We start from the raw sequence: 70,276 nt of genomic DNA on the forward strand, positions 1-70,276 counted from the left end.
GCTGCTCACGTGAGATTTTGTGTGGGGGGTACTTGGACCCCAGTAAGGCCTGCTACAGGTGTGTGTGTTGTTCAGTTCACCCAGCACAATTCTTAGGAAAATACGAATTTTTTCTTATTGCATCCCTCCTCATCCTCCCGGAACTCCTCAGCCAGCCAGCACCCACAACCCCACCGCAGTCCTCTCTACCCCATCCTGTCCATGCTTGTCCCCACACCCCTCCCCACCCAGAGCCTCTGCTCAGATCTCTGGCTTCCCCATCCCCTCTTCCTGAGCCTGGAGCAGGTCAGAAAGGCAAGAGAAGTTTGGTAAGAACAGACACTTTATTGCACACCATGAGGGGGATGGAGGAGAGGAAAGGAGGGGATCTGGGGGGTGATGATGCCTCATCCCCTCCCCTGGGCTGCGTGGTCTGGACCCAGGGCTCTGGTCCGTCACAGGGCACATGGACTTGAATTGTTCTGAACTTGCACCAGAACCAAAAGCGATGCCTGCCATGTGTGCTTGGGACTGTACAAAGCAGCACTTGGGGTGAGGACAGACCCTGGGCCCTCCTTCTCCCAACCCCAGTCATTAGGCTTCCGGTGAGGGGGGGCAGCAGGCCCCCAGTTTCAAGGCCTCGTGGATGCTCAGAGAGTCAGGTGCGTTCCAACCTGTGGTCTCCGCTCTTTTCCACCACGGGAGTACTCTGGGGGTGCCACTGTGAGGAGGGCCAGAAGGGGGCCCCCCCGCCCATAATACTGCAGGCCTGCTTGGGGCCCAGCGCAACACAGCTTCCAGCCCCAGCCGCAGCCTATGGCCAGAGACCCATGAGGGCTTCTCCTGGCACTAGGAGCTGGATGTCCCCTCGGATGTCCTACTGGAGGGCAAAGCCAACCGCGCTGGTGTCAATCAACCAGTGTGCCCTCCCCATCCATCCCCAGCTGGATCTCGGGCTTCATGTTGGCTCAGTGGACAAAGGGCATCTGAGCAAGAAGCTGGTTGACAGGGCCTGGAGGACAGGCAGGAGCAGGGACCAGGGGACTCATTCGGACACGCCCCACCCCGAGTCCACCGTCCCCTGTGGGCACTGCGTGGACAGCACCAAATCCAGTAAGGGATGGGGAGCCCATATAAGGATGTGGGGGCTCGCCCCTCTCCGGCCACCCCCGCTTCTCCGGGGGATCTGGGGCTGGATGGTACCTGGTCAGATGCCCCCGTCCTTGGCCCCAGTCCTCCCCCCCACTCCTGGCTCCCCTGAGGCGTGAGGACAGGAGTGTGTGTCAGCAGCGCAGGGGAAAGGAACCTTGAGACGGTTCTGAAAGGTACCGTCTCAAGGACAAAGGGGATGGAGATGCTGTAAGATGCTCTCCTGGGGTCTCACCATCTTAAGAAACCCAGTGCTTTTCCTCAGGATGAAGAGCTTGTGAGTCCAGTGGGAACAGCGAGAGGTTGGCTAGAAAATAAATTTAGGGGCTTCCCCCCATCCCCCGCAAAGCCCCTCCTTCCCTGTTTCCCCGCAAGCCCAGTGGTGTGCAGGCAGTGAGTCACCGGCAAGAAACACCTGCCTTTCCCCACAGCACCCTGCCCCGAGGCCTTGCCTCACAGCCAGGAGGAGAAGGAGGCCAGGGGAGGGCGGTGTGGTCTTCAGGAAGGCGGGGAACACTGGGAATCACAAATCACCCTACACACACCCACGCCCACGGATGTGCACACGCCACACACATACACGCGCACACACGCATACACCAAGCTCCAGGCCCCGTGTCTAACGCAGTAGAGACACAGCCGGGACAGGGCCTGGCCTACGGCGAAAGGCTAAAAGGACTACCCAGCCTCTAGGAACCAGCAGACAGCCCAGCTCAGCCACCCTACTGCAGGCTGGCAGGTTGGGGCCTGGCCCAGCCACACGCTACAAAATTAAAAATATATCAAATATACAATGAAAATAGATCTGTACAGCACTGAGGATGAAAATAGTCCACCAGCCACAGTATAATATTGGGTTTGTCAGTTAACAGCATTTACACCCACATGTACAGATTGAATATACAATAGAAATAGAATATGTAGAGAGTATATATAGTAGAGTGTCTCTCCTGAGGCCTTGCTTCTCTTCTTGCTAAATCTGCTGGGATTAGGCATGGGGGCCAGGTAGGAGGTGTGAGGTGAGGGTGGCTAAGGTGGGATGTGGTGCCCCAAGGCTCATGTATCTAGGGAGACATGGGTCTCCTCCCCCGCATCATGCTCAGAAAGGACAGGTGTGGCCAGAGGGCTGGAAACGGGAGCAGATGGGGGAGGGGTGAGTAAAGGAAATGGCAGGGTGGGAGGATGGACCCCCTTCAGGCAAGAGGGGGGAACTGAGCGGCTGAGGGATGAGGGAGGGAACTCTGGACCTAGTCTGTCCCTCCCCTTGCTGAGAACACAAGAGGAACGCACGGCCTTCCGTTGAAGATGCCCAGACCTAGCGCTGTGACCTGCCGCTGCTCTCCCCACGGCAGCCCTCAGAGATGGAGTCCTGGGGTCCCGCCTGCCTGCCCGCCTTCCATTCATCCGCACCCGCGCACCCATGCAATCATCCTGCCACCAGTCCATCCATCCCTTCGCAGGCACTGTGTCCAGCCAGGTTCGGATCCTCCCGGCCTGTACTCTGACAGCAGCCGGCTTCCAGGGGAGGCCTCAGGTCAGGGTGGGTGGGAGGCTGGGGGCGCTGGGCCCCAGGACAGAGACCCGGCCCTTCCTCTCGGCAGGGTCCTGAGTCCACAGCACTGCCCACGGCCTCCCCTCCACGGGGCTGGGCATCCTGGGGAAGGCTCCCGAGGTATTTGCACACGATGTGCACGCCATGCTGACTGTGCTTGCACAAGGAGAGTGAGTGGCAGCCCAACGGGGGCAGTGAAATTATCCATCTTTCCCCAGGGGCGAGGTTTCCTGGGTACAAGCCCCTGAACACCAGGGACTCTCCATTCCAGGAGAGAAGCTGCCACTAGCAAGAAAGTTGGGCCCCAGGTGAGAGAGGGAGTGTGCTTCACAATTGTGCTCCAAACCATCTGAATTGTGCTGTGAACCCTCAAGGGTGCTCTGGAAACCTGTGTACTGCACCCCCACCCCCTCCAGGAAGGAGGCCCAGGCCACTACTGTGGCCTCCAGGGTGGGGACGGAGAGGGCAGGCCAAGCCCTCCTGGAGATGGGGAAAGGCCCCAGGCGATCACCGCCCTCCCAGGCAGGATGCAGGACACACCCTGCCCCAGGTGGGTCAAGGACAGGGGACAGTGCACCCAGAGTCCCAGGCTGAGAGGCCCCCATCCCCACCGCCCTCCTGCTGCCAAGGCTTGAGCTCAAGCCAGAGAGCTCCAGCTGCCTCACCAAACAACCTGGGGCCTTCTACCAGATTCCATGCCAAGTCTGGGCCCTGCGTCCCTGCACAATGGTCGCGTCCCCAACCTTAAATCAGCGCCCTCTGGGACGCCCCACACCGCATCCTGCCCCACCCAGTGCCTCTCACCACCACCGGGCAGCACAGAGGTTGCCCAGGGCCTCGGAACCACAGGTGCCAGGTTACAGGGAGAGAGGGTGGGGGGCGCCCCTACAGTGGCCACTCGCTGTCTCCCCGTGCTGGGAATCAGGGCTCTTCCCGTTAGTGGCCTGCAACTCGGTGAGAGGATCTGGAGGTTAGACAGGGTGGGAGCCTGGGCTGGGGAGGTGTCTCCGAGCCCCTGCTCAGGTGTAGGGGAAGCGGGCTGGGAGCAGGGTGGGCGAGGAGGGCAGCCCCCAACCCCTGGGCAGAAGGGGCGGGGCGAGGGCGGGTCCAGGGCGGGCGGGCGGGCGGGGGCGGGCTGTCACAGCTCTGACTCTGGGGTCCCCGCCAGGAGGTAGCTGCTCCCATAGCGTCCGTTGGGGTTGCCGCCGGTCTCCAGGGGGGATGTGCTGCCGGGCCCCAGGTAGGAGCGGTGGGTGGGCATGGGGGAGGGCGCCTCGCTGGGCACCTTGCTGAGGATGAAGCGGGTCTCGTCGTTCTCCTCCAGGTTGGAGATGTCCTTCATCATGCGGCCCTTCTTGTAGGACACGGACAGGGTGTTGGAGCCGTCGGAGAGCAGGTGGCAGTGCCGCAGGAGGAACACCACGGGGATGGGCAGGGCGGCCACGACGATGAGGGTGATGAGCAGGGCCATGGCCCAGGTGGGGAAGTACAGGTAGCGCTCGGCAGCCTAGTGGGGCACGGGGTGAGGGCTGCCACCGCCGCCCGACAGCTCGCCCTCCCGGGACCGCCGGGCCTGCTCTTCCCGCCACCACCCCCACCTGCCGTCCAGGCTGGGCGCCAGCTGACACGGAGGCCCTCGGGTGGCTACCTGCGTTAGCCGGTCGCCTTCGGGGAAGGCCTGAGCTCCCCCGGGCCTCAGTTTCTACAGCTGTAAAGTGGATGGGTGATTCAGCCCACAGACGTGGAGAGAGAACATGGGTTAGAAAGACTGGACCAGAGTGTCGACCTCTCTGAGCCTCGGTCTCCCCACGTGTGCTATGGGGATAAAGCCACCTCTCTGTGCTATGGGCCGTGGTAAAGACGGCGGCCCTGGCGCAGCCGGGGACACCCTGGCGGGGACGGCACACGGCAGCTGCCCTATAAGGGTTTACGTCTATTGCCTTTTGGGTGGAAGCAACCCTGGGGTTTCAGGTGCCCCCTCACCTCCTCCTTGATCCAGGCGCTGTACCCCGGGGGCGTGACCCCCAGCTGGATGATGCTGGCCGTGGTGAGCACAGCCATACACAGTGGAGACACGAACTTCCACATGTAGAAATAGAAGCGATAGGGCCGGAAGCCCAGCATCTCCGTCAGCTCCTGCATGAACCTGCCAGGGGCACAGAGGGCCCGGAATTGGCATCCCTGCGGAGCCCTGGCATTCCCCCACAACCGCCTCCTCCAGGAAGCCCTCAGGGACCAGTCCCTCCCTCCCAGCCTCTACCATTCCTCACATTCAGGGCTCCCAGTTTATTATTGGGTAGCCCCGGTTGGGGTCTGGGCAGGCTCTGGTGGTGCCTGCTAGCCTCTGAATACTTCAGGTCACACCCCACCCAGGGATATGTTGGCCTCCCAGGACTTGCCCAGCAGGTGGGCAGGCACTGGGGGAACCCTGCAGCCACCCCGCTCCCAGGCCCACTCCCGCTGGTCTGGCTCTAGACTGCCCCCTGCTGGAAACGAGGTGCAGTGCACTTCCCCAGCATCCAGAGGCCCCCACTTGGGGGTTTCTAACCTGGGGGTCTGGGGGTGGGATGATGGTAACTGTAGGCTGTATGTGAATGTCACTATAAAAGAATCATCTCTACTTGAATAACACCTAACTGAAATCTTGCATTTCTTTCTTTTGTACATGCAAGTAACCACAGCGTTATTAGCGGGACCTGAGACTGTCACCAGTTGGTTAAATGACAGTATCTTCCTGTCAGGTTACACTTGAAGCTACCTACAAACATCATTTACATTTATCACTATTTCACAATTACCATTATGATTACCCTAGCTAGATCTTCTGACTTAATGCAGTAAAAATAAACTACACATACATTACCATTTCAGATTTCAAACTGTATTTTTGTTATTTTTCAACTTAATTCATTTCCTATAGGATCCTATATATTTTTCTCTTATCCACTTAAAAACAACATTCTGAGAAGGCATACAGGGGCTTCACGAGACTGTGGAAGAGTCAGAGGCTCGTCTCACAGCATCTTCCACCCCGGGCTCACAGAGCTGCTCCCGTCTTACCACCGCATCCCCGCCGACGTTCTTGGAGGAAGACGATGGCCGTAGCAGGACTGTGAGAGACCCTGATTCTAAGACCCAGTGCAGACATCAGGGGAGCCCTGGCTTTGCAGAGAGTAGGAGGGGCCGGGCCCTGGGGCTTCCCAGGCACACAGACTTACTAAATGAAGAACGAGGCCCGGGGCAGACAGCGAGTGTGGCTCTGCCCTAGGCTCAGGCCAAGACACCCAATCCTTCCTCATGGCTGACTTCCCTTACCCCACCTGACCCCACACTTCAGCCCCAAACCACAGCTCGGCGCACACCCCTACTTAGATCACGGGAAAACTCTCTCGGCTGCCGAAGTTCAAGAGCCCTCTGAGGGCAGGGGCCTCCTGTGTCCCCAGTAAGTGTTTAACAAATTTAAAAGAACTCTGAAGAGTTGGTTCTCAGGTAAGGGGCTATGGTAACTTAAGGCAGTTTAGGGTAATGCCAGGACCTGCACCCAGGACACTGGTGTGCTCAGCCTGGCTCTGCCTCTCACCAGCCAAGGGGCCTTGGGTAGTCACGCCCTCTCTCTGAGTCTCAGTTTCCCCAAATGATCTCTAAGGGCATTTTCAGCTGTGACATTCTGACCCTGTGGTCTCCTGTTCCACTCAGAAGCGGCCCTGGGAACCCGGCATCCCCAGGGGGTCCTGAGAGGGCACACCCCTCCTCCTCTCCCCACCCCTTCCCCCTTGTCCCCCTTACTTCTTAGTTCCATAGATCCAGGCCACGGCAATGTTCTCAAGGATGACGATGACGGTGAGCGGCAGGGTGGCCGAGTAGTCATCAAACATGGTGACAAAGTAGTTCCCGGAGCGCTGGACGAACAACAGCCCCACGAAGAATGCAAAGACACAGCAGCCCACTACAGAGAGCCGGGAGGCCGGTGTGGGGGCAAAGGTGTAGGGTGGGCGGGGCCCGGGGGTCTTGGGGGGCACCCAGGCCCCTCCCTTCCCACCCCTCCCCCCCGAAGGCCTTCAAGGGAGTGGGATCCAGACACTGGGGTTCTAAGCTCCCACGCTTCTAGGACGGGAGCAGCCCAGGGCCAGAGTGACAGAGATGGAGCAGGGTACAGGCCAGCACGGAGGGAGGGCACCCCTGCCCAAGAGGATTCGGCAAATGACCTGAGACAGGCTGCCCCCAGCTCGGGTTTAGCACAGATTCCCAGACAGCCTTCTCCCGGCTCTCGAGTGCTCTTCTCTGGGGGGTGAGCCGGGCTCCGACTGCATCCCAGTGCGGGCAGCAGGGGCCAAGTGTGGAGTCTTAGGTCAGAGGCACGTCCTGACTGTGGTCCCCGAGGGCAGCCCGGCAAGGCCAGCGGGGGAGCGGGGGCGGCCAGGAGGCCTTACCTGTGAACATCTCCTTGGGCACCTTGAAGGTGTCGATGATGGGTGTGGTGATGCCAGCCATGGTCCCAATCATGCTGCCCAGACCCAGGTTGATGAGCATGAGGAAGAACATGACAGACCAGAAGGGGGACGCAGGGAAGTGCGTCATGGCCTCGGTGAAGGCGATGAAAGCCAGCCCTGTGCCCTGCACGGACTGGGGTGGGGGGGTGGAAGACAAGCACTCAGTGATGCCCACATGGCTCCCGGGAGCCCCCTGCCCCCTCATCTCTGGCCCTGGAGCTCTGAGAACAGCTCTTCCCTCTTTCACAGGAACTGGTGCCCTCACCTAAATCCTCCTGCCTTTGGCCAGTCAGTGGGTCTCAAACTTGAGTGAGCATCGGAATCCCCCCTACCCCAAGGAGGAAGACAGCAATTTGAAGTTCACCTGCGGGACCTGGAAGCTACACGTGGTACAGGGACCCCAGGTGATTCAGATGAAGATGCTCACATTTAGAAATACACCCAGCTTGAGACCTTGCTCCTCTAGGCAGTCTTCCCTGATTGCTCCAGCCACCGCTGTGGGAGCTCCCAGCCCTGAACTCCAGACTTGAATGTAATGGGCTCAGCCTCGGCTGCCTGATGGAACCACACTGCAGCCTTTAAAACACCAATGTCTGGGTCTCACCCTGGAGAGGGATTTGCTTTGTTTGGGGGTAGAGCTGGGTAGCTGGGTTTTATTAAGTCCCCAGGTGACTCTGATGGGCAGTCGAGGGAGAGAGCCACTGCATTAATGCTTGGGCCCCTGCTCCTGGGGCAAGTGACCACACACTTTTACGTTTCCTGTAAGGACCAGTGACTCTGAGGGAGCACCTCCCCGCTGTGTGAGTGTGTAGTTCTTGCCATTTGGACGTTATCGAGGTCCTACTGTATAAGAAAAAAAAAAACCTGTCATAGTCCTAGTTATATTTAGAGGACTAGGCCATGCCCATGAGAATGGGGCAGGGTCTCATGGAAGGAGGGGTCCTTTATACTGCTGGTCACCTGGGGCAGGGGTCCCCAGCCTGGAGCCTTTGCTCTTGATCACATGGGAAGGGCAAAGGGGACAAGACACGGCTCCGTCGGCATTGGGGTGGGACCAGTAGTTTGCCGCTGACTGAATGTGGAGCCCCAGCATCAGGACAGGGGAAGCGTCACCTTCCCTAGCTTCATGAAGAAGGGCAGGGTTGGCCTGGGCTGAAGGGAACTGCCTCTGTCCAGAAGCCTTGGCACCAGTTGGGTCCCAAGACCCCATGGTCCTCTCTCCTGTCACCTCTAATTTGAAAATGTCCAGCTGTGCAGATGGGAATAGAAGCAAGGTGTCCAAAGTTGGGCCCAAGCACTAATGAGGAAGCTGCGGCTCTACCCCAGGGGCTAAGGGTCACTGTGGCAGTGGGAGCTGCTGTGGGGACAGCGGGGGGCCAGGGAGGAAGAGAAGCATCAGGGGCTGCCCCGGAGCTTGGACATTTGAACCCTGGCTCCCCCCACAGCCGTGAGACCGTGAGAACACTCCCAACTCCTAGGCTGCATAGCTGTAAAACGGGACGATACTAACACTGCTTCATAGCACTGTCCCCGGGGCCTAAGGGGATCGACAGCAGGGGACAGACTTTACCACAAATGCTCATTTTCTGTGAGCCACACACAGGAATCCCATTCAATGACTCTGCAAGTCACTCTGTGCAACTCCTGTGATTTCTGTGATGCGTGTCTGCCCCATCCCCGTCGAGGGCCGGGCTTTGGCCGATACCTTTCCTCAGTCCCTCCCCGGACACATAGTAGGTCCTTGCTCCTGAGCCAGCCAGTGAGTCCCTGGCAGCCTTCTGAGGCCAGCGTGCAGGCCCCAGCCGTCCACGGCCTGGCTCTGGGGCCCACACTCCCACATCTGCCTTGCTGCCCAGCCCGGGGAAGGGCAGCCTGTCCCACACCTTGTCCAGCTCATCCTCCAGAAGGCAGGGGTCAAGGCCCAGGGCTGAGAAACGGTCCTCCTTCACGGCCTTGATGACTCTGTACATGTCCGTGTAGTCCTTGGCAGTCAGGTGCGAGAAGTTGACGTGGGGAGGGATGAGGTCCCGGCTCAGGACATTGGTGTGGAGGTACCCCAGGATTTTCTCGGCATTCCTGCAGTGCAAAGTGGAGGGGTCCAGGTAAAAAGGCAGGGGTGGGCACAGTACCCGGAGGCACCTGCCAGACACCCAGGCAGGACCCTCCCCACCCCCACGGGCCATGACGGAGACAGCTCTGAACCGGAGCCTGGGACATGCGGCTGGGGACACAGAGAGCTCCTCTGACCTCCACCGTCAGCCCGGGGAGGGGAGACAGGGACTCTGGCTCCGTGGCTCTCCCGCCCCGCCTAGGACTGGTGGACAGGAGAAAGGACAGGACAGGACATGCCACCTACTCGACCACACACTTCTCGTTCATGATGTTGGCCTTGAAGCCCAGCACAGCAAACACCACGAGGGTGGCCAGCACCGAGGTGAAGAAGTTAATGAAGGACACCAGCGCAGCATCAAAGTGGCAGTTGTTGTCTTGCTTGTTGTAGCTGGAGAAGGCGATGACGCCCCCGAAGCCCAGCCCCAGGGCAAAGAAGACCTGGGTGGCTGCCTCCCGCCACACCTGGGGGTCCAGCATCTTGTCCAGCTGTGGGCGTGGGGGACCAGAGACACACAATGATGGTTTCCCGCCACACCCCTTTCCTCAGCCCCACCCCCCCCCAGCTCAGAGGCCACACGGCGGAGTGGGAGACTGGGCTGCATGAACGTGGGCGTCCCCCAACCCCTCTGAGCTGCAGTTTCCCCACGCACAGGCCACAGGAAACAGGAGCATCGGCTTCAGAGGATGCTTGTGAGGTTTAGGTAAGATCAAAGAAACACTATGTGCTTTACTCAGTACTTCTCAGCCGACTTTAACTGCCACCTTTGCTTACCATGGAGCTATCCTACTGAGGAATATCTTCAGGGCCATTAGGTACGATGCGTGCTGCACACACAACTCCAGGGAGTGCCATTCACTTGAATGGTCCCTCCTAGAGTTGTGCAGTGTACAGCCTGCACAACAGTACCAGAGAACTAAGAACACCAGTATTTCACCGATACCTTCTACACTCGAAGCCCTGAGAACAGACACCACCCTCCTGCCCACCTGATCACTCTTTCCCTAGAAAAAAAAAAAAGGACCAACGTTCATTCATACACATGTACGTACTCCAGATCACAGAAGGGCCTCAGTTTTCTCATCTGAAAAACGGGAATAACAACAGTGTCCACCCCATGGCGATGGTGAGGATCGAATGTGGCAGCCACCGGTAACGGCTGGCACGCAAGTAGCCAAGGAACCCTGCCGAAGTGCCTCTGACCTAGCGGGGACGGGTTTTCTTGGTGAGGGGCAGGAGTTATTACTCACATTTTGAAAGAGTGAACTGAGACCCGCAAAGTAGAAATTCCTTGCTCAGAGCGATGGAGCTGGTTGTTGGGGCAGAGGAATCACTCAAGCACAGGTGGTCTGAGGGGGCCCATGACGCCCTCTAGCAGCATCTCCTGGAGCCTCTTCTACTCAGACTGTCCCCCCTGCCCCCCACCTCTGCTGTGGAGGCTGACCCAAGTGACAGACCAGGAGACAAGGAGGCGCTACAGGCACAAGCCCACCTGGTCCGGCCCTGCCACCATCGCTGCGGGCCTGTGGCTCAGTCCCCCCGTGTGTGCACCGACCCAGCGCTCGCCCGGGACAGAGGCCCACCGGCCCGCTGCCTCAGCAGCTCCCTGGGCATATGTGGCACCTGCAGTCACTGCTCTAGCCGAGAAGGTGTTGGCAAGACTGGATGGCCGGGGGAGGCACCTCAGGCTGAGGCGGGCAAAGAGCACAATGGTAGCAGGGCCTGCAGGGTCAGTACGCAAATGGAGCCTTGGCCGGCAAGTGGGCTCTAGGGGAGCCCTACACCCTGCACCCTGCACAATATAAAGTCATCTTTGGTCTGCCAAGAAAGGCCAGAATCCAGACATTAAGGAGCTAACAGCCCCCGACACCCACAAGAAGGTGACACCCTCCTCATGCCCTCCAGCTCTCTGCACCCTCGGTGGTAACATGCCGTGGCCTCCCTGTGACTGTGACATGCAGCTGCTCATCCATCAAACCTGGTCACCTGCTGTGAGCCAGGCCCAGTGCCAGCTGATGGGGAGCCACAGAGAGCGAGAGCAGGCAAGGTCCCAGCTCCCGTGGAGTTGACATTCTAACTGGAGACAAGGCCACTGTCAAATGACCCCACAAAGAGGTGCTGAGTTGAAAGCTGTGGCCTGGACAGGGGCTGTGCAGGCCAGGTACCCCATGCTTGGAGAGCCTGTAACAGGGGGACTTGAGCCAGCCAGGAGCCCAGGGAAGGGATCCTTGAACTGACATCTGAGAGACCCGAAAGCAAGGCTAAGAAGGGAGGGAAGAGCATTCTGGCAGAGGGAACATGTGCAGAGGCCCCCCGAGGCGAGGCAGGACAGAGGGCATGTGGAAGTTAAGGGAACGACCCAGGTAGCTTGAAGCAGCCAGGACAAGGCAGGAGAGGTCCAGGCGAGACCCGGAGGTGGAGGAGTCAGATCAAAGGTCCTGTAGGGATCCTAAGAAAGCACTTAATCCAGGAAACCGCTAAGGGAAGCGGAGGAGGAGGGAAGCAACCCAGCCGACCCTAGCCTCGGACTGGAGACAGGGAATGCTGGGGAGTCAGATGCCAAGGGGACAGTTATGCTTCTAGCTGGTGAACGCGGCAGGGTGTTGATGGGGTCCGAGGAAAACGGGCAGGTCTTGATAGGGCTGGAACGGGGCAGATCAAGGCATTGGCTGCAGAAGTGCTGAGTTTCAGATGCTTTTACAGCATCTAAGAGGAGATGTCAAGTGGGCAGGCAGGCAAATGGGTCTGGAGTCCAGAGAAGAGGCTGAGCCGGAGATGTAACTCCAGAGGAGCAGGTGTGCCGGAAAGAACTGAAGCCCTAAGTGTGGAGTCGTGAGAAGAAGCAAGCCAGAGGCCCAGGCAACATCTCCAAATTCAGTGCAGCAAAGAGCCTCACAAGGGAGGGAGAGGAGGTGCGAGAGCTCAGAGAGCTCAGACCGGGTGGGGTGGGGTGGGGTGGAGGGGAGCAGGAGGGAGCTGGATCCGGATGGGGAGGAGGGGGGCCTGTGCTACCAGGAGAACCGGCTAAGGTGAGCAGGTCCTGGGTGGGCTGGGTCGGAGCTGCTGTGGAGGCGATGGGGCCAGAGTCAGGTAGGAGCCAGGAGAGCTGAGAAGCAGAAGGGAAGAAACGAAGGTAAAGAAGTGGATAATCAACTCCTTGGAGAAGCTCACCTTGGCACGGGAGGAGAGGGGTGGCAGGTCCAGGGAAGATCATGAAATCAACGAGGTGTCGCTTTCGTTATCTTGTCTTTGTCTTTATTTTTTAAAAAGATTTATTTATTTATTTGAGAGAGAGAATGAGAGAGTGCACACAGAGGGAGAGGGAGAAGCAGGCTTGCCGCAGAGCAGGGAGCCTGATGCGGGGCTCCATCCCAGGACCCCCGCTATCATGACCTGAGCCGAAGGCAGACGCTTAGCCAACTGAGCCTCCCAGGTGCCCCTCAGTTTTTGTCTTTAATGCAGTGACTTGATAACAGGTAAAAGCGGATGGAGGGCAGAGGGTCTAGAGGGCCGGGGAGCTGTCTTCCATAGGAGACGCTGGAGCTGCTCACTGGGGGACCAGGACAAGAGAACGGGATGGGGCAGGTGCAGGCGGGTTTCGATATTTTGTGTCTGTGAAGGAGTTTGGGTCTGGGTGGCTCTTGTTCACCCTCTAAAGCAGGAGGCCAAATCATCTGTTAGGGGTGAGGTCAGAGCGTGCAGACATGTGGAAGCAGGTTAAAACCGCCCCAGTGAAGCATGGAGAATGAGACGCCAGAGAGATGGAGTAGGATTAGCCCACACTGTTGAGGGTCCACTGTGATCCAAATGGCATCTTTACCAAAGTAGCACAGGCCCACATTTCCTTACCTAAAAGCCCTGAGGCCAGATGGTTTTGGAATTCCGGCTCTTATTCCTAACTCTGTTTTAGAAAGGTAATATGGTGCATATGCCACATAATTACATAACACCCCCAGCGGGGTCTGGGGCGGCACCCCATAATCAAACACATTAGTATTTCTGCAGCAGCATATGAATATTCACACCAAGTAAATCAATAAAGACTATAAATAGCCTCACATCTGTTCAGGTCATTTTGCCACCAAATGAGTTCCAGGAGAAAGTAAAAACAACTTTTGTTTTTCAGGGCTATTTGGATTTTGGCATCGTGAGTAAGGAAACAGAGGCCTATACAGAAATTTGAAGACTATTTTTAAAAGAAGAGCAAAGCCCTGTCCCACTGGGAAACATCGCCTGTCTCCTGGGTGGGTTCTTAAATGATCCTCCCAGAAAATTCTGGAAAATGGGCAGAGGGATTCCTTGTACCTGGAAGGCATGCAAGCATTCACTGATGCTCACAAATGTCAGTTCTACCAAGGAGGGGGAACCCAGGCACTTCCCTCGGGGTAGAAATCTAGACCCAGTGGCTGGTCTGGTGAGTTCCAAGCAAGAAGCAGCACAAGATTTTGTAAGAAACGGTAGATTGAGATGGACACAGCCCTGGTGGTCTCCCTTGCATGTGGAAAAATCCTCGATGGTTCCCTGACTGTCCAAATCTTTTTCCAGTCTTTGTTCCCATTTCCAAATGCAGTGAACTTGCTCTTCAAAAGCGCTGCGGTCTCACACCTCTGTCCTTTGCCCAGGCTGTTCCCTCTGCCTGGAATTCCCTTCCTCCTACTCACATTCTGGCGATACTCCTATTTATTTCTCAAAGCCCAGCACAAATATCACCTCCTCCTTGGGCAGTGATTTCTCCTCTCTCCTCTGGGAGAGCTGGTCATGGTCGCGGGGCTCTCACAGCTCTGGTCAGTACCTGCATGACAGGCTTCTAGGTCTGCCTCCTTTTCGATACTTTGTGTTTCTTGGGGGGAGGGGAGCCCATCTCCTGTGCATCTTCCTGTAAGCAGAGTCTGATGCATGGGAAGACAAGGAAAAGGGTGGGGGGCAAGAGAGTCCGACCAGGCTGCTTCTTCAGGGTGAGCCGAGCAGAAGGACCAGACCTGGAGCTGTGAAACCTTACTGGCCTTTCGGTGCTAGGATCCAGGCTCCTGGGACAAGAAGATCCTTATGGCTTTAAACTTCTACTTTCCAAAACATGGCTATTTTAATGCTGGCTTCCTTTCCTTCTCTCTTGCTTTTCCCTCTCCCTCCTCCCCCCTGCCCTGTCCTCTGCCTCCTCCTCTTCATCTTCTTCTAGTGATTAGTTCATTTTTCATCTATATCAATCATTACTAAAGTTTTTACAAAAGGATCTGGACCATCTATGAGACCCAAACACATCACTGTTAGGATTTTCATCCCTCCCTAAACATAAAAATAAGACATGGGTAAATTCCTAGGCCCAGCCACTGTGTGTGGCCGAGTTCCATAAATGGAGACAGCCACCCTAGGGAGGCTGCCATAATCCCAAACTGCATCATTGGAGCTGAACCTATAACTTGGGGGACAGACTCTCAAAGGACAGGGTAGGAATATCTTAGATGTGATGGTCTGGCATGGGAATAAAAACTATTTGTATGTTAAGACTGTGTTTGCTCTTCTTTCCTCATTTTTAAAACATATGGAACATTTTTTAAAAGATTTTATTTATTCATGAGACAGAGAGAGAGAGAGAGAGAGAGGCAGAGACACAGGCAGAGGGAGAAGCAGGCTCCATGCAGGGAGCCCGATGCAGGACTCGATCCCGGGTCTCCAGGATCAGGCCCTGGACCAAAGGCAGCGCTAAACCGTTGAGCCACCCGGGCTGCCCCATCACTCATTTTCAACAATTACCAACATAGGGCCAATCTGATCTCCCTGTATCCCTCATTCCCCATCCCTAGATTATTTTGAAGAAAATTGGTAGATCCAAATCTGATATTAATGAGGCCCCAGGAAAGAACCTGACAGTGCCAAAGCTTGAGCTTTGAGAAGAACAGTGCCCTATGTGAGCAGCCCCTGGACACTCCTCCGGATGGGGCATGGAGGGACTCTCTTGCTGATGGAGATGACTAGATCTCCACATTCATCTACAGGTAAACTGAGTCAGGCACCTTTAGGATTCAATAACTGTTGTTCCTTGAATTTAAAGGGGCTCTCTCAGGATTTCTGGGGTGCTGGTGCATAATTCCAGCAAGGCCATAGGGGGCACCTTGGGAGGCTCAGTCCGTTGGGTGTCTGCCTTTGGCTCAGGTCATGATGCCAGGGTCCTGAGACTGAGCCCTGCATTGGGCTCCCTGCTTAGTGCTTCCCCTCTCCCTCTGCTCCTCCCTATGTCCCTGTGCGCTCTCATTCTCTATCTCTCTCAAATAAATGAATAAAATCTTTCAAAAAAATTTTAAAAAGACAGAGGAGCTCTATCAGGATTTCTGGGGTCCTGTTTCATGATGCCAGGGTCCTGATCATAGTGTCCGTGGAGGATGAACCCACGGCCAGACCTCAGGAAGCCCAACGTCCTTGCCAAACATCAGGATGTGACTCAAGAGGAGAGGTGGGAGACGGGCTCTCTCCACTGAAGACAAGGCTTGCACCCCACTCGGGAGGCCTGCCCTGAATCATGGCAAGGGCTTCCTGTCATTTCCTTGGCACAAGGGCTGAGTCACTTCCTCAAGCAGAGTACAAGGTGTCTCATGCATTTGAGTCAGCTGCGCGAAGATGCTTCTGGAATCCACAAGCAGCTCCTGAGCTCCTGGCCTGAGCTGGTGCGTGACTGGAGCGCCCTTGCTTCTCAGCTCTCAGCACCTGCCGGGCGAGAGCCACTGCGGCCGCAAGACACCAGATGGCACTGGAGCGCCGGGTTCCCTGGAGCGCCCAGGTACAGCGTCCCCTTCGCGACGGAGATAATGACCATGACTAAGGCTTCCCACGCACTCTCCGCAGGCCAGGAGCAGCCTCCGTGCTCCCCTGGCCAGGCTGTCGGGGAGCTCCCAGAGTTCACCCCAACCCGCGGCTGAGGCCGCTGAGCGAGTTCCCCGGGGACCTTGCCCTCCGACCCCGGAATGATGAGCTGGGATCCGAACCACAAACTGTCGGGCTCCAGAGCGCAGCCTCTGGCAGCAGGGCTGGCCTGCCCGGGCATCCTGCCTGAGCCCTGTGCTGCTTGTGGGGGTCGAGGACCTCTGGTGCCCCCTGCCCGGGACCCCTTCCCTCTAAGGGTCAGCACGCGCTCTGGCCCTGGGGCACTCTGGTTCACTGTGGGGGGGGCGGGGGGATGACCCTTGCGCATCCAGAGCCCGGACATGGCGGGCCGAGAGGCAGATGCCAAAGCTGCACACGTCTCGGGTTGTGCCGGCCTGGCCCCGGAGGACTGCGCAGCTTTCATCTCAATTGATGACACGTGGTTTAAACCTCAAAAAGCACAAAAGGCACAGCAAGGCCTCCTCTGCCCCACACTGTATCCAGACACGCTTCCTCTTCGCCACACGTGACCATGAGAGCTGCTGCTTGCACGCCTGTCTGGGGCAATTTTATGTGTATGTCAGTGACACGCCCCCCAACATACATATTTACGTGTGTGTGTGTGTGTGTGTATTCCCCTTTCTCCCCTACCGTCCACACCAGAGGAGTCCACCACCCTATCCAGTCTTGCTATTTCCTCATCATGCAGAGCTGGGAGCCCACAGAGTTCGGGGGCTCCTGGCAGGCTGCCCTTGCAGCCCCTGTGCACTCTCAGCCCCGCTCCCACAGTCTGCTCAAGGGAGTCCCAGGCCTGGTCACTCGCTCCCAGGGCCTGCCGGCATCCTGATGCACCAGCCTGCTGCTCGGAGGCTGCTTGGCCAGGGGGCGGGGGGGGCCTATGGCCGGGCTACCCCTGGAGCCCTCCGGGCTGCAGGCTGTTCTTAGAAAGGCTGCGCTGGGCCTGGAGGTGGACGGGGTGTAAGCTGTTCCTCCAGGTCATTGCTCCTATTCTACGGTATTCTCTCTCCGTCCCTCTACTGCCATCAGAGTTCTTGGTCCCCTCCACTCCTCCCTCCCACTAATCCTGTCCTTCACCCCACTCCTAAGGTTGTGTCAAAACCTCTGTCATATCTGAGAGCTCTGCTCCAATAGGGTCTCAAAGTTAAGGACCCTGCACCCCAAAGCACCCTACCTTTCCAGCTCACTCTTCATATCATGACTCCAAAAATTCTTCAGCCTCCCTGGGACTCACCTACATCTCACTCCCCTACGTTGTCTGTAGCCTAACTTCCTTTCTTCATTGGCTTAGTCAATGGTCCATCACTTGGTTATGCCCTTGTTACCCTCTGAACTCCCCTACCACCTCTCTCCATGTCCCCTGTTGTCAGCACCTCCTGACTCTGCTCCAGCCCTCCACCGACTCTGGGCCTGCCCCCAGGCAGCTGAGCATAGCTGGAGAAATCACCCAACGCACCTTGGGACCCTGGACGAGCTCTATAACCTCCCTATGTGTCAATTTCCCCACGTGCAAAATGCAAGAATAACCCCTGCCCCGAGGGTCACTAGGACTTTAAATGGGCTGAAGCACCCCCATTATGAAACACGGGGTTGTTCTCAGTACCTACTAACTGGGAAATAGCATGCTTTCTGAGGCGTGAAGCAGGAGGAAGTGTCCCGCTTGGGACCCGCAGGTGGCAGCTGCGCCGTGCTGGCCTGGCCGACTGCACCGCACACCGTGGCCCTGAGCGCACATGGGAGGAGAGCTCCCGCGGTGAGGGGCGCCTCACCACCTTCTCTGCTGCCAGCGTGCGTGCCCACGGGCTGGCCCTCGTCTCCCCTCCTCCTCGCTCCTCCGCTTGGACACTGGGTCCCACCTCTCTTGCTCATTCAAGGACTCTGGTCCCCTCCACCAATAGCACTGACTTCCCAGTCTTTGCTGGATTTTTACAAAGCGTATGATTTCACGGTTTTTAGCACATCACACAACTGTGCAGCCATTACCACAAGCGATTTTAGGACGTCTTCATCACCCCAAAAAGAAAGCCCATACCCCGCATTCATCTCCCAACCTCCCCGCAAACCCAGCCCTAAGCAACCACTAGTCTACTTTCTGTCTCCACAGTTTTTGCCTATTCTGGACATTTCACATTAACAGGATCACACAATGTGTGGTCTTTTGTGACTGGCCTCTTCACTCAGTGTACTGTGCTTGGGGTACATCCACGCTGTAGCACGTCTGGACTTCATTCCCATTTATGGCCTAATAATATTCCATCAGATAAACATACTACTCTTGATTTTTCCGTTCAACAGTTCATTTGAGTTGCTTCTACTTTTTGGCCGTTGTCAATAATGCTGCCACAAACGTTTGTGTACAAGTTTTTGTGTGAACGTGTTTTTGGTTCTCTTGGAGATGTGCCTAGGAGTGGAATTGCTGGATTGCACACTAACTCTGTCTGACCTCTCGAGGAGCTGGTGGGCTGTTTTCCAAAGCAGCTGCCCCAGTCCACCTTCCCTCCAGCAGTGTATGATGGATTTTTGTTATCATCGTGCAAAGTTCTGAAATAACACCCTTGATCCCATGGCTCTCTCCAGTTTCCACCCATTTCTCATTTCTCACTCCCCTTGATAGCAAAACTCCTGAAAACAGGTGGTCTTTACCACTTGTCTCCAATTCCTCATGTCCCATTTTCCCTTGAACCCACCACTCTCAGACTTTGTCCCCAAAACAGCTCTTGTGGAGCTCACCAGGGACCCCTCTGCTGCCAGGTGTACTGCTCATTTCTCAGTGCTCATTGCCTAACCTCTCAGCAGCTTCGGACTTGGCTGGCCACTCCCTCCTTAAAGTAGTTTCTTTGCTTTACCTCTGGGATCAATGTATCCATGTCTCTGTCCTCCTCCTCTTCTTCCTCCTCCTCCTTCTCCCACATTGGCTACTCTTCCCCCAACCTCTAAATGTTGGTTCCTGGTGCTCAGGGCTCAGCTTTCTTCTCCTTCTCACTGTCCACAGCTTTAAATTCTCTGATTCTCAAATTTCTATCTCCACCTGACCTGCAGATTCATCTGTCCAACTGCCTACTCACATCTCCACCTGTATATCTCTCAGACATTTTAGACCTGCCATGGCCCAAACAAGTAGTCTTGAACCTGCTCCTCTTACCATCTGCCCTTGTCTCCATAAATGTCAAGCCCATGCTTCTAGGCACTCAGGCAAAAGACCTTGGAGTCATCCTTTTTTTTTTTTTTATAAATTAATTTTTATTGGTGTTCAATTTACCAACATACAGAAAAACACCCAGTGCTCATCCCGTCAAGTGTCTGCCTCAGTGCCTGTCACCCATTCCCCCCCACCCCCCGCCCTCCTCCCCTTCCACCACCCCTAGTTCGTTTCCCAGAGTTAGGAGTCTTTATGTTCTGTCTCCCTTCCTGATATTTCCCACACATTTCTTTTCCCTTCCTTTATATTCCCTTTCACTATTATTTATGTTCCCCAAATGAATGAGAACATACACTGTTTGTCCTTCTCCGATTGACTTACTTCACTCAGCATAATACTTGGAGTCATCCTTGATCGTTCTTTCTCTCTCCCCTCACGTCCAATCCAACAACAAATCTTGTTGACCCTACTTCCTAAATATATCCCCAATCCGACCGCTTCTTATCACTCCCACTGCCATCACCTGGGCTCAAATTGCAGTCACCGCTCACCTGCATGAATTCTAGAACCTGGATGGCTCCAAGGATGGAGCCTTCTGGTATGTCTTCCTGTTCCACCCATGCCCCCTCAGATTCTCTATGGCAGCCAGAGGTATCCTTCAAAGACGGAAGTCAGATCAAGTTGCTTCTCTGCTCAAAACCTGTAATGGCTCCCATATCACCATGAGTAAACACCAAAGTCCTACCTGGCTCACAAGACCCTCATAACCTGGCTCCCACTAGCCCCTTGAACACATGTCCTTATGCCTTTCCCCTCCTGTTCTAGATTCATTAGTCTCCTTGAACTAGATGCCAGACACATCCAAGGCCTTTTTGTTTATTGCCTCCTCCGGAATAGAATGTGCTCCTTCCACATATCCGCACAGCCTGCTCCCCCACTTCCCACGTCTTCACTCAAATGCCACTTTCTCAAGGAGGCCTTCCTTGAACACTATCTGAAGCAATCCCCTCTCTGGTATCCCTAATCCTCCTTTCTCTGCTGTATTTTTTCTTCTTAGCAACACCACCCAAAAACTCCTTAATCTTATATTGTCTGTCTCCCTAAAATATAAGATCCCTGAAGGCCAGGAAGTTTGTCTACTTGGTTCATAGCTGGATCCCAGAACCGGACCCACACCAGAACCCAGAACATAACAGGCATCCAGTGAACCTTTGCTTAATGAAGGGATAAATGAATGATGGTCATTCAAGTTGTTTTCAATCTTTTGCCACCAAAACATACACTGTAATGATCAGTATTGTGCACAGATCAGTTTGTTTTTGAGTGAATATATCTGTAGGACAAATACCTGGAAATGGAATTGCTGGGCCAAAATACATGAACAGTTTTAATTTTGATAAACATTTTCCAAAAGTTTTGGTGATTAGAAGTCTACGACTTTGTGCTGAGCAAGTTACATAGTGAATTCTGTGGCACTCCATGCTGACCCAGGGTTTCACTGGAGGGAAAGTAATCAGGAGATAAGATGCCTCAGGAACCCAACCAAGAACTTAACTAGCCATCAACATGAATTACTGTCCCATCAAAGATGCTAGCGAGTCATCATGGTATCCTGGCCACACTGCATTTGTCACGGGCACAGCGACTGCTTGAGGGCATGGACTGAAAGGCCAGATATAGTTTATATTATTTCTATGTTGGAAGACTTTATAAGAGGACATTCGGCATATCTATGCAGAGCCTGTGCTTTTTATCAAGCAGATTTGGAGATGCCCTAGCTAAAAATCTCCTTGGACTCTGTCATGGTTGCCAAATGGCATGACCCCTGAGGATTTTATTCACATTGTGGTCAGTATAAATGGAGCAGTGCACAGCCTGGGTAGCTGTGTGCAATGACCTTAGCATTTATATTCCCTCTTAGCATTCTATGGTACTGTTCTGGGTGAAGAACTTGAAATAGTTCCAGGGTTCATCATATCGCGCTAATCCTGTACTGGAACAGTCAGAGCTCTGCAACAGTGGTCTGCCATGTATGGACAGTTGGACGACTGTTTCTGAGAGGGGATGTGGATGTGGATGACTTTCTGTCATCCTTTCTGTGGATGACTTGGAGGACTTTGTCCTCCTCCAAGGAGCCTCACCCAGCCATCATTACTGGCTTTACCTGCAGCATAGGCTGTGAAAGGGATCCTTGATGGAAGGGTTTGGCCTTGGAGGCCCTTAGGCCTGTCCTTCCCTGCGCATCACATCCATCTAAGGTCAAGGGAGAGAGCTGCCCACAGAACTGCTCAGTAAGCAAGATCTCGAGATGAGCCCACAGGCTTCTATCCAGCCTGAAAGTCATAAGAGCTAGATGGGCCGGAGATCACACTGCTGGGTCTTGATAATCTGGCTCCTCTAGGGCCTTCTGGGTTGGATTTCTTTAAACTTCACCTCAGGGAGGTCCTGGATCCTGCAAATGCTAAAGTGGCATCACACCATCTCCTGAACATCCAGGACAAGATTCTGGACACGAGCGTCCTCTGTTGTTCAAAATGTACATCAACCATCTCACGTCCATCTGCTCAGCAAAATTGGAAGTCCAACAAACACAGACTGGTGGGAGTGCTGACCATTGCCACCAATTTGAAGAGCAATTTGGCCACCATCTAGTAAAACTGAAGGTATGCATACCCTTTGAGGTAGCAATTCTACTCCTAAGCACAGACACCCTAGAGAAAACTGTGCACATGAAAGCCTGTGTAATAGTGTTTACTGTAGCATTACTGGCAATGGTGAAAGCTGGAAACAACATAAATGATCATTAACTAGACACAAAACAAAGCTTAGTGCTACGGCGGACTACTATACAGCGGGAAGATGGAGCACTAGAGCTACAAACAGTACTATAAATAAATCTCAACAGGGTTGAACAATAATAAAAGCTAAAGCAAGTCACAGAAAGTTGCATATACTACGATGCTACTTACGTAAAGTTTAAGAGTGAGCATAAATGCTATTGGTTGTTTAGGCATACACATATATGGATTACAAGTTCTAAAAAAGGTATTAGGAGGATAAATCCCACATTCAGATTAGTGCTTATCTTTGGAGGAGGAAAGAAACAGGACTGGGGCAAGCTATCAGGGCACTTTCATGCCTCTGTAATTTTTTATGGCCTCTCAAATATTTATTATAACATAGGTGCGTTTTAAAGAGTGCCTGAATCAAATGGGGGAGTGGTTCTGTGGGTGCTGGCCCCAGAAACCCATCTCATGAATCCATTCCGTACTGGGCTCTCTCGACAGGGATGCCACCAAGGGGCCTGCCCCGTCTGGAGACCTGTGTGAATCTCCCCATTTATGAACATCTCCAGAGTATACAGTTTCCTCACAAAGTCCAGTAAAGTGTAACTGAAAGACTCAAGGGAAAACATGAGATTGATCATCATTCTAGAAATACAGCTGAAGTACTTTATAAAAACCACTGGCTTTCTTCTCATGGCCGTTTTCCCTTAAATGTATGAGGTTTGCATTTTTTCTTCTTTGTCAGACATCACATGTTCACAACCTCCTTATGCCAGCCACGTGGCTTGGGAGGCACACTCATGGCTCAGGAGATCCATGTGCTCTTCCTAGAGTGGACCTCTGTGGTTGTGAACCTCAGATGTTATAGCCAAGAATGCTGGGGGCCAAGGCAATTGCTATCTGATGAATACGAGTGGTGGGTGTCTTACCCATTGCCATCCCCCCATCAGAGGCTGTTCCCAGCTGCAAAGCAGAGCTGGGAAGGAATAGGGATTTCAAACCCCATTAAATCTGGATTCTTCTTCCTGTGTCATCTGTGTGACCCTTCTGGGTGAGCATTGGTGTGGGTGAGCACATGTGGACGTGGCACTGTTGAGAGCCAAGGTTGGGGGCCTCAAGATGGTGGAGTTCTGACCCGTGCCCATTGCTGGCTGCTCACTGATGAGCTGGCATTTGGAGGTGGACCTCCCCAGCCTTCCCAGCTGGGGTTACCAAGGAACATTGCTTTGGGATGTACCTTGAAGTGCATCTCCACCTTGAAGAGCACCTTGAAATCCCCTTATTCCTCAGGGGAATGGCTCAGGCAGCCGTAGCCATGGCCAGGGGAGGTAGGGAGGCAAGGCCACATGGTGGCAAAGATCATCATTAAGAATCCTGTCTGTACACCTCAGGATGCCTGCGGCCCTGCTATAGCCCTGTGAAATGTGCCCAGTGGTCCCTCACGGGGCTCCTAGGGGGATGTAGTGAGAGAAGATGTGGATGGATTTGGTAAGGACAAGGTCACGACCCACCTGGTCTATTATCCTGAATAAAACTGTAACACTCTTCCCTGATTTGGGTACTAGCTGGGATTCCCAGCAGGGAGATGCCTTTTCTTAGGCATCTTCTTGATTCCTGCTGTCACAAATGCACTGATGACACCCACCACTGCTCCCTGCCCCCGTGCCCCAGCCAAACCTGCCTTCCCACTGCAGCCTCAAGTGTGCCCAATGCTTTTCCACACTTGCTCCTTCAATTCCTTTGACTGCAATGTTCAAATGCCATTCATTGAAATAGGATCCACTCCCAGCTCATCCCCTCTCGGAAGCCTTTCCCGATTTCCCCCAAATGGATGCGAGGTCCCTCTCTTTGGAACCTTGAGGGCAGGGCCCACGCTCCCTTCCCCGGTACATGCCTCCAGGGGCCCGTGGCGACTGCCTGACATGTAACAGGCCCTCATGAGCACTAAGCTGCAGGACACTAGCCAGGCCCAGTGGAGCCGTCAGTGCCCCCCAGACACTTACCTTGGGGGTGAACATGTGCAGGATGCCATCGACGGCCCCTCGCAGCAGCAGCCCCCGGACCAGGAAGCAGATGAGCACCACATAGGGGAATAGGGAGCTGAAATACATCACCTACAGAGAGGACAGGAACCCACCGTGGGGCAGAGTGCCTCCTGCGGCTGGCACCCCCCCACAGCTGGGGCATCCCCCTCCCTGCGCACAGCTGGGCAGCCTCCTCTGATGGCAGCAGAAAGAAAAGCCCTGGAACCCCCGGGCACAGGGCCAAACCCACCACACGCCCGGCACTGAGCCAAGGCAGAAGCAGGAGCACAGACGAGCTGGAGTCAGCCTGGCTGTGCTGGGGGCTGGCTTCCTCCTTTCAAGAGCTGGCAAGGCTGGGCCTACAGCCTCCGCACCCCCAACGGCTGCCAAAGGGGGCGAGGAAGCGGCTCCTCTCCCCGCCTCACTTCTTCATGTCTCATGCCTGCTTTCCCATCCCTGACTCCAGTGGGCTCCCCGAGGACTCCCCTGTCCTTAGAGCTCCTCCGACGGAAGGCACCCGGGAGGTTACAGGCATGGCTCCCAAGCCAAAACATCAGAAAAGGTCCTGCCTCTTGTGATTATACACTGTGTGCCGTTTTCTAGCATGTGGATTCCTTGCACATTTCTGTATCCCCATGTGCCTGGTAGGGAGCCACACACGAAGGAGATGCTCACAGAATATTCGCTGTGCCAAAACAAATCAAGAGGGCTGTTTGGACAGGATGGTACTGAAGGCCCACAAGCGTGTGTGTCCAGAGCTGCAGCACTAGAGTTCGATCCTGGCTCTACCATTTAGCCACCACATGACCTTGAGCTATTCACTTAACCTCTGTGTGCCTCCATTTGCTCATCTATAAATGGGTATAAGGCTTCCTAACTCATAAGGCTATTGTAGACCAAAAGCATGCGTACATGTGGCCGTGCCTGGTTAAGTGCCATCAAGTGTCAGCTACTGTTGTGGCCCGTGGAGAGAGAACAGGTGGTGGCCAAGAACACTCTACCTTCCCAACACTTAGCTTCCTTGCTCAAGAAGTCCGTTATGGAGCCTGGAGCCTCAGACAGATCAAGGCTCTAGTTCCAGCTCTGGGATTGATTGGCTGTGTCATGTCAGGTGAGGGGCTTCACTGCTTTGGGCCTCAGTTTCCTCATCTGTAGAATGAGTGAATTGAGCCACAAGGTCTCTCATGTCCTTTCCATCCCTGGTAGCCCATGAGTACTGGTACCTGACAAGGAAGAAAGGGGGTCTGAGCTGCTGGGAGGTGTGTGGAGGTGTGTGGGCTGCGCCCTGAGCGAGCAGTGGAGAGCCAACATCAGACCCCCCAAGGCCCCTTCACTCACAGCACCCATCTGCTCAAGGCACCCTTGAGTTTACATGTGGTGAGCTGCTGGTTTTCACGAAAAAGTGCCCAGAAGAGACTCTTCTGGGGCGTGTGCTTGGGAACCTAAGGAGCTAGGATCTAGATGAATGTCCCTGGGTCCGCACTCCTAGCTTGCTCTCTCTACAAAGTCTGCAGTGCGGGCCTGAGGTATCGGAGCAGAGGTGACTGGGGGTCAGAGCCCTGATTTTCCATAAGCCCACTCCTAGCCACTCCTGGTGGGCTGTTCACAGGGAACAATAACGCGGCAGTGACACTCCCATCGCCTCCACAGGGGGCCTGCGTCGTCCTCCCAGACCACCCAGAGGCCAAGCCCACTCAACAGACCCTGCCTGGCGTAGCCCAGGGTCCTCAGCCCCCTGCCTCCCACAGGCTCTTGCAGCAACCCGTACGGGTCTGACTCCCTTCCTGACTCACCTTCCCCGAGGACTGGATGCCCTTGACGACGGCCATGCCCACGATGCTCCAGGCCACCAGGAGGCACAGGGTCATCTTCCAGTTGAGGCCCCCACTCTCCGAGATGGAGTTGGAGATGTCCAAGGCCTCTCGGTACCAGAAGTAGGTAGTGGCTGAGCTCTTCTCACACTCTGCCTCCACCACTGGAATAGGAGCAAAGGCCGTGGCCTCAGGTGGGGCTGCGGGGCCGTCTCCTCTGTTTGACCCCCATCCAGGGCAGCAGTGGGTGGGCGGCTGGCTGAGTGTGGGTGGCAGGGAGGTACTGTGCTCCTTCTGGGCTAGCCAGCCTCCGGCAGACCCTGAGGACCCCAGATGGGGCTCCAGATGGGCCTGGGAGGCTTCAGGACACATGGATCTGGCTAAATTAACACACATGCATCCCTACCCGCCTCCACGCCTGGAGGACAGCCAGGATAGGCAGCACTGGTCTCAAGCTCCTTGGGACAGGTCCTGACATGGGAGCCAGACATATGGTTTCCCATCCCAGATCCTTGGTTAAATGAGTGGTGCAAACACAGGGACGTCACTTCTGGACCTCAGTTTACCCATCTGTGAGGTGGGATAAGTCACTTAGCCTTTTGTAAGACTGGCATGCAAATTAAGGCTGTTTCCAGATAGGATGGTGCTACAGTAACACAGGATCATTGATAATGACTAAACAAGAGTCACAGTTTCCAGAGTTTTCCCTATACTCATTTCATTCGATCCCCCTAAGAACTCTATGGGATCGGTTGGTAAGGGCCATCAGAATGGGAAATGAGGATCAGAGAGGGTAGGTATCTTGTTCAAGGTGACACAGCAAGTCCCAATTCTGTGCTTGAGCCTCTCAGTCTCCTCCAGCCCCTCCTGGGACAGGCTGGCTGGGGTCCCCAGGTGGTCATACTCAGGGGGTCTCATACTTGCCTGCCATAGTCCCGTTCCTGATGACAGGACATTCACTCCAGGGCAGCGGGTACTGGAAAGACTTGAAGAAGTAGAAGATGCTCCACCCGATGATCACATTATAATACAGCCCAACAAAGAGGCAGACCTGAGGACAATGGGCCACAGTGGTGGGGGTAGGGGTCACAAAGCCACAGGCAACTCTACCCCACCCCGACTCCCCATCCAAGGCCCAGGCTCAGGCAGACCAGACCGCACAGACTCTTGCAGGAGGCGGATGAGGAAGAGGAGGAGGAGGGATGAGGCATGGGCGCTGAGGGTCTCCTCCTAATCCTCTGCTCATCTGGTATTCAGACAATCCACGAAGGAATGTTTCAGATATTAAAGATCCCTCCTTTAAGCAATGAACTCTTAAAATGTTAATCCTTTCCAGTTTGAAATTCTTCTAAGATGCTTAAAGCATCTCCCCATCATTTCCTGATGACTCAGGATTACCATTCCAGAGCTGCCCTCGGGGGCTGTAGAGGCCTGCACAGCTTTTGCCCCTGTAGACAACAGCCCCAGACGGCAGTGCTCCCGGGGTTTTGTCGATGCTTCTTATTGGTTTCTTGTGCCCTCCCTCCTCTCAGGACACCACTCTCTCTTTGGTACCAGCAGCAGCAGCCTGTCGCCCAAAAGATGTCACTTCTTGTGTCTTGGAAACACGATCACCTACCTTGGTAGAATTATATTTGAAATAGGGATGCATAGTTTCGGACTGAGAGTCCAAGAGGTTTCTCAGGAAGCAGTGCTTTTACGCACGGGGATTTCCTACATCCGCTGGGGGCTGGGGATGCTGAGAGGCCCCTCCACCTCCAGGGTCCCAGCTCTGGTATGCTGACCACTAGGCGAGCCGGGTGGGCTTGCTGCCTGGATTTCACCCGAGCCCTGGTGTGCAGGAGCAGACACTCCTCCGGCACACCTTAACGGGAGTACAGAGGGAGAAGGGCGCCCACTTCTTTTACTTGGGTGCGTTCCGGCCGAGTGGAGCCCCTTTCACACTCGTGTACACACACGGCCAGCCCCAGCAGAGGATGCTGCGTCTAGCCGTGGCAACCTGAGCAGAGATGATTACCCAGCAGGACTCCGGGAGCTACACAGACCCTTCCCTGGTCTCTGCCTGAGGCAAGCTTGGCCTGGCCGTGCTGCCAGGCCTAACAGAATCCTTGGTCCCTTCCAGAAGCAGGTGTGAGCAGGGGCGCCCGTGTGCTTTGCCCTTAAGAGAAGCTCAGTTTCCTTCCCTAGAGAGCTAAGCAGAGCCTGACCTCCAGCCCCGTGAACGAGCCTCACAGAGTTCCCCACCCAGCCAGTGGGGTATCCCTGGCTCCCACTGTTCCAAAGCCTCACCCCTTCTGGGTCAGCCCCGCACTCTTGTCCGAAACCTTCTCCAACTCTATTCCTGTGCCTCAGGGCTGCCTTTTCCTGTGCCACACACTTGCCCAATTCAAATACTCTTCAATCAAGGAAAGAGGAAGAACTGCCCTTGCGGGGAGCTGATGGGTCAGTAAGCAGACAGAGCTATCCAGGAGGGTCCACGTGTCCCCAGAGAACTCCGGCTGAGATGTCTCAGCCTTTCCTCCTTGGTAGCAATTCTAAATATCATATCTTGCCTCAGGCAGTGTAGCCAACTTTCAATGGAGGAAATATGCGGCCCTGAGACACCAGCTGGAAGCAATTCTCGTGCAGAGGGTCTCCCTCCCTGCCCTTGACCCAAGACTCTGGTCTGCAAACCTCGGACCTGAGAGCAGCCCCTCTGCCTGCTGGTTAGTGCCCAGTGCTGGCCCCCGACTCACTATGCAGCTAGAGAAGCCGATGCCCCCCAGGCGGGGGCACACGTAGTGCCACACACCAATGCTGCCGCGGCGGATCCTCTGGCCCACAGCCAGCTCCAAGAAGAAGAGTGGGATCCCGATGATGATCAACAGCACAAGGTAGGGCACCAGGTAGGCACCTGGGGAGGAGAGAGGATGTCAGAGGAATGCACAGCACCCAGGGTAAGGGAGGACAGCCATGTCCTACAGTCTTGTCCACATCTCTGACCACCCTCAAACTGTGACCAGTCCTTGGGCTCCTCCTACAGGAAGGCCCCGGCTTATACATGTGACCCACAACGCACTGGCCACCCAGACGTCCCTTGACTCCCCTGATCTGAAATGGTACGGGAGGACTGCTCACAAGATTAGATTCAGAGACAGACAGATGCCATACTGTCTCGGGAATCCACACGTCGAGTCACGCAGACCAGCTCGCCTCCTAATGTACTCTGTGGACACCTGTTCACACTCCCTCCCGCCCACAGAGAAGCAACCCCAGATGGAGGTGGAGTGGGCCCTGATCACTCGCCGCACAGAGGCACAGACCCCAGGCACGGCCTTCCCCGCATCTGAAACCGAAGCCAGCGTGGCGGACCTGGCAGCTCCAGGGAAGCAGAGCTTGGAAGCTCTCCAGGGAGAGGGTCTGACCAGCACCACCATTAATCTACAGCTAATTGGGAGGAACGAGAGAGGAATTAGCAGTTCAGAAAAGCATAGCCAGGAGGATGATAATGGATAGACAGAATGGATCTTGATAAAGATTCTGGATGATAAATTAAGCTCACTGTCCCTGGCCTCACTGCAGACACAATCGCAATTCCAAGTGACAGAGCGTTTAGCAGGAGAATTAAAATGGTGTCTGGACACAGACGAGTGATCTCTGCTGAGAGATGTGCCAGCAACCTAGTCCTGTTAGCAATGCCATCAGACAGCTCCAGACAGTCACCAGTGCCCTGATGGTCACCCAGTATCCCTCAGACCAAACCTTGCCAGCTGGGAGTATCCAGAAGACCCCCAGCCACGCACTGCTCTGCCCCCCCCCCCCCCCCCCGTAACATGACAGTCCACATGTGTCCAATTTGCCAACAAACTCAGGGGATAGGGCATCTCCCGAGCACAAGACCCGGCACTTGGCAATAGTCAGCTGTTTATTGCAGGTCGACCCTGTGCCAGGCATGTGCAGTGGCGGGGGGCGGATTGGGGAGCAAAAGAAGGCACAATCAGTACAGCACTATCCCAGGAGAGCTCACAGTCTGGAAGGCAGGACCCTCAGCTTCACGTGAGCAATGTCAGCACATGTGTATACACATACACACGGACTCATCACAGAGGGCCGGCTGAGCACCCTGCACGCCAAGGGAGGGGTTGGGGTCCAAAAGCACTGATCAGGAAAGGCTTCCAGGGGCGCTAACCCATCCAGCCGTACACAGCAGCAGCATCCAATTCATCAAGCATGCACATAAACACGATCACACATACATATAACATCAACTTGTCACTAACAAGCAGTGCCAATCCTGGCCCCTAAAGGAGGGTGGGCCTGAAGGACTCCTGGTTCTCTCTCTTGGTCTTAAGTTTGGGGAAATGAAAGAGGAGACACATGACCTGCAGAAAGTCAAAGGGACACAGCCTCATCGGTTTTATATTTCAGCCATATACCCTTGGATGGGGCAAAAGGTGCAGGGAGATGGGTTTTGGGGTGTCTGAAGAGTAGGCTGGCATCTTCTGTGAAGGCTTCTCTCCTCTCCCCACAGCACCAGAGACAGCTTCCACCTATGTGCTGTCCAAAGAGTGGCCCTCAGCAAAGACCGGCCACGGGCAACCTGCCACCTGTCACTGGGGCCGGTGGCCTCAGTCAAGCTCAGGGCACGGACTTGGCGCAGCTCCCCTCACAGTGCCACGGCCCAGCCGCACACAGTGCTCAGGGGCTGTGGTCCAGGTGAGGATCTTTGGTTAGGTAGAGGTACTTTTTTCTTATCAACCCTTGTGTAAATCATTTGGAAATACACTCTCTACTACCTTCGAAAATACAACTTGGAGACACAACTGGAATCCCTTTGATATTTCAGTGACTTGCGGGAACTTTGGGGTCCTCCGTCTGAACAGCTGGTAGCACTGCTCAGGGTGTCAGGAGGTTTTGCAGAACGTGGCTCTAAGAAGCTTGACTGTGGCATCTCTGAGGCCCCCTGGAGCCCTACAGTCTCCATCTAGGTCTGTACTCTGGGTCTTGCTTCCTGCAAATCCTGAGGTTATTTTTGGGATTTGAAAGACCACCTGGGGCTCAGCCTGTGGAGAAGCATACCGAGTAGGGGCTGAGATCCGGACCCTGGGGCCAAACCTTCTGGGCTTGAACCCTGGCTCTGCCACTTACTAGCTGTGTGACTTTGGGCCATTCCTTGATCTCTCTATGCCACTTTTTTTCATCTATATAAAGATGATGATAACATTCGGCAGAATCACATGAAACTGCTGGTATTGTGACCATTTTTGATTCAGAAAAACAGCCATTTCCCATGGTTCAATGCGACCCACTGCACAGGGCTGTTGTGAGGATTACATGTTACTTACCCCCAGTCAGCACCTGATTTCATAAGAATCAACAGAAAAAAAAGGAAACTAAGACGATGCAGAATAAACTGTCAGCATTGAGTGGAGCTAAGCAGAGTTCCAGAACGCCCACCCAGATTTGAGCCAAGTTTGACCAGCTCCCCCATGGCTCAAAATCACAGAGCTTCTACTCTCTGTCCAAATAGTTTCCTCCTTCCTGTATATATATATATGAAATGAGATCATTTGCCTCCTTCCAAAAAACTTAAGATGACCTGCCGTAAAACGTGTAGGATACAGGAGGGCTAAAGGCAGAGATAAAAAGGGATTCTAGGAATCAGAGAGGATGGAAGAATGAGAGCAGGAATGAGGAATGGAGAGCTCCAAATACTGAGCCGCTAACAATGCTTTCCTGGGGGTTGTCTGGGCGTCTGGCGCCTGGACAATTGGCTGGTGGCACCGTGAACAGGAAAGCTCCGGTAAGACCACTGCCCTGGGAGCGTGTGTAGTGGGGAGAGGGACCCTGATTCAGCACCCAGTGCCCAGGCAGAGCTGATCATCTAAGCCACAGGGGTAAGGTTAGTGGTTCTCGGCTGGAGTCCCCAGATACGACGCACCCTCTGAAGTCACTGTGGATGCTGCTTGTCAGCATCTCTCAGCACGTAAGAAAACCACACACTTGGATTTCTATCTCTGCTTTGGGCTGCTCTTCTAGCAACTCAGTGACCTGAGTCTGGCCATGCCATACAGACCGAAAGCTCTAAACGGCAGTTGCTGATTGATTGGGGTGGGGTTGGGGAAGATTTTTCAAAGCATGGAGAGTATATGGTAAATAGACCATGCTCTGGTGGAAGGTTACACCAGCTCGAATGGCATTCTCACTCCTGCCTTTCAACAGAAATGGGAAAGGTGGGGAAGTCTCCAGCCAGACTTGGCCTCTGGGCTGGAGGGAGTGTGTTCTGGAGAGGAGAGAGTGTCCCTGAATGGGGCTGCATCTCTGGGACAGGCTCCCTGGCCAGAGTCCCCTGGAGCAGAGGCAGAAGGAGTCAGGTTAAAATGCTGACAAAGCTGTGGCCACCCATCAGGCTGGAGTGAGGCAGTCCCAGGCCACGGGGACTCAGAGGCACAAGGACCTTCTGCTCCCTCAAATCACTTTCCCAGGACCAGATGTCCAAGCTTGTAAATGCCATTGTATTCAGCCCGCTAGGTTTTTCTGTTTGTTTTTCGTTAGTGTTCCCCTGGTTTCAAAACAAATTACCTTTGGAACTTTCCAGTCTGTCTCAGAGGGGCTGGGGGATAAAGCCCCAGGGGGCTGCTACCTATCCTGATGGTTGGAAGTGGTTAGTAAAAGGGGTTTGATACCGGGAGCAAGATCCCCTAGGTGGACTAAAACTCAAGGGGCAGCGTGAGGCCCCCTCCTCTCTGGGAGGCAGCAGCAGGCGTACTCAGACTCCCTGGCCAAGCTGTCCAGGTGAGAATCCTCACTTTGTCACTAGCAGTGTGACTTGAGCAAGTCATCTAATCTCTCTGTGCCTCAAAACTGACAGTCTCTACCATGAAGATAATAACTCCTTTCTCACATAGGTGTAGAGGGATCCGATGGTTGAACTGTATGAAATTGGTGTTTTGGTTATTACTAGATGCTCAGATACTAGCAGTTTCGTGCATTTCAGCCTAAGAGCCAGCAAGTGTTAAACAGTGCCTGGCACCTGCTAATAAGCATTTCATTACAATGGCCAACCACTGCTCCTCACTATGGGTCAGATACGGTGTGAAGCATTCTACATGTAAAGCTTGTTTAATCCTCCTAACGCTGCTGTGAGGCAGGATCTATCATTCCCATTTTACGGGTGAAGAACAGAGAGGTGCAGAGAGATCAAGCACCTTGCACGGGTTTGCAGGGTTGACTGGCTGCACTGGGGCTTGCCTGCAGGCGGTCCTAGGCCACAGCCCGTGTTCTGGTTATCATCACTCCTGACAGACTCTTGGTAGCTGTTAACTATTGGCTATTTCTGGGGAGCCTTCCTCTAGAACCCTGAGCTCCACCCTACAAGAGCCTCGACTGCATATGCAAAGGGCTGTTCCTTCTCACCCCTCAGCCCGGCCTGTTTGCAGAGCACCCTGGGGGCAGGCAGGGCCGCCTCTTACCACCTCCATTTTTCTGGCACAGGTAGGGGAACCTCCAGATGTTGCCCAGGCCCACAGAGAACCCGATCTGGGCCAGGATGTACTGCAGCTTGCTGTTCCAGGCCGGCCGGTCCTCCGCATCCAGCTCCTCCTCTGCCGCCTTCTGCTTGCCGCCGGCCTCACCTGCCACATTCAGGATGCTCTGCTTGTAGTCCACCGGCTCCTCAAGGGCCAGCAGGTCGGCCACCGACTCCGTGACATGCTCACCGCTGTGCTCACGCTGGGTCACCTTGCTGTTCTTCGGCATTGGTGCCACTAGGGCCACACAGCCCTGCTTCCCAGCACTCAGAGAAGGTGACACTCTGCTGTTGTCAGCTCCTTCTCATCCAGGCACCTGCAAGAGTGACCAGGTGAACAGGAGAAGCTTAGTTGACCACAACAACTTGCTGACTACACCAGGGAGGTGGGGGGGGGCAAGTGGATGCAAATCCCCTATCACTCTAGGGCACACACCTGGAGGCTGGGCAGTGGCAGCCTGGAATGTGGAGCTTGTCTTCCTCCCTGCCCCCCAGAGGAAACCCCCCAAGGACCTCAAAGTCTGCAGACTCAGTTCTCCCATAGCTGCTATCTGAGCATCACTGAAGGTAAAACTACTGGGGCAGAAGAGGCCAAACCAGACACCACACCCAAATTAAGGGCCATCTCCCATGGCACTGCCCCTGTCATCACTGCATAGACCAGAGTGCTCAGGACCCTTCCGAGGCCCCCCAGACCTCCCCTCACAGGGGTGCAGGTTGTGGCCAAGCCCAGCCCTCCTGAGCTCTTTGTAGCCAAACCACGGGGCGGGGGGGGGGGGGGATGGCAGGGAAGCTGGGGTCTGCCTTCACCAGGGTCTTTCTTTTCAAAGTACAGTTCGTGGGGGATCCCTGAGTGGCTCAGAGATTTAGCGCCTGCCTTTGGCCCAGGGTGCGATCCTGGAGTCCCGGGATTGAGTCCCGCATCGGGCTCCCGGCATGGAGCCTGCTTCTCCCTCCTGTGTCTCTGCCTCTCTCTCTCTGTGTGTCTATCATGAATAAATAAATAAATAACTCTTTAAAAAAAAAAAAAAGTACAGTTTGTGAGCCAGCAGCAGCACGGGGAGCTTGCTAGAGACGCAGAAGCCCGGGCCCATCCCCAGACCTACTGAATCAGTCTCTGTATTTTTACAGAACCCTCAGGTGATTCAGGGGACATTAATGCTTGCAAAAAAAAAAAAAAAGTTAGAGCTCTGACTTCGGGGGACATGGAACCAGCTCCCGTGTCCCCTTCACTCCCCAGCAGGAGCTCTAACCAGGTCTGCTAAGGGTTCTGGCACCACAGCCCTGGAAGTGTTCGCTTAGTGCCAACAGATGCTGGGTCATCGCTCAGTGCCCACATTGAGGGCCACGCTGCCGCCGAGAGAGCCAGTTCTCCATCCCAGCGACAGGCGACAGTCTTACAGCAGATCTTCTGTCTGCACAATGCAGGCGGGGCCAGCTCCCCACCCCCCCATTCCTCCTGCCAGCTTTCACGCTTTCCCTTAAAGAAATAAAGCACCAAGGAAACGAGTCCTTTGAAATCAAAAAGCTGCTATGTTTCAAAGCACCTCCTCCTTAAGGAGAGGTTGGAGGATTTAAAATTAAACACACACGCGCACACACACACACACACACACACACACACATGGCCTGCAGGTGCCCTGCACTTTCTAGGGATGTAAATTACCCAGCTCTGTAATCGCTCACTGGGGGGAGGAGCTGCCTCTGGAAGCCCGCTGCCCATAGGTGCCATCAAAACAGCATGGGCCAGGGCACTGCACAGAAGTAGCTTAGCCCAGGCCTCCTGGGTGACTCCAGTTACGACCCAAACTTCAAGGGGACCTGGCCAGCCAGATCCTGTTACCTGTGTAGTGATGCTGGGAGACCCGACAGATGCGGACGGCCCATGCTGGTCTGTGCGGTTAGCCAGCCCTCCCTGGCCCAAGCCATGGGCCACAGCAGCAGGTGACACCTCCCTGCCTTTCTCATCCAAGGGAGACAGTGAGTCTTTGGTGACTACCCCTTAGGCCCCAGGAGCAGTAAGGTCTTGGGCTTTGGAGTGACTGAGACAGAACCAGTCTGCCTAAAAGACCTCAGAATTCTCTAAAAGAAATGCAGCTCTCTGTTGGGACTCCACATTGGGTTCAGCTGAACGTTCCACTGTGTCCTGGAGGGAGTGTGTGTCTGCTGACCCTTCAGCCCTCTGCCTCCCTTGGCTGCGGGGGGAGGGGGGGCATGCTACATAAGGGAATGGTGCCCTCAGGGGTCACACAATGGGGAGGCTTGTGCTCTTGCTTGGGCTGCCAGCATGAGCCCCTCCCCCTTCCCCAGTCATCAGGTCCCTGTGCCCATGGCCCTCAAAGGCAGACAACCCAAGGCACATGCAAGGGCTGGCTGTCTGGCTACCCCATCTCCCCTGCATCTTCAAGAAGAGTTTTTATGAAAGACAGAAGTGGGAAGAAGGGTTGGGGTCCCTCTGGAGGCAGCAATCACCAGGGTTCCAGCTCGGAGCCTGTCTCTAGGTACTCTGCCTGCAGTGGAATCTGATCAGGACAATCTGCAGTGCATTAGGTATGATTTACTGCCCATTATCTCACAACTGAAGAAAACCGAAGGGGATTCCCGCAAGTCTGCAGAATTCATCCTGCTGCTGACCAACTGGAGGACACGCTTTCCCATAAATAGCCTAGAGAGTGGCAGCTCTGGTCACCAGCAGAGAAAGGGCTGCAGAGAGGGGACAAGCATCATTCAAACTAGGAGGACTCAAGGACAAAATTAGCACATTCTGGTAAAGCCAGGGAAGGATGCCCACAGCAGCATCACAGAAACCACAGGCACCAGCCCAGCAGGGCTTCTTTCTTCCCAAGAGGTGTGTGAGAGCATCCTGCATCACAGGACGGGGGCCGGGGCCTTCTGTGCCATCAGGTTTGCAGGACGAAAAGTGCTGGGGCAAATTTGCAAGCAGGCGCACTGGGCTGGGCTGCAATCATGACTGGAACCTTCTGTGCCCAGGAACACGCTGGGTGACAACAGAGTCTGACACTTAGAATATTAAAGCTTGAGGGGCCCTGGCAATATTCTCATTTTCTATATGAGAAAATTGAAGCCCGGGGAGAAATGGATTGCAAAAGGAAGAAACAGGAAGAAGATGGTGGTAGTGAGGGCAGGGGCTTTGTGGTCAGAGGGGCCTGAGTTCAAGAGCTCCCATTTCATACATTCATTCATTTACTGGGTGCCTTCCCCAGGCCAGGCTCTGTTCTACATGCCAGGGATGCAACAGCAAACAAAATGAGCGAAGTGTCTCCTCTGGGGGGTTTATATTTCTTGTGGAAGGGTCAGATGCCAATGAAGGAAAGAAAAACACAGCGGCCGGTGGGGACGCATGATATAAAGAGAAATGACACGGGGGGGGAGGGCAGTGTTGCAAGCGGGAGGGCTGCTATTTTATGGTCTAAAAAGGCATTCCTGAGGAGGGGACATCTCTGCAAGATGTTCAGGAAAATGTGTGTCACATGAGTGAGCAATCGGACAAAATGGGAATGCTCAAGCCCTGTCCTGTCTTCAAAGGCCCTGCCCTCCACCTCCACCTCTGGGGCCCTTGCCCAGTGCGCAAGGGGGGCGGGCAGCCACTTCAATTATGCAGGTGTCGGTTCTCTCCAGGGTGAAACAGGGTCTACGTGATGACAGCTCCCCGCTCCCCAAGGGGGGCCACCTGTGGACTCCACGAGCGGACGCCTCCAAAGTGGCCGGCTCGGGGCCTGGCGCCAGGAGGGCCCCCGCTACCGGGAAGCCTTGCACTGTTTGCCTTGATTCACCGAAAAATACCTAAGCCCCCCATTTATATTACATATTAATCACATAAATGCCATTTCTCCTCAAGAAAAGCCAGAGTGAGTGTGCAGTGTAAGTGGGGTAGGGGTGGATGGCAGGTGAAGGTGCAGGGATGGGGTAGCCTTTGCCACCCACATCATCCCAGAAATGTCCGGCTTTTGTCAGCAGGATCTGGCCCCCCCACCCCGAGGCTCCTAGGTGGCACCCCACGACGCCCAGCCCGGGCCCCCCTCACCCGGGCCACAGGGAAGCAGAGGAAGGTCTGCTGAGCGCCAGCTCTTCGGTGTAAAAATGCGAATCTCACTACTCACGGCGCCACAGCCCCATATTAAAGCCTAGCAACCTCTGCAGTGGCCCCCCAGGCCCCTCGTCAGCAGTGGCCCCCCGGCCCATCTCATTGGGAGTGGCACCCTGGCTCCCCTCATCGGGAGTGGCCCCCCTGGCCTCCCTCGTTGGCAGTGGCCCCATGGCCCCCCTCGTCGGCAGTGGCCCCCCTGCCCCTCTGGGATAGCTTGGAGCCATCAGGTCTCCGCTCGGCCTCGGGGTGGTTGGACGTGGGGCGCTGCTCAGAAGCCGGGCCACGCAGCTCCGGGCCCAGCTCGGCGCCCAGTAACTGCCTAGCCGGCAAGTGGCCTGGGGTCTCGGGGCTCCGTGGCCCAGCTGTCAAAGGAGGACAGCAGTGCCCACCCTACAGAGCTGCGCGGAACAGGGGCAGCGGGTCTCAGGGCACTGCTCACAGCGGCGCCTCTTCTTGGCGCCCCACTGGATCCTCAGCCCCTGGGAGGCGAGGGGGACAGCCGTGCCCCAGGGCAGACATCACCAACTCACATCTCTGAGCTCCTGCGCTGCCTCCCTGTTTGAAAGAGGCTGTGGCACCAGTGACGGGGAGCAGGCCTCCCCCGGCAGCCCAGCTCCCTGTGCCCATGAGACGCAGCTTTCAGACCGGGGCGGGGGTCCAACACGGCCCAGCCCACAGCCCCGAAGCGTTACCCGCGACAAGCACCGGGATCAGAGAAGGCCCAGGTTTCTCTGCCCCCTGACTTTGCAGTCCAGGGAGCCAGCCACGATCCGGGTATCGGGAGGCCAGCCAGGCGCCGGTCCTGACCGACCACCAACCGTGCACGCGGACACCACTGCCCTGCCCTCGGTAGGCCTCAGCTTTCCCGTGTGTAAAATGGGTTGGTGAGCATGGTCTCTGAGGCACCGTTCAGCTCCGTATACATCCAGGGGGTGTCCTTCTGCACACGGGTGTGAGCAAGGCATGACCATGGACACTTGACACTGCAGGCCTGGTGATGCTGAGGCAGCCTGCCCAGCCAGACTCGAATTATGCCCCTGGGGCAGCTGGGGCGCCAAAAGCTGCTTTCGTGAGCAATAGTCAGACGATGGCGCTCTGGGGTGCACTCCAAGAGGGATGCCTCAGTGACCTAAAACACAAAGCAGGGGGCTCAAGAGCTGAGGAAGCCCCCGGCCAGGCCAGTCACTTAGCAACAGACGCAGCTCACAGCTCAGAAGAGCATGTGAGAGGAGCATCATCGAGGGAGTGAACTGTGAATCTTCTTGGAAAGAAAAAAAAGGAGTGTGATTAGGAAGCAGACAGGTAAACCTACCGGGTGCCAGAGGGCCGATGCCCGCAGCAGCTCTCCCAGCTTGGCCCTCGGCCGCCACCTCGGGGGCTGCCGCTCCCCTGGGCGGAGGCCAGACCCAGCCCCTCCAGCCCCAGCAGCCAGGGGCAGCCTCCTGGAAGGCGGCATCCAGCGGCTCCCCGAGCACCCCCTCCTGGGCTCAGCGCCTCTCTTGTTCAGCAGGGGTGGACCAGATAATGCAGGGGATGAACTCAGGGGACCCACTCACCCTCCAAGCCGCCTCCCAGGGGACCTGCGTGGCGGGGCCCATCTTCGGGAGAGCCAGAAGCCCCGGGGACTACAGACGCCCAGCACCCCCCCCCCCCACCACAGTCCCCTGGGATCTTGTTTTGCCACCCTCCGGAATGGTTCTGGGGACAGTGCACCACTTCCCACAGACCTCCTCCGGATGGAGAGCCAGGAGGAGCCTGGGGAGGGGAGGGGAAAAGGAGGGGCGGGGAGGGAGGGGAGGGAGGGGCCCACCTGGCTGCCCGGTGGTTGGAAGGAAGCAAGGTTGGGGTCCCTGTCGGGGTCCCTGTCGCAGGCTCCACAGCCTCCTGATTTCCATGTGACAAGCAGGTGGCAGCCCGAACACTTCTCCTAATTACCTCAGAGCCCCTGGGCTTCGACAGAGCCCAAAACAGGTCGGACTGTTATCAGACACACAAATTGTCCTACAAATTATTTTTACTTGTTTTATCGAAGCTTCTGGCAGTCACCCAGGGCAAACTGCTCCTGACAGGCCCTGGCGGGTCCTGATGGCTGCTCTCCTTGGATTTTCCCCACCAGCTCCGTTCTTGACCCCCCCTCCGTCCCCCCATCCTGAGGGCCCAGAGCCCTGCAGCAGCTTTGGCTCTGTCCTCGCTCCCACCACTCAGCTGCAGCTCAGACCCTTTCTCAGCCAGACTCCTGCAGCAGTCGCTCTCCTCTGGGCCTTCAGAGGCAGCTTCCTGAAATGCCGGGTCGCCCCAGCCCACTGCCTCCTGGAGAGAGCCCATGGCCCTCGCCAGATGCACAGCGGCTCCTCCACTGGGTGCCTCCGTTCCCCAGCCTCAGCTGCCAACTCTCCCCTCCCCCTGCATGAAGCCCTCCCCAGCTTCTGCCTACTGAAGCTTCCAGTCTTTGAAGAAGCAGCTCAAGGTCCACTGCCTCGCCTCTGACACATTCCGTGATGTTCTAAGTGGGGATTAGTGCACCTTTCTTTCCCCTACTCGGCACGCAACTGGTAATAAATACTCTTTCACACTTTTACCATTTGGCTTTCTAGTATAGCTACTTGCGTGCATCTCTGATTCCTCTTCTAAACAGGGAGCTCCTGGGGGCGCCTGGGGGGCTTGGTCGGTTAAGTGTCTGCCTTTGGCTCAAGTCATGATCCAGGGTCCTGGGATTGAGCCCTGCACTGGGCTCTCTGCTCTGCAGGGAGCCTGCTTCTCCCTCTCTCTCCCTCTGCCTGCCACTCCCCCTGCTTGTGCTCTCTCTCTCTCTCTGTCAAATAAATAAATAAAATCTAAAAAATTAAAACAAACAGGGACCTCCCCAAAGGCAGAAACCAAGGTGCACCCAGCTTTGCATCTACCCGCCACTGCCTCAGCTCAGCCCGTGTCTGCCACATACAGGATAGAACAGGGTCCGCACGGATGTTGCAGGGTCCCTGCCTTCTCACCCTCCAAGAGCAACTTGCTTCCCCTGTTGAAATCCTACCCGCTGCATTCACCTTGAAACAGAGGCAGGGGTGAAAGGCTAACACAATTGACCCAGATACATCTAAACCTACTAGGTGTCTGGCTGCCCCAACCAGGGCCGCTAATCTGGTGCAGCCCTACTTTCCCCATGTGGGAAAGACCCCAGAACCTGGAAGCCAGCTTTCTGTTCTGTAATCATCTGTAAAATAGGAAACAGTGCTTACCCACCAAATGCATCTGGTAACCACATGGGTAGAAAGAGAAAGAAAAAGAAAAGTTTATCGGGAATTCAAATAAACAGAATGGTCATTTCTGACTCCATTTCATAGATTTTTCAGGTTTGTGTTTTGGTCTCCCACTTATATCTCAAATAATACCATTTTTGGCTCTGCAAGACCAAATCCTCATGTATTACTGTTACATGTGCTCAATAAATATATGAAGGAATTGAGTGAGTGGATTAATGAACGGATGCATTTTAAAGTTCCCAAATTTTCCATAGTCTGATAGAATTTCCCAGCTCCAAAATTTTTCTATTTTCTGATGCAATACTCTGATCCCAAGAGGACATGATGCCCCAAAGTTGCCCCAAGTTGCAGTTTATTTTTTAATAAGGTCTTTATTTATTTATTTGACACACAGAAAGCACCAGCAGGGGCAGAGGGACAAGTAGACTCCATGCTGAGCAGCGAACCTGAGACAAGAAGGGGCTCAATTCCACGACCCTGAGATCATGACCCGAGCTGAAACCAAGAGTTGCACACCCAGCTCAGTGAGCTACCCAGGCACTCCCCTGAAGTGGCAGTTTCAAGCAAAGGTAAACTAAGAAGCCTGGCCAGCATTCACTGACGGTTTGCCTCTTATAAAGGATCTACTCCTTGTGCCTCACTTTCTCCATTGTGTGGACAGGGTCCATCTTAACCTCAGCGAAATAAACCCTAGACAGGCACGGTCTCAGCACAGAGCATTCTGTGAGGCTGGTGAGACCATTCCAAACAAGAACCTACTGGCAAAAGAGCCAGGAGAACCTTCTGCGGCCTGTGTCACCTTCCTGTTGCATTTGCAGACTTGTTCTCTGCAGTCGGTATTTCTGTTTTCTTAGTCAAGGAGGAAGGGAAGCAGGAAAAGGGGCAGATGGTCCAGAGGGGGAGGAACTGGCATGGGAAGATGTGGGTGGGGCTAGTGCAAACAAAATCTTTTGGTTCAGTTTGACCATTTCATGTGAGGGGGAAAGGCACGCCCGGTGGGTGTGCAAGCAACATGGTGCAAGCAGCACCATGGCCGCCCCACAGATGCATTAACCCTGTGCCAGAATTTAGGTGCTAAGGGAACTTCGGAAGTCAGAGGAGGGTGTAGCAGTAAACAACCACCACAACACACAGGAGATACTTCTTGAGGGCTGGCTCTGTACCAGCCACTGTGGGGAGCAGACATCGTCTCCTTAAATCCTGCCCATAACTGTATGGGGTTGGTTCCACAATTATTCCCATTCAACAGATGAAGCAATAGAGGTTCGAAGGGATTAGTTACCTAACTTCATTGAACTTAAGATCCTTTGATGTTGGCACTTTCTTGAACTTAGCAAACGGGGTTGGTGGAACGTTTTCACCTGACCAACAGCCATTTAGAAACACCACTGAAAAAAAAAAAAAAAAAAAGAAACACCACTGATTGTACATTGTGCCCTGAATTTAAGATGTGACAACATACAGAAAAATGCATCTTGGAATTGATGAAGTAGGGAACTGTTGCATAGATATAAGTCAAACACAGGAGTGCACACCAGCACAGTCTGACTCTGGGATCTGAGAACACTAGCGCAGAAAGATGGGTTTTGGAGCTAGGGAAGCCTGGTTTGAGTCCTGCAGCTACTTACTAGCTGTGAGTCCTATACAACCTCTCATGGTCTCAGCTTCTGGATCTGAAAAGATGGAGAAGGCAGCCCCCATCTCACAGAGTCATCATGAGGATAAAATAAGACAATGCAGATGACACATCAAAAACTGGCACCAGGGACGCCTGGATGGCTCAGCAGTTGAGCATCTGCCTTTGCTTCAGGTCATGATCCCAGGGTCCGAGATCGAGTCCCACATTGGGCTCCCTGCATGAAGCCTGCTTCTCCTTCTGCCTGTGTCTCTGCCTCCCTCTCTGTCTCTCATGAATAAATAAATACAATCTTAAAAAAAAAATGGCATCAGCCACCTCTTCATGTGAGCATGTGGGAGAAATGGGCTTGACCAGGTTTGGAAGCACAGCTGCCCACTGTGCATCGTCAGGGCACCAGAGTGTGACAAGCACGTGAATGCCCGAGGATGCAGGATGTTGTTGGGGGATGTAGGTCCTGGTGCTCCAACTCACTGCCCGCTTCCTTCATCCAATGTTTACTGAACACTATGTGCCATGCCAGAGCAAATAATGCACCTCCCTTGTGTGATTTATATTCTAGTGTAAAGTGAGATATAAAAATCAGACAAATGTATAATTAATACTGTATATATAGACACATACCTATAGTATATATATAGATAGCACATAAATATGTACTGAATGTGAGGGGATGAAGTGAGTGAGACAAAGATGCTATAAAATATAGAGGGAAGAGGAAAGCACACTCTGATTAAGACCTGACAGAGTGAGGGGGTCCCTGGGTGGCTCAGCGGTTTGGTGCCTGCCTTCAGCTCAGGGTGTGATCCCAGAGTCCCGGAATTGAGTCCCACGTCGGGCTCACTGCATGGAGCCTGCTTCTCCCTCTGCCTGTGTCTCTGCCTCTCTCTCTCTCTGAATAAATAAATAAATCTTAAAAAAAAAAAAAAGACATGATAGAGTGAGAGAATGAACCATGTAAATATCCTGAGAAACCATTCAGGGCAGAGAGAATAGGAGGTGCAAAGGCCCTGAGGCAGCCTGCTTGGTGAGTATAAGGACCAGAAAGAAGGGCCTGGGCCTAGAGCATCCTAAGCAAGGGAAGAATGGGAACTGCTGGCAGGAAGACAGCTAGACTCCAGAGCAGGCAGGACTTGCAGGCCATGGAAAGGCCTAGGTTTCCTTTCAAGGCTAACAGGAAGTGTTAAGTTTTTGAGCAGGGGAGTCATGTGACCCAACTGTTTTTAAGGAGATCTATAGGACAAATACAGAAACAGGAGGGGTAGGTAAGAGGTGATGATGGTGACCTGAGCCAGGTTGGTGGGTAAGGTTTAGGTTTAAAAGAGAGAGGGAAACAGAGGGCCCCAGGATGCTGAAGAGCACGCCAGGCCCCAGGCAGGGAGAAGATCCATGGGACCGTCCCAACTGGAAAAAGATACTAGTTTCTTAAATCAGATGTGAAAATAAAACGTCTAGGAGCAACAAGCAAAAACCTCACTACTTTATTTCCTCATCCACAGGTGGCTCATGGTGGTAACAGATGGGTCCTCACAGTATCTGCCCAAATTCTCTGACCTGGATTTTCTTAAAGCCACTATTTTGTCTTGTTTCATGGAGAGACAGAGGGAACCAAGGGGGTCCAATTACCTGAGTTACCCACCAGACTGCTGAAGAGCACTTGAAGGAATAGTGATCAGAAACCCTTAATTACAGTCCCAACATGATGTCTCTTTGGAGTGATGATGTCCTGGGAGTGAGAAGGGTTTTGCACTCATTTCCTCACCAGCCCTCAGTGCAGTTTTGTGGAGGGGTTGGCAGAGAAGTGCTCCTACTGGGAACAGGTAACAGGACAGCTGAGATCACACTGAAGGGAGCAAGTATTTTTAAAGACTTATTTATTTATTTGTTTGAGAGAGAGAGAGCAGGTGCATGAGCAGGGCGAGGAGCAGAGGCAGAGGGAGAGAGAGAATCCACAAGCAGACTATCTGCTGAGTGTGGGGTTCAATCCCATGACCCCAAGATCATGACCTGAACCAAAACCAAGAGTCAGCCACTCAACTGACTGAGCCATCCAGGCGCCCCAGGAGTATTTTTGAAGACCTGCTCTGCTTACATATATTATGTATCCCAAAAAAAACTTGGGATAAAAGAAAGTAATTCTTACTTTACAAACAAAGAAGCCAAGGCTAAGGAAAGATAACTATCAGGTACAAGATTACCCTGCCATGAAGTGTAAGAGTGGGGATTCAAACTGTGATCTCCCAAACTCTGAAGGCCATTTTCTTTCTGATACACTGGTGTTTTCCAATCTTTTGTATGTCATAACACACAAAGGAGAGAACACAGGTATGGCACGCTGGGGTAAATGGAGGAGGCCGTACCACTCTAGGCCACTCCAGGCTACTCCACGAGATGAAGGCATCATTATTTCTGGGCCACATGCTACCCACTGTGGCACTGGTGAGGAGATTCTCCAATGTGCTATGCTGCACTGCAAAGCGATACACTTGAATCTCATTCAGCAAGTCAACAGTGAGAAGAGTCCATCTATCACCATTTCTCCCTGAAGTTAGGAGCTTCTTCATTTGGCCAGGTCCTTTCCGAAAGCCAACAACATAATGCAAGCTGGGGAACTTAAGGATATTCCTTCCAGCTGCTCTAAAGGAGTCCCCAAATTCCTAGCAGGCAGGTCATCTCAGTGGTGTGCCAGGACCGTGGACAGCGCCCACCAGGCCATTCTGGAAGCTGATGCTGGGTTGCACATGCTCTCCTTCCGTTGCCCCCCACCCCCCACCACCAGGGAAAAGAAGGTCCACATCATCACTGAATACTCACCTGGCAGCACCTGGTGGACACACTCCAGCAGGTAACTGTTCACATTCCTTGAAAGGTAGCTTTATCAAACAACGCTCCTGATACGGAGTCGGATTTAAAACTACAAGAGCCCAGGAGTCTTTAATTAAAGAGAAAATGCAACCAGCAGGAATTTGGGGGCATGGACCAACAGATTCTATTTGCGAGTAAAAGAATAGGTGGCAAATTAGTAGCGCACAGAATCCAGAGGAAATTCTAATTAAACCAGTAATTAGAAATGATGGAGTACAGTGAGAGGCAACTTGTTATCTACAAATGAACCCTGAGTAGCTTTGGAAGATCAAGCAGCAGCTCAGTGGGACAAATGCAGCAGGTGAGATAACCCCAGGGCCCAGGAGCTGGGGCATTATCCTCCTGCCCATGCCTGCCCCACCTTCATTTCATATGAGGCCCCAGAGTAAAAGCAGGGCTTTAAGTGTCAATTCCCAAGTTGGAGACTCAGGTTGCCCAGGACTTGCCTGGACCCAGAATCATTCTGCAACAAAATATACCTGGTCATGAACATGAGAATAATGCAGGACAGCAATCTATCTTGCATCTGAGCTTATGTTCTTACCTGTAAGTTTTTTGTACTCAGTGAATATCTAGGTTTTTCTTTTTTTTAAATAACTGGATTTATCCATAGTTGAAATTGAACAATGTTTTAATATAAGTAATTACTCATGGGGGTGGGGGATGGGGGAATTTTAATTTTCATTTTTAAATATTTTATTTATTTATTTATTTCTTCATGAGAGACAGAGAGAGAGAGAGAGAGGCAGAGACACAGGCAGAGGGAGAAGCAGGCTCCACGCAGGGAGCCCGACATGGGACTTGATCCCGGGTCTCCAGGATCCCGCCCTGGGCTGAAGGCAGGCGCTAAACTGCTGAGCTACCCAGGGATGAATTTTCAAAGGAATATGTCTGCACAAAATGGCTGCCTGTGGAACTAGGGCTTCTGGAAGAAGTCTTTGTGTCCTCTGGGGGGGGTGGGATGGGGGACCATTAATACTCACACTCCAATTATCCACCCGCACCTACAGGAACTTCCCCAAGATCAATGGAGGCTTGGAGATACCAGGCAAGATAGGACAATGCAAGCCTGTTTTTACCAGGGCTGGTGATTTCTCAGAGAGAGAAGAGACGAAGAAGCAGGAAGAATTAGATGCCAAGTTCCCCAGAGCAGCCTTGGATTCCAGTGGCAAAGCCCCAGGGGTGAGGACAGTGGTCTCTCCAAGGGATAAGACTAGGAGGCAAGCAGCATCCCTCTGAGCAGCCCAGGCCAGCAGCTGCTGTAAATAACCTTGGAGGGTTAGCAGTTTTGCTCTGGGGTCTGGGGCCTCACCAGAAACTGCTGCAAATCCCTGGCAAGCACTCTTCCAGCAGAGAAACCTGACACACCAGAGCTCCCACCAGCGCCTGGCTGTCCTTGATTCTGCAGATGCAGAAATCCTCAGGGCATCATCCAACCTGCTCTGACTCTTTCCTCACTGCTTCCAGCACCAACCCCTGACTTGGATGAACTTTAAGGAATGAGGTCAGGAGTGGTAGACATTGGGAAGAAAAAGACAGACAGGACAATAAAGCACCACAGTGGAGTCTGGGACCCACCTGCCATCACAGAACATATTCCCCAAACCTTGGAAGTTTAGGTATGTTCACTGTCTACCAAATTCCCATTAGTGGAGGCTCATTTCCCCCTTCCTTGGGGCACAAGCTTAAAGAACTGGACCCATGCACTTAGATCACCTCGTTTGGATAGATCCCTAGGTAGCCAGCAAATATTTATGAAGGACTTAACGTGAAGACATGTCACTTGAGTGGTTAAGAGCATAAAGTTTGGTTCTGATGGACCTGAGTTCAAATTCTTGGATGCCACTCACTACCTGTGTGACCTTGGGCAAATTATCAAACCTCTCTGAACCTCAAGTCCCACATCTGTCAACTGCAGAGAGCGATATCCATCTCCTGGGATCATAGTGAAGATTAAATGAGATGGTATATGAATAAAGCACTTAGCACAGCACGGGAGCCTCAGTAAGAACCTGGATATTATCACTGTGTGCCCGGCATGGCGTGAGCTGCAGCCACTCCTCCTAAAAGCACACCAAGTAGGCCTTTACGCACAGGTCACTGGCCTGCCTGTCTAGGGTGGCGCACTAATACAGATCCACCTGTGGTATTGTGCTTCTGACCTCTGGAAGTCTGGGACACTAGGTTGGGGAGGGTGATGTGAAAGGACTTTGTGGAGGCTGAGTGACAGTCTTTTCCCAGCCTGGTGCTCCAGATGTTTGGCTGTGAGAACTTCTTGCTGCCCAGCTTAGGAGGGAGCGATAACTCAGATCTGCTTCCAGGAAGAAAGCGCAAATCCATCTTCCCTTGAAACTATTTCTGCTACTTAGCTTAGCAGCCTTAAAGGGATTGCTGACAGAACTGCCCTGCTGCAGCTAACGTGGACAGGAAAGGAGCACGAGGGGAGGGGAGGGGAGGGGAGGGGCAGGAGCCTGCTTCTCCAGAATCCCCACATCTCTGAAATTTGCTCCCACCTCCAGTGGGGGAGGGCATTGATCCAGGGTGCGTGTACCCCACCCCCCCGCCAACATACACACTGTCAGCAGTAGCCCGGAGTCTCTTTTGCTGCACTGGGGATGCCCTTATTGCCTTCGCTCTTGAGGCACATGCATCTTAGCTCAGCACCAAGTCTAACATGTCACAGAAAGAAAGAGCGAGGGGCCAGGATCCCTCAGGGAAGGCAGGAGACACACTTCTTTCCTCTCCAGGATGGTTGCCATGAGGCTTCCAACTCCATGATGGATAGGACAGGTGTGGGGGAGGATGGCAAGATCTGATCCAAGGGCAGGGGACCCCTGAAGTCCACCCAGCAAATGCCACAACTTGAGAGCAGACCACAGCCAGGCACGATGCTAAGGCATCAAGGTCTGTGTGGGAATCTCCCCCCAGAGCTGTTGCAGACAGCCAAGGGCACCCATCAGGCCCAGCGTAGCTCTGCCCGCCACTACACAGCCTCTACGCAGCCCCCCCATGACCCCGCTCCTACTGAGGAGACCTGAAGGCTGGGCAGAGGTCAGTCTGAGCTGAATTATGGGTCCTTCTCAACCACATGTGAAGCCCTGACACTTTCATTTGTCTCCACACCCTCTCTAACACCAAGGCACAAGGGCAGGGAGAGAGAGAACCACCACTGGTTAAGAGCCATAAAGAAAGGGGTGAAGGATCAACATTTTGGGAGCATCTGCCAGGTGTCCAGCCCGGGCTCAAAATAAGCCTGAGGAAGCACCGTAGGCTATCTTATAACTGAGGGAACCAAGGCTCCAGAGGTAAAGTGACTTGCCCAAGGTCACTGGCACATGGCGGGGCACTGGGCCCACCTCTGACCACAATCGCAGCCTCTCCTCCAATCCCTCCACCCCAACCTGGCTCTGGTTCCCTTTCCTGTGAGGTCAGAGTTCCAGGACTCCTGCCCAGGAGCCAGGGAGCCTGTGCTCACTCTGAACACTTGCCCACTTCTAGTCTGTGACCCCAAAATTCGGGGAGCTCTGGGCATTCCTGCTGGCAAAGAACTCCACTGAACTCACGAATAGCTGATACACAACTCTGTGTGTGACTCAGGCCAAAGGAACTCACTCCAGTCAGAGTTGATGGGCACGATGTGCCTCCTGCACTGAGTCACTCACTCTCCAGGTGGAGCTGCAACTCACCACCTACTTAGAGCTACAGCTGCTTGGTTAGAGAAAAAGGCAGCAGAAGAGCCGAAACCTCTCGTGGTCCCAGGGGATAGGCCACAGCCAAGGACAATCAGGTGTGACCTCAAAGCCCTTCCTGCTTGGGTGATGGGTCCACCCCACTGGACCTGGGATAATGTAAAGCACAGCATGAAATATAAGAATCCTTCACTGTTAACGTCAACACTCTGTGACCTTGTTCTCTAGACATCAATCCGTGTGTCTAGGACAGCCTAATGGGCTCCAACTAAAGTTTTTGTTGAATTTTTTGGGAAAATATTTTGTTGAATATTTAAGGATTTTCTTAGCTCCTGGAAGTTCCTTTTAAGGACAGTGCCCTCACAAGGATCTTCCTTCTCTGTCCCACTGCCCTGTCTCCCCAACCCAACCCGCCTGCCTCACTGTCACAGCTGGACTGCCTCCAAGGTAGCCCTGGTTAGAAATTTCCGAATTCCTAAATATTTTTCAAAGAAGGAAAGGAGAATGGGGTTTAAAAAAAAAAAAACATTTTTTTTTTTTTACTCCACTTGACAGCGACGGGGTCCTGTAAGGTGAGCGGCCTTGGGATTTCTGAACACTAGCAGCCGCGGCCGGCGGGGCCCTTGGAGCTCTACCGCGCCAGGCTCCTTCCCGGCGGCCCGGGGCCGCGGCCCTCCGCAGGCGGCGCACGCGGGGCGCGGGGAGCCGCGAGGCCCAGCCTGGGGGGCGCCCTCCGCCCCGCGCCCCGCGCCCCGCGCTCGCCCGTCGGCCGCTTCCCGGCGCGCTTCCCCGGGGGAGGGCTCCCCGCCGGCTCCAGCTCAGCGGCGGCCGCCCGGTGCGGCGCTCCCCAAGGTCGCGGGGTCCCCGCGGGCCCCCACGCCGCGCCCCGGCCCGCCCCCGCCCCCGCCGGCCTCCTGCGGCTCCGCGCGGTGGCCGGGGCTCCCGGGGCTCCCGGGGCTCCCGGGGCGGGAGGAGCGGGCCGAGCGCCGGCCGGCGCGGCCTCCGGGGGCCCACCTGGCGGCGGGGCCGGCGACTCACCTGGCGGCGGGGCCGGCGACTCACCTGGCGGGCGGGCGCCGTCGCGCGGACTGGCCGCGCGGCAGCCGGGAGGGAGGCCGCGTCCCCGACGGCGGCGGGCGCAGGTCCCTCCCGGGCGGCCCGAGGGCGGCGGCGGCGGCGGCGGCGGCGGCCGGGCTGCGAGGGGACCCCGGGCCGCGCGTCCGCGCACGCGGCTCTGCTCGCTCCTCGCCGCCTCCTCGCCGCGGGGCCCGGATCCGCCCGCCGCGCGCTCGAGCCCCCGGGGACGCGGGGCGCGGGGCCGCGGAGCGCGTGGGGTGCGGTCGCCCGCGCCGAGGGCCGCCCTCCCTGCGCCCGGGCCGCGCGGGCTCTGCGGAGCGGAACGCACCGAGCGGGGCGGAGCGCGGCGCGCACGGTTCCCTCGCTTCCCGAGAGGCGGCCCTGGCGGCGGGGCGCCGTGACGCAGGCCTGACTCACGCGCGGGCCGCGTCAGTGCGAGGCTCCGGGGCCGCGAGCGAGGCTCTGATGGCCGACGACGCAGGCTGGGCGGGGGGAGCGCAGGGAGGGGGAGAGGGGGCGGGGAGGGGAGAGGGGGCGGGGAGGGGGGCGGGGAGGAGGGCAGGGGGCAGGGGGCAGGGAGAGGAAGGGGGGGCAGGGAGAGGGAGAGGCGGGCGGGGACGGGGGCTAACCCCGAGCGGCCTCCCGAGGCCCCCGCGGGACCCAGACCCTGGGGCAGCACCACCAGGGCTCCCATCCTCAGAGAGGAAGGCGCCCCGAGGGCCAAAGGCCTTCTTTCTTGGCGTTTCCAGGAGCAGCTCCGTGGCCTTCCTCCGTGAACTCTGCCCCAGCCAAGGCCGTAGGCCCGGTCCTAGACACTTCCCCTCCGGGCCCCTGCAGCGCCTTCTCCACAGCGCGGCCCCCAGCACCACCGTCCTTCCATCCTCCCTCCCTGCAACAGCCTTCCCAGGGCAGATGAACTTCCATACAGTTCCGCTGAGCTCCTCCTGCATGCCGTGGGCAGCGGGGACTGAGGATCACGGAGCCGTGGCGGAACCTCTGGGACAGGCAGAAGGGGCCTACCTAGATAGTCCCAATACCAGGCGGAAGGACCGGGGAACCATACAAGATGGGAAAATTGGAGGATGACCAAAGGAGAGGACAATTCTGACCAGGCTCTGAGTAGGCCTTGGGGAAGCAAGCTGGGATGCTAGCCTCAAAGGGTGGACAGGACTCCAAGAGACGGAGAGCGGGAAGGCTGGTGCTTGTGGAGGGGAGAGTGTGACAAGGACAAAGTTGCCACAGAGTGGAGAAGGTGTGCAAGGGACCACTGCCTGGGTTGGAGGGGTGGGGCAATAGGGGTGAAGTTAGGGAGGTGAGAGCCATCCTCCCCAGCCGTGGAGGGCTGTATGGGGAGTCTGGGATGAGTCCTCTCTGCTCTAGAGGACCTTGGTGTTAGAGACCAGGGGGAGGTGGAGGCGGTTTCTCAGTTGTCCTACTGACAGGCAATAGGACCATTGCCACAAACTCTGAAGGCCAAGATTTTACCTTTGCAGTCTAAGGACTGAGCCTGCCGCCGTTTCACGGACGCTGGCAGGAGCCGTGAGACTCCAGGACCAGAGACAAAGTGCTTCATCAGCTGTGGTGCAGCAGGCAGCAGGAGCTTCACTTTCAAATCAGCTTCCCTTGACCCCCAACTCCCATGGGAAGGACTGGGTCCTGGTGATCCTGCACACACTGAGGAAGTCTAAGTTTAGAAACCCCAATCCTTTACAGTGGGCTGCAAGCAAACCTGCCAATCTTTGCCCTGGAGAGAGACCTTATCACCCTAGAGAGCAAACAAGCCCATCCTCCCTTCAGAGACACTGTACCTTCCGAAGCTGTTCACTACGCAGATATCCTCCAAAAGATAGTCTGGAGCAAAAAGCCTTCAGTGCCTCTGCCCACGAGACCTACAGAAATGTGAGACTCCCCTGGAGAATTATCTCCCAAAGGACATCTATCTTTTCAACAGCTACTGAGAGTTAGCTGGTGTTTGCCTGGTGCTCTTCTAGGCCTTGAGGATGCAGCACAGAGCAGGACAGATAATGATCCCTTTCCTCAGGGAGCTTACATTCAAGTGCACGCATCCAGCAGCACGGAGTGGGGTGAAGGGGCCTGGCAGGAAGCAGCAAGTGATACAGGAGACATGCGAGGTGAACAAACAGGATGCTACAGCAGACCTGGTGGGGGACGTGAGAAGAGATGGCGTCAGAGACAGGTGGTTTTAGGGCAGGGGAACTCAAGGGCCGGGACTGTGCTAATGGAAAGGATAGGACTTCGGACCTTACGGACCTGTTTCCTTTCATCCTGACTCCCATTTATTACAGACCTTGAGCAAGCAACATCACATCTCTGAGCCTTAGTTTCCACATCCGTAAAATGAATAATACATACCCCGTAAAGCTGTTATGATGCTTAGATGAGATGATTTTTTTTTAAAAGATCTGGTATTACATCTGATCTGTATGCTTAATAAATGATGGTTATTAGTGGTATTATTAGATTATTGTAATATTATTAATCAGGACAGGGAATCTCAGAAGAGGAACAGATTTGAGGAGCAGTAGGGAAGAAGGTAATGAGATCGTGGATTTGGGACATATGGAAAATAAAGTGCCGGTGGGATATCAAGACGATAACTGGAAGAGGTCTTTGCTCCTCTGCCCGTATATCACATCTGCCCAGTAAAGTGCCAACCTTGAACGACCTCGATACTTGGTTTCTCTATGCCAAGTTCTCCAGAGAAAACATACTAAGGGGGACACAGGTGTCCCTCTGCTTTCACGATTGCTAACCTCAAGTGGGCTCTCATGTGGCACAACAGCCTTCCTAGGATTCTCTGGTCAACTCACTTCTCCGCTCTGTTGGAGGCCACTCCGGCCGTCTCCATTCTTACAAGCACCCACACTGCTGTCCCCCACCCCACCCCACTGGTCCCTGCCTTGCTTCGGCCAGAAGCCCCCTTGGTTCTCCACTGCCCCCGTCTGCACCTACATTTGCACCTGCCCTCTCCCCCTCCTTCCTGATCAGCCTCCACCTGCCCACCGGGGGTCCCCTGGCCCCATCCTTCCCGAGGGCCTCAATCACTGCAGGTTATGCCTTCTCTCCTGTCTTATCAACATTTCCCTTTCTGCTGGATCCTTCCTAGCAGCTAGCTTCCTTTTACAAAGTCACTAAAGCTCCCATCCCCACCTTCTCATTTTCTCCCATGCACCCTGCTTCCATTCCCCTCATTCTCCACTTGCTCCTCTACTCACCTGTGCCCATGATGCTGCCAGATGGCTTTCTCTTGCTAAGGTCACAAGGGACCTCTATGTCGCTAAATCCATGGAAAAATCTCCATGTCCTCATCTCCCTGACCTCTCTGTGATACTTGTCTTAGCTGCCCTCTCCTTCCTTCTAGCACTTGCTTCCCAAGGCCCCGCATTCCCCCATATTCTTCCTACCCTTCTGGCCACCCCTTGGTTTCCCCTGTTGACCTCTTAGCGTTGGACCTCCCAAAGCCCAAGCCTTTTCACCCTCTGTACCCCTCTCCTAGACCATTTCCCAGACCACTGACTCCCACCTTTACACTTCCATTCCAGACATCCTTCTGAATGTCATATACTCAACCTCTTACTCCACCTTTCCACTTGACTCCCTCAGAATCACCGCCAACACAGATGGGCAAGAAATAAATTCAACATTCAAAGTTCTACCCTGTAAATAGCCCATAGTTCACTTCTTGCTCTTCTTCTTCTAGGCCTCCCTGGCTCCATGAATAGTTGAGCCAGTCAGAAACCCAAAAATCATCCTTGGAGCCTCCTCTTTCTCACTTCGTTGTGAAATCTGCCACTAATTCCTGGAGATTTCATCTCCTAAGTACCTCTAGAATCTGGCCACTTCTCTTTCATTCTGCTGCCATGACCCTAGTCCAGACCAGAACAGTCACTCACCTGGACCCTCACCATCATGTCCTGTTTCAAAATCCAGTGTTGCTCCCTTTTTCCACCTGGCAACGGCATGATCTTTTAGAAGTCCAGATATGATCACACTCTCCTCAAGCTTGCAGAGTTTGGCCCACATCTTCAACACATCCTTCCAGGCCCTTCTTCAGCCCTAGCCTCATTTCACACCTTCCCCCATGGCCTTCCCCACAGCCCACTGCCTGCTCTGACCTTCTCTTGGCTCTCCTACACACCCACTCCTTCCTGACTTGGTCTGCAGCCATGTCCCCTCTCTGCCAGAGAGCCTCTCAGTCCCCTCCTCCTCTTCCCTCACTCCCTACTTCCCCACCCAGTTCACCTCAAACCCTAATTCTTCACACCTCTCTTGACCATGGAGAAGGATTCGATCAATCTCCCAGGTAGACATTTCTTCTCCTTTGGTAGCCCCTTTCATGATTGTAATTCAATGCTTAATGGTGTGACCTGGCTGCTGAGTGATGGTCTCCCTGGCTGATGGGTAAGCTCCACGAGGGCAAGACCATGTCCATCTTCACCACGGAGTGGACTCTCCATAAGAATTTGCTGAAAGAATAGATAATGCGTGGTTAGAAATATGGGTGTAAAGTCCAGGAGAGAGGGCTGGAGACACAGACTTGGAATCACGAGCAGAAAGCAGGTGCTGAGGGGAACCTGGGTGGCTCAGTGGTTGAGCGTCTGCTTTCAGCTCAGGTCATGATCCCAGGGTCCTGGGATCGAGTCCCACATCGCGGGCCCCGCAGGGAGCCTGCTTCTCCCTTTGCCTGTGTCTCTGCCTCTCTCTGTGTCTCTCATGAATAAATAAATAAAATCTTTTAAAAAAGAGAGAGAGAGAGAAAGTAGGTGCTGAAGTGGAGGGGAAGGACAGCCCTCCAGAGGAAGCATGTAGAAGACAGTCAAGAGGACAGAACATAGGGGGCTGTGTCTGATTCTGCTGGGCAGGAGGAAAGAAGACAGAGAGGAAGAGTCAAGAGGTGAGAAGACAATGTATGTCACAGAAGAAAGCGTTTCCAGAAGGAAAAGGCAGTCCACAGTGTCAACATCTGCAGCGAAGTGAAAGATTACGAAGCCCAGAAGGTATCCCTGATTGAAGGCTCCGACATGGAGAGGGGAAGGATGGCTTCCACCAGGAAGTCTTCCTGAACCCTCCGACTGTCAGTGGCCACCTCCCCTCTGAACATCTGGAAAACGGATTCTTCCTTTCCAGACCTAACAAAAGATATTTAAAGTCTGTAGTATAACATTTTGAGGTAAGATTATTAGTATCCCCTGCTCACTCCTAGAGGAACTCAGGTGTGGTGTCCAAGTCATACAGTGAAGTCCCTCCCAGGTCCAAAGTCCTTGCTCTCAATCTTGACATTAGGGCCTTATAATGTAGGCCTCCTTTCACATGTCTATATCTTGCCTCTCAAATAAGAGTGTAGCTGCACGTAGAGCAGGGACCTACCTCTTCCTATTCCTCTTCATCTCTCCATATCTCGAGTCTCCCTGCCCCAAAGGATTTACACATAATAGGTGTTTGGTCAAACTTTACACACTGCGAAGCCCTGTCAAACAGAGTGGGTCCAACCCAGTGACCTAATCCATTCTTCTCAATACTGGTCCTGCTTGGAAGAGGAGACATATTTACCGGTTCAACTCCCCTCCCCAGCTTTTCCTCTTCCACCCAAGCCTGTCTTCCTAAAAAGAAAGACACTGAAGTAATGCTCCTAATTTTTATTTCTGTCTACGTGAATCCAAGGAAACGCTACACCCAGAATCATTAAGTAGTAAGATGTAGGAGGAGGTGCTGGCCATGGCTTTTTCCAGGACACAGGGAAATGGCCCAGATTGTAATTCACTTAAATTGTTTGTGTTTCGGAGTATCTTAAACACACAGATGCTAAGCTATGATCTCTCCTTCATTCTGAGTGGCACAATTATTAGAGTTTTTCCAGTGTGGATGTTTTTGAAAATGGCCCCAAACATTCTTTGACAGTGCTCTCTTCAAGAAGTGACACCTCTACCTCCTCCCTTTGAACCTGGGATCTGTGACGTCTGAACGTCAGAGAGAAGTAAGTTGTGCATATTTCTGGACCCAGGCCGTAAGAAAATGGTAGCTTCCATTGTCTCTTTCAGGATGCTTGCTCTTAGAACCTGACTTCCATTCTGTGGAGCCTACGGACAGAGGCCCATGTGGAGAAGAGGTCCCCAGCCCTCTGAGTGGGCTGAGCTCCTGATCTACTGCAGGTACCACCTTGCCAGCCACGTGACTGAGTCATCTCGGAAGCAGCTCTTCCAGCCGACTCAAGCCCCCCAGCTGACGCTGCATTGAGCAGAGACAAACTGCCCCGCTGAGTCCCTCTTGAATGCATGACCCACAGAAACCATGAGATAGAGAAAAATAATCATTGCTTTAATAAGCCACTACATTTTAGGGTGCTTTGTTACACAGCAATAAATGCCCAGAACAGCCACATACTTGGTGAATAAGTATGGAAGCTGCAAGGTCAGTGACCCCATGCTACATTCACAACTTGGAGACCTCCCTCACCACCGACTTAGCAGCAGTAAATGGGCCTTTTGCCATGGCCATCATAGGATGCCATCCTCCCAGATTCATGGAGTTAGATCAGCAAAGGGGAGGGGCAAACCTCAACTGATGAAGTTCAAACTGTAAAACATCGCTGATACCAAAGTCCCCACCCACCACTGTTATTGTGTGTGTCTTTTGAATAAATGCTAGGCCTACTGCGGTTCCTTGAGGATGATTATCCTGTTATAGCTTCTGAGGATAAAGCCAATCCCTGTGGATATGTGAAATTTCACTTGAATGAAGAGGCAAATGGCAGCATTAACTCCCTGTGGGAAATGGAAACTGGAACCTAGAACAGGAGCTCATATTTCCTCTTAGGCTACTCCCACCCATATCACTTCTGCTCTCTTACTTCGTTTTCCTGGTGGCCTGTGGCCACCATCCCTGTAACCTGTACTTTGCTTTTCCAGTGAGACCCTACAGGCTTCATCGGCTCACCAATCAGTGGGAGTTGGTGGAAGAAATGACACACATGTACCATCCTGAGTTAGAAAATGAGCAAGGAAGTGAGTCTTAGTTTTCAGAGGCAGGGATGTTCGAGCAGTGAGGGGCAGTAGCATTGTGAGCATGTTGGAAACTCGGCTCCTGCAGACTAGGGCTAGAGTTCACAGTCTTACCCCCTGTCATTAGTGTGGGAGCTCTGGGGACCTAGTGTTCCCATTTGTGAAATGGGGATAAGAAGAGTGCCCTTCTCATGGGATGTTGAGCTTTAAAAGGAACACATTTATACCAGCAGCTGGCACAGAGTGAGGACTCTACAAGCTACTCTGCTGCTGTGATAAGATTGACAACGCCGACAATGGTGACAGTGACAACGACATAGTGAAGAGCTAGGCCACAAGCTTGGAAGGCCAGAGCCCCCTCTCCTGGGGTGCTGTGTAGATGGAATAGAACTGAGCCCAGGGAGGAAGCTCTGCCAGCAATCCCAGCTGTCTGGGATGTCCCAAGCTTGAGCCACATGTTATGGAGAGAGCAATCGGAATCTGACTGGAGAAGGGACTTCCGTGGCAGAGTCAGCACACAGCAGGCAGCCACTCCCTCACCTGACCCAACTGGAGCAACTGCAGTGACGGGTGCGGGGTGGGGGTGGGGGGGTTGTGGGACCAGCCCTTCCTACTGGGGAAGGGCAGCCCACCTGCTCTTGTCTACATGCAATAGGTCTCTTTGCAAATCCAACTACTTCATATTTGGGGAAAGCTTATCTGTATCTGGCACTGTGCTAAGCTCGGTCGGCTCACGGCCGGATTCGCAGGCAGGGTTTACACCATCAGCCAAAGACAACATGGAAGGTGTTAAGAAGCTAAGCAGGGATCCCTGGGTGGCGCAGCGGTTTGGCGCCTGCCTTTGGCCCAGGGCGCGATCCTGGAGAATCACTATTCGAATCCCACGTCGGGCTCCCGGTGCATGGAGCCTGCTTCTCTCTCTGCCTCTCTCTCTCTTTCTCTCTCTCTGTGATGACTATCATAAATAAATTTTAAAAAATTAAAAAAAAAGAAGCTAAGCAACTTTCCTCTGTATTGGTCTGCACCTAAAAAAGGCTAAATCAGCCCCAGTGGTGAGAAGACAATGATGGACTTCATCCACATATAACAGAAAGCAAATGTGCCTGAAGGACTTTGTTAGCACCTAGGGGTTTGTGTTCAGTTCAGCTTTTGCTCTGAGCATTATGTTTCCTGGAAGGAGGAATAGAATTCTCTTGGGTGTGAATAGTATATATTTATGTATATATAATAATTCAAGTAAGAATCTTTGTAGAAACAACACAGATGAGTTCATTACTTTTTTACATTTGTTTCCTATTTCTCTGAATCCATAATTCTTGGTTCCATCAAGAGTTTATATGAAAAATAACTGGAGGGCAGCCCCGGGGGTACAGCGGTTTGGCGCCGCCTGCAGCCCAGGGCTTGATCTGGAGACCCTGGATCGAGTCCCACTTCGGGCTCTCTGCATGGAGCCTGCTTGTGTCTCTGCCTCTCTCTCTTCCTGCATCTCTATGAATAAATAAATAAAATCTTAAAAGAAAAAGAAAAATAACTGGAGTTTTAGTGTATTTCAAGCTATACATAGGAAGCAAAAATGGGAAATGCCTGCTCAAGCAGCCAATTTACGTTTGAGCTGCATGAATAGAATTATCCTTTTCCGATGAAGGGGTGGATGTCACATGTCCATCTAGCTTCCTCTCTGGAGCTTGAGGACCATGGTGAAGAAATAGTGAGCAAGCAGGGATGAACCCACCATGTCCTCAACCCCACAGACCTAGGTCTGGATCTAGCCAGGTCATTTAGAAGCTGTGGCTTAAAGAACAAGTGAGAGATAAAGCCAGAGGGTGAGGTGGATTTTTGGAAGCCTGATGTTTTAGGCTGGGAACCTCTACTTAGGTTGAAAGGTAATAGGGAGCCATTGAAAGTCCCACACTAATGACAGCTTGGCAGTGACCTTATGGGAATGAATTTCCCAGCTAGACTTCAATGAGAGGTGGCAATCCCGGACCCCTTCAGAAGCATCCTTGCTCACTGAGAGGAGACCCCCATTTCTATTCCCAGGTGCTACTTCACAGCAACATCTAAAGGGTCTCTTCAGTTCTGACTGGGAAGCCACTCCTCAGTCTGTAAAGTGGAAGCCTCACTTCAGGGTCTGAGAGAACGCCAGCGGTAGGCAGGTTGGAGGATGTGAGCAGAAGTGGGGAGGAATGTGAGGAAGGAGAGAGGCAGGAAGAGAGCAGAGGTCCTGGAAAACCAGGGAGGGCCTCCAAATTCTTTCCTATACCCCAAACTTCACCTTCCTCTTCTGTGACTCAGGCGAGCCCCCAAGTCACTTGGGTCCTCATCTCCTCTGTCAGTGTGAGACACTCAAGCCCAGCGATGGAGGAGGAATGGACAGCCCTTCACAGGAGCAAGAAGCACCCCACAAATGCAGGCCAGGCCCCACTGCCCAACCCCAGCACAATGCCAATCTTCTGCTGTTGGAACTACAACACTGTCTCAGAGACTCTGACTCCACAGAGTCCTTATCAGGCAGGATGGGGTGCCCTGACTAGACATACTCCTGCAGGAACATCCAGAATACGGATCAAAATAGACCTTCAGGATGACTGATCCTAAAGTTCTCTTCGCTTTACAGAAGGACTCGCCTTGTTCTCTTTTTCTGAGTCAGTGTGATGTACACAGACAGATAAACCCAGGTTCTGATCCAGCCTTGCCAGGCGATCTTTGATGATCACTTAGTATCTTTGACTGTCATATTCTTTATCTGTAAAATGGAAGTAATATTCAATTCTCTAATCTCACAAGGTCCCTGCGAAGATTAAAAAGATAAATCAAGGCAGTATTATTGCTGTTGCTATTAGCAGTAGCTCATAAAGCACACCGTAAGCATATTACACTGACTAACTCATTGAATCATTTAGTAGCCATTTATCCTGAGAGTTTAAAAATATAATGTGCATTATCCCTTTCCAGGCTGAAAGTTTCATTTAAAAAAGTAATTTGCAATGAAAAACTTAAACCACAGCATAATTCAGGAATATGACTGGATGCAAAATTAACATGTAAAATATCTATAACATTCAGATACACAACAACCAGTCAGAAGATTAAAGAAAGGCTTCCTTGACAACAACCAAAAAAGAAAAATACTTAGGAATAAGCTTTAAAAGACGTATAGAAAGATCTGCATGAAGAAAGCTCCCAAATGCTACTAAGAGATACAAACAAACAAACATATTTGGATAGAAGAAAAGAAAGGGAAAACAAAACATAATAAACATGTTAATTCTCTCCAAATCTAATCAAACAAAATGGTTGGTTTTTTTTTTTCTCTTTTTAGCGAGGTGAGCTAATTCGAAGGTTCACATGTAAAAAGAAACCAGCAGGTTAAACAGCTTAACAATAACCCACAACCCTTGGACCAACTTAAGTAGAGTTGGAGAGACCAGGAGAGACTCCTAACTCTGGGAAACAAACAAATGGGTTTCGGTTGCAGAAGGGGAGGTGTGCGGGGGATGGGGTGACTGGGTGACGGGCACTGAGGGGGGCACTTGACAGGATGAGCACTGGGTGTTATACTATATGTTGGCAAATTGAATTTAAATTTAAAAAGTTTTTTTTTTAATGAAGATCCTGGAAAAAAAAAACAAAAAAAGAAAGAAAGAAAGAAAGAAAGAAAGAAAGAAAGAAAGAAAGAAAAAGAAAGAAAGAAAAAGAAAGAAAGAAAGAAGAAAGAAAGAAAGAAGAAAGAAAGAAAGAGAAAGAAAGAAGAAAGAAGAAAGAAAAGAAAGAAAGAAAGAAAGAAAGAAAGAAAGAAAGAAAGAAAGAAAGACCAGCAGGAATAGCCAGGGGGATTATGAGAAGGGATTTGTGTGGTGTAGGGCATTAGCCCACTAGGTGATAAGCCATATTATAAAGCACAAGTTTAAATTAGTGTGGTCCTAGTATAAGAAATACATAGGACAGAACAGAGTCCATAGATAAATTTAGACATTTAGATTATGATAAAGATTGCAGTTTTTTCAAGTGACTAAGGGAAAGATGCATTTTTAAAGATATTTTATTTATTTATTTTGAGAGACAGCAAGAGCACACAAGTGTGGGGAGGAGGGGCAGAGCGAGAGAGAATCTCAAGCAGACTCCCCACTGACAATGGAGCCTGATTCCAAGCTCAATCTCATGACCCTGAGATCATGACCCAAAACCAAGAGTCAGACAACCAACTGAGCCACCCAGGCACCCTGGAGAAAGATGGATTTTTAATAAATGGTATCAGCTTGGCCACTAGAAAACAAGTAAATTTGAATGCCTTCCTTATTTCTTACACCAAATTGTACATGTATCAGGATCGATAAATGTAAAAAGATTTAAAAAAGCCATAGGAATGCATCCAACACAGTATTTAGAGGGATATTCATACCCTTAAGTAGATATATTAGAAAAGAAGAAAGACTGAAAATCAACAAGCCAAGCAATCACCTCAAAGGGAACAGAAGGAAGAAAATGATAAAGACAGGGGCATTAGGGTGGCTTAGATGGTTAAGCGTCTGCCTTCAGCTCAGGTCATGATCTCAGGGTCCTGGAATCGAGCCCCACGTTGGGCTCCCTGCTCAGTGGGTAGCCTGCTTCTCCTTCTCTCACTGCCCCTCCCTCTTCTTATGCACTCATTCTTTCAAATAAATAAATAAAATCTTTTTAAAAAATAAAAGAAATAAAAGAAAGCCCCTGGTTAAAAAGAAAATGTAGAAATTAATAAAATAGGAAAGCAAACAGAGTAGAGAGGTTCACCAAAGTCAGAAGTTTGTCCTTGGCAAAGTCTAACTTTTTTTAACAAAACCATAAAAATACTAAAAGAGAACATGGGAAAGTTATTCTAATGTTGGGTGAGGAAGATCTTTCTAAATATGATATAATCACTGGCTCCCTTTACCTCCTCCTGTTTTATTATTCCCCAAATCACTCATCACCATCTGGCATTTGACTCCGTTTCCTGTTCATTGCTTGTTGTCTGCTCCCCAACTAGATGAACATTGTATTTCCAGCACTTAGACAGTCCTGCCCGATAACAGGTGTTTAGAAATATCTATTAAATGACTGTTTAAAAGGTGAGGGAAGTATTTCTTTGATATATAAAGAATTCCTAAAAATCAGGAAGAAAAGGAAGGATAAGGATATGAATAGAAAGTTTATGGAAAATAAAATACAAGTGGCTTTTACATGTATAAAAAGATGTTCTGTTTTATTCATAATAGGAGAAATGGCAAATTGAAAAGCAATGAGATATGATTATTTACCTATTATGTTGACAAATTTTTTTGCAAATAAATTTTTAAAAAATATTTTATTTATTTATTCATGAGAGACAGAGAGAGAGAGAGATGCAGAGACACAGGCAGAGGGAGAAGCAGGCTCCATGCCGGGAGCCCAATGTGGGACTCGATCCCGGGACTCCAGGATCACACCCTGGGCTGAAGATGGCACTAAACCACTGAGCCACCAGGGATTCCCCATTTTTTTTGCAAAGAAATTTTTTAAAAAGATTGATAACAAACAAGTTGCTAATTGGAGATGATTTAAGTTGTACAGTCTCTGAAGAGGATAATGAGACTGTATTTATTACAAAGGCACATACCCATTGCCAACTAAACCACATCTACCAAAATGATGAAGGCAAAAAATAAAAAAATGATGAAGGCACAGGCTCATTCTGAACATGTGTTTGTTTAAAGATATTTGTTTAAAAATACTCCTTGCAGGAATGTTTGTAAAAATAAAAAAAGAAAAAAGAAAAAAAGAAAACAGTATAGATGCCTATCAACAAGGAAATGTTGAAATAATTTATGGTACCTCTACATATTGAAATTCTTTGCAGCCGTTAAAATGAACAAATCTGCTCTCTATGTTCTGATTTGGAAATGACTCCAAAACGTATTGTTAAATGAAAAAAGATACAGAATAGTGTGAAGAGGGTGGGACCATTTGTGTATGCTGCACGTACTTGGAGAGGCATAAAATATTCCTGGAATGATACATAAGAAACTAATAATGGTGCTTCCTTGCTGCGGGCAAGCAAGGAGGAAAGATTGACTTTTCATCATATACCTTTTGGATTTTAGAGGGTGACAAAGCATGAAAGACCCCTAACTCTGGGAAACGAACAAGGGATAGTGGAAGGGGAGGTGGGCAGGGGGACGGGGTGACTGGGTGGTGGGCACTGAGGGGTCCGTTGGACAGGATGAGCCCTGGGTGCTATGCTCTATGTTGGCAAATCCAACTCCAATTAAAAAAATACATTAAAAAAAGACCTCGTGTCTGTACCATGTATATTTGGCATATTCGTATCTGCTCTGATATGCACATGAGACCTCCAGGAAGGGGTTACCTGAAAGTGGCCACGGTCACTTTCTCTGTGGAGGGGGCTTGGGGGCTGGAGGACCTTGGAAGGGAAACTTGGTATTGGACTTAGCTTGTTTCGATTTTCCTTTGGCCTTGTGCATGTATTATCTGTTCATTAAAATAACAAAAATGCATTTCTCCTTGCTTCTCTAGACTGTCCCTTTCTGCCGCTGTCTCCTGGACCCGCCTCCCCTGAGTTCAGGTGCACGGCTGTGGGAAGAGCATAGGCTGTGGGATCAGATTCAGGTTCTCATTGCGACTCGAAGCTCCTTGTTCTCATCTGTAAGAGGCGGATCATAGCAGTCTGTATATTCTAGGGACTAATTAGGGATTAAATGAGATAGCATACGTCCAGAGACGGAGCAACAAACCATAGTTGTCATTAGCATAAACTTGGCTTTTCTGGAACATGGCTGTAACACCCATGGAGGGCGGGATGGCTGAACATTTGAAGTCATGTGCTTGGAAGCGTACTTCCTCCCTCCCCACCCCCACCTCCAAACTTTGAAGGAAGAAAGAAGTGGTAAAGGCTTTGAGGAGTCACAGTATCTTCTAATATTTCCTGAGAGCAGTGAGGACATTCCTCTTGTTTATAAGGGCAGGCGGAGGGACAGTGAAGGAGGATACCCTAAATTGCCCACATGCCCACGTCCTGGGTCCCCAGACTCCCACCTGGGGAAGATGCACTGTTTGGGGGGGCATGGAGAGGGGTTGGGGGAGTCTGCTGTAGTAGGAGCAGCATCTTCTAGGAGTGCAGTGAGGCAGGGATGTGCCAGGAGACCAAGGAAAGGAGGAGGCTGTTTGCCCCACAGGCTTGGGGAGGAAGAAGCAGGTGCAAAACCTGCCTGGCCCCAGGGCAGCATGCAGCATTCAGTACCAGAGCCAAATATAGACCCATTTCCATAAAAGCACCAGCCTGCTTCTATAAATACCTCAGCTAGTTTTCCGGGGTTCTCATGTGACTTTGATGCCTACCGGCTGCGGGGATCCATCGCCATGGTTACGAGGCCACGTGACCAGCCACTCTTCATTCATGGCAGGTTGCCGCATCTCCAGACTGGGGGTGGGGTGGCAAAGGGGGGCTGGAGGGAGGATGAGGAGAGGGAGAGTGAGGATGAACGATGACTAAAGCTGAAGTGTCCAGTCGTGGGGGAGACCTGCAGAGCTCTAGCCTTCCTGCAAGGATGCTCTGACAGAAATATTCATCCCCCCAGGCCGACTGTCAGGGGAGAAGCATTTTTACTCAAGAAGCAATAGACATCCTTGCCTTTGAGTCTGAGAAGCAAAGGTTCAGAGCTGGAAGTCACCTTAACAAGCCGCTAGGCCTCTACCCTCGTTGTCAGATGAAGAAAACCAGGCCCAGAAAGGTGGGGTGACTTGTTCAAGGTCACGCAACCAGTCAGTTGCAAAGTGGGGGCAAGAGCAGGGTGTGTGTCATTAGCAGGCTCCTCGCCACCTGACGGGCTCAGCTGTGGGCCGGGGGCTCCAGTGGGCCACAGAGGTAGAAGTGCGCTCTGGTGAGTGGGACTTCAGGTACCTTTACAGGTACCTCCTGTTACCCCGCCTGCCTGGGGTAGGTCCTCCAAGGGAGGTCAAAACAGAGCTCGTTCAGTCTGTGCCAAGACTCAGCCCCAGCCCCCTGGCTGATAAACACAGAGAGAGTGGCTAATAAATCATGAAAAGGCCTGTAGTGTTGAGCAAAGCCAGATGTCATACTCAGGAACCTATGGAAATCTTTTTTTTTGATGAGCATGTCCCGGATCTGCCCCCACCCAGCTGAATCCTCAGACACCACCATGTCCCGCACCCTTCCTTGCTAGGTTCTAGGGACATGACGGACGAAGAGGCGAAGAGGTGAGAAAAGAACACTCCTTGCCCTACCATGCTTGGGCACATACGGATAAGCCAACAGAAGAGAATCTTGTTAACAAACAGCTGTAATTGGGAACATTCGCAGGTCTGGAAGCAGGACAAGCTGTAGAAGTTAGGGAAGGCTTCCAGGAGGAGGTGGGGAGGAGGAGGTCACCTGGCAGGTGGATGCCAGGAGCATTCTCCGGCGATGCTGGGGGATGGGACAGGACCTGAGTGCGCAGGGTGGGGGACAGTGCTCTGCCTGAGGTTACCTGAGGAGGAATCGCTGGCCAGGTCCTGGGATAGGACACCCAGAGCCGATTCACATGATTCAGTGGAGGGTCCAAGAGGAAATGGATTCAGAGGAAAGAAAGAAACCCTGCACCAAAATACTCCTGAAGGAGACAGAGAATGAAAGCAGACCTTGGCTGTGGGCTGTCACCACGTGGCCTTGGGACAGATGTCCAGCAGGCCTCACAGAGGTTAACATCCACCGTGTTGGAGGCTGGTAGCAGCCCAGTGGCCTCAGGCTGGCTCTCTCTCCCTTCTTCACCTGCGGGGTCTCCGTGCACCACTCCTTGCCTGTTAGCCTGATGGTGGACTGACTGAGCCGCCTGTCCCCAACCTCCTCTGAGGAGGCCGTGCTGCCCAGGCACAGGCCGCCTCCTCTGTGCTTCACCGCCAGCTGAGCCGTGTGTTTGCTTTACCAGGCCCGCCAGCTGCCAGTCCAGAGACCAGCTGGGTTGCAAAGGCCTCCCCGGCTCACAGCAGGGGGAGCGGGGGTCAGACGCAAGCTCCCACAAGCTCCCAGCGCCTCAGTGCCCCGTGGTGTTCAGCAAGTGGTGCGGACCGAGCGGCTCTGCCTATAGACCTGAATGGAGTCCTGGCGCTGTCATTCACTTGTGCACCTTTGGGGGCTAATTCAGGCAGTCTGGGCCTCGGTGGCTTATCTGTGAAAGGGGATAATGACCTTGACTTTGAAGAACAGTTGTGGAAACTAGAGATGGGGAGTACATGGTGCCTGGCATGCAGAAAGTGATTGTGAAAGGCAGTCGCCTCTGCGGCACGCCCCTGAGCAGGGCACTTCTCATGGGTCCTCGGCTCTGTGACCTCTCACCCCAGGGTTCTGCTGAGCCTCACCCCCCCCCCCCCCCCCCCCCCCCGGCCAGCACCTTCCTGGGCAGCAGCCCTTCTCCCTGGAAGGTCCTCTCACTTGGTGCCCTCATCAGGAGCCTCTCTGCCCTTCAAAGGCCCACTTCAATGTCATACCTCCCTGCTGGCTTCCCCAGTCAACGCCAGCAGACAGGATGCTTCCTGCGCGGCCTTTCCCAGCACTGCCACCGGCCACAGTCCCCCAGCATCGTCCCTCAACACACAGCACACCCTGCCTCCAGCAGCAGCAGCAAGAGCTACCGCTGCGGAGCACCGTACACGGAGAACCTGGCATACTGAGACAGAGGGTGAGGGACTTGGCCATGGCCACATAGCTGATAGGTAGTGAAGATGGAAGATAAACTCAAGTCTGTCTGGCTCCACAGCTTCTGCTTGGAACTTATTCTCACTTGACCATCTCCACACCCTCCGACAGTAATATAAGCCAGCGAGGTGTGACAGAAACAAACAGGTCCCACAGGCAGCGGAAAATGGGCATAAAGCTCACCTTTGCCCTGGACTAGTTGGGTGACCCCAGGTAAGTCCTTAACCTCTGCACCTGTTTCCTCACCTAGAGTTGTGAGCGCCTCAGCTGGATGATATGACAGGTAGCAATGGGCCCATCTAGTAACAGAGCTTCCGAGCCCTGCTTTCCCCAGGAGGCGGGCTCTGCATGGGCTGAGACTTGAGGGCGTACCAGCAGCACCCTTCTAAGGGTGCATCTTTTCATTTTCTTCCTTCCTGACACCACCACCACAAAGAAGACACTCCTAGCATCTCCGTTTTATACAACCGAAGCTTAAAGAGGGTGAGAAACTTGCCCACTGTGACATAACCAAGCCGCAGAGCTGGGATTTGACCCAGATCCATCCGACCTCAAAGTCCGGGCTCTGAACTATGATTCCATGTAGCCTCTCTGCGAGGTAGGGGATGGATGATTCCTCCTCCATTTCTGCTGTAAGATAGTTTAAGCAGGGATCACGGCTTCCAGTTTGCAGATGGGGAAGTAAAAGCCTGAGGATATTAAGTGACGTGCCCAGGTAGCAAGGCAGTTGATGGCAGGGTCAGTCCTCGAACTCAGGTGCTCCACTTTCTCTCTTGCTTCCTGAAGCCTGTAGCTGAGATTCTTGGGATGGAGACACCAGGACCCTGGGACCTGGGCCAGGAAGTTGGCCACAGGCCTCAGCCTCGGCCCAAGAAGCCTCCAACCATGGAGGAATTTGCTTTGAAGACAAAGGATGACTCTTGGCAAGGAGAGTTGTTCCTATTTTTGTTCCAGACAAATGTGAAGCTGCTGCAGATTCCATGATAAATCTTTTTGCTAAAGATGATGCATCACTTTGGGCTGGTTATATGCACAGAGTCTTTGGACATTATACAAGTCAATTACTGAGACCAGTTCTCAGCACCGAGCAGAGATATTTTCATCAAGTGGCTGTAACGGAGCCAGCACCGCCCTGAGATTTGGCTGGGAAGATGGTCCACTTCGAGGCTGATCCCCGAGGAACTGCAGAGTGGCGAGACTGCCCCATAAGCCCCCAGGGAAAGGTGCCCCCACTGCCATCATAATGGCCACTACCCTGTGCTTGCCCCAGAAGTCACCCCAAGGCTGCTGGGCCAGCCAGGATTATTCTGTCCATGATCCTAATGTGCCTTCACTCCCAGCTGCCTGGAGTTAGGGAAAAAGTGTCCACTTCAGGCCAAACCCCAAGTACAGAGCTTCCCAGTCCCGGAACCACTTCCCCCATACCCCGAGGAGCTCCTCACCTGAGCCCAGAACACTTTCAGGTCATCCCGTAGCTCACTGAGGCTGGTCCCTGGGAACTGCTCCGGGCCAGCAGATCCAGCTTTCCTTCACACCCCAAACCTAAGAGAGCACACAGCTGGTCCTCCGATGACGTCAGGAATTTTAAACCTCATGTTTGTTGCTCCAAGAGAGTCTTCTGGCCTGAGTGTGGTGTCGAGTGTTCTAGATCGATGGTTTGAGGTCCTGGCCAGAACACTGGCCTGGGAGGCATGGGCTTCATTTATTGCTGTGTGGCTTTGGGCAGGTCTTTAGCCTCTCTGGGCCCCATCTCCTCATCTAAAAATGTTCCAAATGGTCCTTCCTAGCTCCAAAATGCTGAACTTCCTTCTCTGGGATTCCAAGAAGGCGGATGGGGCCGACTGGAGCATAAGAGGAGGGGGCTGAGGATGGTAACCGATTAAATGGAGAGAGCAGGGGTCTGAGTCACACAGAACTTGAATGTCATGCTAAAAATTTAGGTTTTATTTTAAAGGTAGTGGAGAGCCAGGGGAAATGTTTAAGCATGGGAGTAGAATTGCCAGATTTAGCAAATAAAAATACCAGACATCTAGTTAAATTTGAACTGGGCATCCTGTATTTTCTCTGGCAACCCTGCCTGGGAGTGGCAGAGAATGCTCTTTGGCCACCAAGTGGAGAACGCATTGGAGGAGACAAAACCAGAAGCAGAGAGACCATGTAGGGTACTGTTATTACATTCCAGGCAATAATTACAAAATTTAATATTTGTCAAGCCCCTGGTTTTTTGCTGGCGCTAAGTACTGTGTGTGTGTGTGAATGCATCTAATTCTCATAACAAAGTGCACCATCGGGACTCCCTGGGGGCTCAGTGTTTGAGCAGTGCCTTTGGCCCAGGGCGTTATCCCTGTCTTGGGATCAAGTCCCCGCATCCGGGTCTCCCCCCCCCAGGAGCCTACTTCTCCCTCTGCCTGTGTGTCTGCCTCATGCGTCTCTCATAAATAAATAAATAAAATCTTAAAAAAATAAAAAGTGTGGCTTCTAGTACCATTCCCATCTGACAGGTGAGGAGGCTGCAGCACAGGAGGGCTGATTAACTTGCCCAGGCCACACAGGTAGTGGCAGAGCTGGGGTTGGATGCCAAAGCCACCCCGAGGAGCCATGAAAGCCTGAACCTGGGCTATGCAGTGGGAGCTGGGTGACAGCCCCTGGGTGGGAGTGAGGACACTGTGACCGGCAGAGAAAGAAGGGAGCTTGGGAACTGCAGTGTGTCACAGTGACACGTTGTCAGATCACTCAACATTTTCCAAGCAGGAAGAGGTGCTCGTGAAGGAAAGAACTAGCACTTCTTCAGCATCTACTAAACAAACAGCAGGCAGGGTGTACAGGGAGCCTCCAACTATTTGGGGGGCGTAATGAAGAGGGCATGGTGGTTGACTGGGTGTGGAGTAAGGGCCCGACAGATGGGAAGCCTTCTGGTCGGAGTGGCTGAGGGTGACCTTAACCAGAGAAAACATTTGGGATGATGAGCGGCGTGGGGGGCTGGGCCCCAGTGTGGGGTATGGGAGAGAAGGTGTGGTTCAGTCCAGGACATGCTACCCTTATCAGGTACAAGGCCATGAGGCGATCGAGGCCCACAGAGGTTAAGTGACTCTGCTGGAGTCACACAGGCTGCAGGTGTGAGGGCATGAACTGGGAACTGAAGTCTCCTGAACGTATGGGGTGCCCGGCACGGACAGAGCCTTAGTCTAGCTTCAGAAATGGGGTGAAGATGGAGACACCCCAAAATACAAGTCGTGGTCAGTATGTGCAGGCCACTGATGCAGGTTCTGGCGTGTCTAGGAGCTCAGCTCTGACAGCAGCTTCTGCGCTCCTAAACTCTGAAATCAAAGCCAAGGGCAGAGCTGGGCTGAGTTTTAGGCACCAAGAGCCATGTACAGTGTCTCTGCCACGGGTTGTCTCTGCCTGTAAAAAGAGAACAGCATCCCCAGCAGGCTTGCGCTGAGGAGTCAGGGAGGTAAGGACATGGGAAAGCAGGCGCTGTCCCCACGTATTCTGGGAG

At 53.1% G+C, this 70,276-nt stretch overlaps 1 protein-coding gene and 1 long non-coding RNA gene across 6 annotated transcripts; one reads left to right on the forward strand and one right to left on the reverse strand.

Moving 5' to 3' along the window:
• Positions 1–304: 304 nt before the first annotated feature.
• Positions 305–50,540, reverse strand: SLC6A17 (solute carrier family 6 member 17). 5 transcript variants are annotated; one of them, XM_072754364.1, is made up of 12 exons: positions 50,381–50,540; positions 33,365–33,737; positions 28,649–28,806; positions 26,838–26,964; positions 25,896–26,077; positions 24,082–24,192; positions 9,527–9,768; positions 9,054–9,246; positions 7,111–7,303; positions 6,467–6,626; positions 4,664–4,826; positions 305–4,187 (listed from the first exon to the last, which is right to left on the reverse strand). In XM_072754364.1, the coding sequence occupies exons 2-12, from the start codon at positions 33,648–33,650 to the stop codon at positions 3,819–3,821; spliced, it is 2,184 nt and encodes a 727-aa protein (XP_072610465.1). In that variant the 5' UTR covers positions 33,651–33,737; positions 50,381–50,540; the 3' UTR covers positions 305–3,818. The 5 variants fall into 5 exon arrangements, with proteins under 5 accessions (XP_072610465.1, XP_072610464.1, XP_072610466.1 ...); XM_072754363.1 differs by lacking the exon at positions 50,381–50,540 and adding an exon at positions 50,038–50,165; XM_072754365.1 differs by lacking the exon at positions 50,381–50,540 and adding an exon at positions 50,014–50,081.
• A 136-nt stretch (positions 50,541–50,676) lies between these two features.
• LOC140598346 (uncharacterized) lies at positions 50,677–52,526 on the forward strand. Its single transcript, XR_012000719.1, has 2 exons — positions 50,677–51,304; positions 51,546–52,526. It is a non-coding gene; the product is annotated as an uncharacterized lncRNA (long non-coding RNA).
• Positions 52,527–70,276: the final 17,750 nt, after the last annotated feature.

Source organism: Vulpes vulpes, chromosome 3, assembly GCF_048418805.1.
Source record: "Vulpes vulpes isolate BD-2025 chromosome 3, VulVul3, whole genome shotgun sequence".
Classification (NCBI taxonomy): Eukaryota; Metazoa; Chordata; class Mammalia; order Carnivora; family Canidae; genus Vulpes; species Vulpes vulpes.

Excerpts from the sequence above, each read along its gene's own strand:
- SLC6A17 (XM_072754364.1), bottom strand. The coding sequence starts at position 33,650 with ATGCCGAAGAACAGCAAGGTGACCCAGCGTGAGCACAGCGGTGAGCAT. Across the intron at positions 9,769-24,081 it reads TGCACATGTTCACCCCCAAG|CTGGACAAGATGCTGGACCC; the intron begins GTAAGTGTCTGG and ends CCACGCCCACAG. Across the intron at positions 7,304-9,053 it reads TGGAGGATGAGCTGGACAAG|TCCGTGCAGGGCACAGGGCT; the intron begins GTGTGGGACAGG and ends CCCCCACCCCAG.